Source organism: Onychostoma macrolepis, chromosome 19, assembly GCF_012432095.1.
Source record: "Onychostoma macrolepis isolate SWU-2019 chromosome 19, ASM1243209v1, whole genome shotgun sequence".
In the NCBI taxonomy this organism is placed as follows: domain Eukaryota; kingdom Metazoa; phylum Chordata; class Actinopteri; order Cypriniformes; family Cyprinidae; genus Onychostoma; species Onychostoma macrolepis.
The window spans coordinates 834,525-906,613 of NC_081173.1; the positions used below are offsets into that span (position 1 = coordinate 834,525).

Sequence of the window (72,089 nt, forward strand, 5' to 3'; positions counted from 1 at the left end):
AGGATCAGGGTCATCTGATGCTCTTCCAAAAGTAGGAAAGATTAATTTAAGATGATCACTCTTGACAGTGACAGCATTCACAGGAGGCAATTCACCAATGGATGGAGGTGATAATAGAATTTCCTTCGGTGGTTCCAAAGATACTTTGGTACTTACTGACAACTCATTTACTTTATCACTTAGAAGGTCAAGTTGAATAGTCACATGTGAAAAATCTTCAACAAATTCATTGTGACCCTTTTGAAAGTTTTGGTGAACAACTTTAATGTCGGATAACTGTTTAACAAGTTCATGACTTTTTGAAAGTCTGAACAGCTCTAATGTCTTCTTGTACCTCTTGCTGAAGTTGCTCTACCATGAAACGAACACTGGATGTCAATGAATTTTCAACTTTTTTAAATTCATCCGTTATTAACAATCTCATGGTCTTCACCATTTGATCAGTCTCAGTTTCACTTTGTTGTTTGTTTTTAACACAATCTTGGACATTTGCTGTGTGTGATTGTCTACTTTATCAGCAAGATTTTTAATTGGCTTTCATGTTGCGAAGAACTCAGCTTTAACTCACTAGAAAGTGTGCTTATAGCCGCTTCTTGTTTCTCCATGGTGTCAGACAATTTATCCCATTTACCTTGAACTTGAGCAGTAAGTTGACCAATCTCCCTTGCGGGGGTGGGAATCGTTCCAGGCAAATCATACTGAGTACCTGAAGATACTTGAGAACCATCCCTTGCTGGAGAGGGAGTACACAATTGCATCTGGTCCTGGTCTCCTTTCCATACAAAAGGTTGCAGGGGTACCAGAAGAAAAGCTTGAAGGTGCAAACTGCACATGGTTTCCTGAATGCAATGCAGTAAATCGAATTGGACTATAGGGACAATTAGGTACCTGAGGTTGTAGGACAGGTATCCAGACTGGAGTGGCAACATCTGGAATGTCTGGCACATCAATGTCCACCAAAGTTGATGATGGGTGCAAAGCATCTGCCATTATGTACAATGTGAAAGATAGAGTATGTATGTGTTGTCTGTATATGAAATGCAAACAAACAAACGTGAACATTTATCGCAAGTTTTACAAAGTTCAAGAAGGTTTTTTTTTTTCCAATCTTTGAGTCACATTTCAAGTCAGTTCAATATTCAGTTCTTTAAATTCAAGTCAAAGTTCAGTGTTCAAATAACCATCAACAATTTATAAGTTCAAGTTAATGTCGTCAATTTTTAAAAATTTTTAATGTTCAAGTTAATGTCAAGTCAATTTTTAATGTTCAAGTCCCTGTTTGGGCGCCATTTTCTGTGACGTAGTGAGACCAGCCCTCCCCTGTGACTCAGTCACTTGTCACAAAACGATACAAAACACAACACACTCTTACAATTTCAACTGTCTTTTCTTTTCATTATAATAAAATATTTACAAAATGTGAAGGGTGTACTCACTTCTGGGAGATACTATATGTATGTATAAAGTTATGTTCAAAATAATAACAGTGTGTTTAAAAAAGCAATCCTTGCATTTAGTTAGATACAACAAAGGATCAGGGTCATCTGATGCTCTTCCAAAAGTAGGAAAGATTAATTTAAGATGATCACTCTTGACAGTGACAGCATTCACAGGAGGCAATTCACCAATGGATGGAGGTGATAATAGAATTTCCTTCGGTGGTTCCAAAGATACTTTGGTACTTACTGACAACTCATTTACTTTATCACTGAGAAGGTCAAGTTGAATAGTCACATGTGAAAAATCTTCAACAAATTCATTGTGACCCTTTTGAAAGTTTTGCTGAACAACTTTAATGTCGGATAACTGTTTAACAAGTTCATCATGACTTTTTTTAAAGTTTTTCTGAACAGCTCTAATGTCTTCTTGTACCTCTTGCTGAAGTTGCTCTACCATGAAACGAACACTGGATGTCAATGAATTTTCAACTTTTTTAAATTCATCCGTTATTAACAATCTCATGGTCTTCACCATTTGATCAGTCTCAGTTTCACTTTGTTGTTTGTTTTTTAACACAATCTTGGACATTTGTTGTGTGTGATTGTCTACTTTATCAGCAAGATTTTTTAATTGGCTTTCATGTTGCGAAGAACTCAGCTTTAACTCACTAGAAAGTGTGCTTATAGCCGTTTCTTGTTTCTCCATGGTGTCAGACAATTTATCCCATTTACCTTGAACTTGAGCAGTAAGTTGACCAATCTCCCTTGCGGGGGTGGGAATCGTTCCAGGCAAATCATACCGAGTACCTGAAGATACTTGAGAACCATCCCTTGCTGGAGAGGGAGTACACAATTGCATCTGGTCCTGGTCTCCTTTCCATACAAAAGGTTGCACGGGGGTACCAGAAGAAAAGCTTGAGGATGCAAACTGCACATGGTTTGCTGAATGCAATGCAGTAAATCGAATTGGACTATAGGGACAATTAGGTACCTGAGGTTGTAGGACAGGTATCCAGACTGGAGTGGCAACATCTGGAATGTCTGGCACATCAATGTCCACCAAAGTTGATGATGGGTGCAAAGCATCTGCCATTATGTACAATGTGAAAGATAGAGTATGTATGTGTTGTCTGTATATGAAATGCAAACAAACAAACGTGAACATTTATCGCAAGTTTTACAAAGTTCAAGAAGGTTTTTTTTTTTCCCCAATCTTTGAGTCACATTTCAAGTCAGTTCAATATTCAGTTCTTTAAATTCAAGTCAAAGTTCAGTGTTCAAATAACCATCAACAATTTATAAGTTCAAGTTAATGTCGTCAATTTTTAATGTTCAAGTTAATGTCAAGTCAATTTTTAATGTTCAAGTCCCTGTTTGGGCGCCATTTTCTGTGACGTAGTGAGACCAGCCCTCCCCTGTGACTCAGTCACTTGTCACAAAACGATACAAAACACAACACACTCTTACAATTTCAACTGTCTTTTCTTTTCATTTTAATCTAATAATGGGACTTGAACTTTAAGGTGCTTGACATTCAAAACATACCAACAATCACAATTAAACCACTGAATTTAGGTCATCTCATGAATCATTCAGCATATCATAAACAATGCAAAGTATCAATACCAACTTAGATCTCAACTTTGAATTCAAAGCTTTAGACACAGTAATTCATGCATCGATTCATGATCGTATATGAGAGCGTGTATGAGAGTTTGTTTGAGTGTGTATGAGAGTTTGTTTTGAAAGTTCCGCTAAGCCCATCTTTTCTGAAAGTTACTGATGAGTAATTATCTTCGTCGAGTTAGCTGAATGAATGGATCAAGGCCTACCTGAAGACCAAGCATAGTCAATGAGGTTATTTTCAAACCAAGATACTCCAAACTCACAGTACCGTATTCCGATCCAGTGCCGTTTCACACAGCCAATTAACGAGTGGCGCAGCAACCTCCAAAATAGTCCTCTGTGCAACCAGCAACCGCAACCTTTTTGAACACGATGATTTTGAATCTAGTAGTTTCCTTGATTTCGGCTTTATTTTAGAAGATTCCGCTTTCACACCCTGAAGAAAGGAGCAGCTTGCAGGAACATTGAATCCGGAAACTCTTCAACGTAGCAACGCAACTTTCATATCTCGGAATCTTCAATTATTTCGTTTCATTTTACACTTCATTAACATCTACAAACTGACCATACTTCTTACTCTTAATAACGAAAACTCTCACTTTCCAAGTAAAGATCTGTACAGCAAACAAGGGCACTCTCCTCTCTCCTTCCACACACACCTGTGTTCAATTTTATCTCCATTTCACTCAGCGTACCTGCTTAACTGACTCCTCCCAAAATTAACACATTGAATTTTGGGTATCGTAGTTCCTTACCGTCACACCCCACAAGTTTTCTATTGGACTGATGTCTGGAGATTGGGCTGGCCACTCCATAACTTTAATCTTGTTGGTCTGGAACCAAGATGCTGCTTGCTTACTGGTGTGTTTGGTGTCGTTGTCTTGTTGAAACACCCACTTCAAGGGCATTTACTCTTCGGCATAAGGCAACATAACCTCTTTAATTATTTTAATGTACTCAAACTGATCCATGATCCCTGGAATGCAATAAATAGGCCCAACAGGTAGTATGAGAAACATGCCCATATCATGATGCTTGCGCCACCATGCTTCACTGTCTTCTCAAGAGTATTGTGGCTTGAATTCAGTGTCTGCGGCCCCTAGACCCAAAAAGAACAATCTTGCTTCATCAGTCTACAAAATATTGTGCCATGTCTCTTTAGGCTAGTCAATGTGTTCTTTGGCAAATTGTAACCTCTTCATTTTTTCAACAATGTGACTTTGCGGGGGCTTCTTGCCGATAGCTTGGCTTCACATAGGCATCTTCTAATCGTTACAGTACTCACAGGTAACGTTACACTTTCTTTGATTACCCTGGAGCTGATCATTGGTTGTGTCTTTGCCATTATGGCTATTCTTCGATCCATTTTAATGGTAGTTCTCCGTTTTCTTCCACATCTTTCCGGTTTTGGTTGCCATTTTAAAGCATTTGATATCATTTTAGCGGAGCAGCCTATCATTTTCTGCACTTCTTTATGTTTTCCCCTCTCTAATCAACTTTTTAATCAAAGTACCCTGTTTTTCTGAACAATGTCTGGAACAACCCATTTTACTCAGATTTTCAGAGAGAAATGCACAGTACAACATTTGCTGCCTTCATCCTTAAATAAGGTTTGACACCAGTTTTTTCACAGAATGATTTACCTCTAATTGAACTCCACACTATTATTTTGAACACCCTTTTCAATTAATGATTCAATTACACAATCAACAGCATGCATGTCATGGCTGTTGGTTTTCTATTACTCTACTACACCCATTTGTAAAATATTTGCCATGTAGAAATATAATTTCAACCAAATTGATGTTGGACTGCTATTATTTTAAACAACTGTATATATGTCTATACGGGCATCTAATGGCTACACCATGGTATTACAATGTGAGGTGAAACAATGTGAGGTCTCTTTCCTGTAGCTCAATTAGTAGAGCATGGCGCTAGCAACGCCAAGATCATGGGTTCGATTCCCAGGGAAAGCAAGAGCTGATCAAATGTAAAAACTGTAACTTGAATGCAATGTAAGTCGCTTTGGATAAAAGCGTCTGCTAAATGCATAAATGTAAATGTAAATGTAAACAAATCTGCCTCAATTCCATAGATTTTAAATACTTTTGCTCTATTTTTAATTTACATATTGCATTAATTGAAAAGTTATAACATTTTTATATTTTTTACAATTTACACAGAAAATATTCCATAATTTAGAAAAAAAAAAAAAAAAAATCATTGAAATGAAATATAGTATATTCATAAAAAAAAAAAAAAAAAAATATATATATATATATACACCATTATGGCTTCTGGTCAGTAAAGATGGAGAGCAGGACACAGATTGACTAAACCAGTTGTGTTTTATTCAATTTTTACTTCTTCTTGGACACTCCGACAGTACGGCCGCGGCGACCGGTGGTCTTGGTGTGCTGACCGCGCACACGCAGACTGGAGGAGAGAAGAGACCAGAGTCAAACACGAGAAACTCAAGCATCAGAGATCATCTCCTGTGTGGACCTGTTCTACAGGAGCTCTTTATTCGGTTATTTGAGAAACTCACCCCCAGAAGTGACGCAGGCCGCGGTGAGCTCTGATCTTCTTCAGACGCTCCAGATCTTCTCTCAGTTTGTTGTCCAGACCGTTAGCGAGGACCTGCAGAAAACCATCACATCAACACTCATCTCCTGCACACAGAACGGCCTTCAAAACCAGCCGAGGACACTGCACTCCAACACCAAAGCCTCTGGGGTCTCATTCATAAACACTGCGTACGCACGAAATGGGCCACGCACGTCGCGACTTATTAAAAATAAACTTTGCGTATACACGTACACACCGTGCGGACATTCTAGACCCGGGTTCCTCAAATCTTACCCTGGAGGTCCAATCCACTGCAGAGTTTAGCTCCAACCCTGATCAAACTCACCTGTCTGTGATTTTCTAATGATCCTGAAGACACTGATTAGCATGCTCAGGTGTGTTTGATCAGGGTTACAGCTAAAGTCTGCAGGAAAGTGGATCTCGAGGTCCAGATTTGAGGAGCCCTGTTCTAGACCATGCGTACAAACTCGTTTTCCTGGAGAGAGAAAAGTTATGAAGTAAACAACGATTTTAAACTCTGTTTTCATGTCGATATACACATTTCCATTAAATATTCCACCCTCGCTAATGGAGAGAAGCACTGAAGTCACATCAAGTCATTACGCAGAAGTCAAACCAAAATGATATGACTTTAGACACATTTGTAGTGGATGCGCTTGATGACGTTTCCTGTGGCATGCTATGTTTTAATGACAGCGAGGCGTGTTATATAGGGTTGGGTATCGTTTGGGTTTTTTTTTTTTCGATACCGGTGCCAAATCGATACTTTTAAAACGGTACCGGTGCCTAAACCGATACTTAAAAATAATACAAAAATAAATAAAAATTACCAATTAATAATTGGATTGGCCATTAGCACTAAACGCATGATGTCTTTTTCATTCATACTGGACGCCAGAGGGCGCCCTCGCACAAAACATCCACATGTCCAGTCACAGAAGTAGCAGAACGCATGAAGCTCCAGGAAATCCCCAATATGGACAAATGCATTGCTATGGATGTAACGGAGTAAACAAGATATAAACGTTTTGAATGATAAAACAGATACAATAAACACTACGACAGTGTATAGTTTATCTGTGTTATTCAAGCAATCTCTGGTATTTTCATAATTAAGTATATTTATAATCCATTGCCAATCGATGTATTAGTAGCCTATGGAACATATTTTCTGCCTCATTCTGTGACAAGAAGCTACATCAGATCACAAAAGGAAGCATTTAACTGCTGTGGACTAAAAAGGTTATAATGTTCTCTTTTGTTGGACAACAGGTTTAAAACCGTGAATACAAGATAATTTTAGCTTTAGGCATTTTAATTTAAGAATGTTTAGCTCAGCTAGTTAATGGAGGGCTACCTGCTGCCGTCAGAGCGAGTGTAATTTCTGCATTCACGCGCTCCTCAGATGCTCTCATTTCCCGAGTTGTGCTTTTAAGTTGGAATGTGAAAACAACACGCTCGCATTACTACAAAGATTTGTTGGACTTGTATTATTAGAGCTTTCCGACTTGAGTTCACCTGCATTTTCTCAGTCGGGAAATTATTTTTTACGCGAGGTGCCGGTGATGCTTCTTACGTTCGTTTCTGAGAAACAAAGAACAAATATTTCAATCGATCGCTCAGGCATGGCACCGAAATCTGCGTTCTGATTCGGTTCTAGTACATACCGGTGCCATATTGGTACCGGGTTTCGGTACCCAACCCTAGTGCTATAGGTGCACAATAATTCATCTTTGAATTAAACTGCAGAGCTCATGTTATGAGAAGATATTTTAGTGAGAACAATGATCAGTGCTGCACACTTACGGCGGACACGGCTGGATTCAGCGGTCAAACGGTTTGAATGTGATGATAATAGCTACTGTACAGCCGCAGCTGCACGGAGGCGTTGATGGCATCTCCACAACATTATGAAAAATACCACTGTATTTGAAGGATACAACTTGGAGAAAAAAAAAAAAAAAAGAAGTCTTTCCTTTTTAAAATACTACACTGCAATAAATAAGCTTATCGGTTTCCACTAAAAACAGCTAAGAGATGTTCACCTGATCAGCAAAACTGCAGAAATTCGATTTGGCCAAATAGTATTTCAATCGTTTTAAACAATTCAAATCAGTGTTAAAGAATAATATTAGCTCTATTCTAAAATAGACTATTTATCTGAAAACTAAGTTTTGTTTTCATGGATATTTTGATATATTTGTTCAAAAACATAAGGATACTGGAAGACTTTTAGCAATAAATATTAATGTGGCACAAATGGCATTTAGTCCATCTCTCATATTTCCTTAATGTCTAGTACCTTTGACAGAGTTAAACATGGTGTCACATGGATGGAGATGAGGTTATGCAGAGTATAACTAGGCTAAAAACTTGTTGTAGCTCCATATGTTTAGTGATTTCTGGGAGGAGTCGGGGGGGAGAAGCACCTACACAATCTTCCCCTGACTGGGATTTATAAAGGGATTTTTGCGCAGGTTCCGGCGTACGCATGCTTTTATAAATCTGAAAACTTGTGCATTCGTACACTTTTAGGATGAAATCTACAGGGAGTTTTATAAAGGAGACCCCGGGTGAGTTCAGGACACGTTTGCAGTTTACTTGTGATGCCATTATTAGACTTAATGCAAAAAACCTGCCACCGCTTCATATATTTACACAATGGTTAGGACGGTGTTTTTCACGAACGGCACAGTTTTACAGAAAGTTCTCTTCCCATGTTGTTTTACCCGTGGTCACCATGGTATACAAATATATAACACTATAGAGGATCTGTAGACTCATGCTAGTGTGCAGCCCTGTATTCAGATTTAGGACGGGCTCCATTTATTATACATTAGGTAAAAATAAGATTTCTTTTGAAAGCAGTTCGATCATGTATGACTTTACACAATCGATCAGACAAGCCCTGGTTCTGATTTGTAGTTTAGCACAGCTCTTGCTATATAGTGTATCATACAGTCACAGCGTGGAGAAAGAGCTGAAGGTTATACCTTCACTCCGAGCGTACCTGACTGTATTTCCCGTCTTTAATGTCCTTCTGTCTGTTCAGGAACCAGTCGGGGATCTTGTACTGGCGAGGATTCTGCATAATGGTCACCACCCTCTCCACCTGTCAATCAACCAATCACAGCTCAGATAAACATCACTGTAAACACCCATAGAGAGTCACTTAAAACCACACCCCATTTTCATTTGAGATTTCACAATATGGTTCAAAATAACTGATATGGTCTTGTTTGTCGAAAGCAAAACATCAGTTGTACCACATTTCAGAATGTTCTCCAGTGACTTATTTTATTATGATTCTTCAGTTTTCATAAAGAACAATAAGGTTGTTAACTTAATGTGTGGCAGTATTGTGAGCTTGATTGCACAGACACTAGTGGAAGAGAGCTGGACTGACTGTGTTATTGTCCTCTTGCATCGCTCACAAACTGATGCTGTAAAGCACGATATAAATCAAGGTGACGGAGCAAGGGCTCTGTGACTGATTATTAATGGAGTAAAAGCTGTCTGCTGGACTGTTTACAGGTGAATGTGTGTTTAGAAGTGTTTTCCTGCTGAAGATGAAGAGTGAAGAGCAAGCTCACCTCATCCTCGGTGAGTTCTCCAGCTCGCTTGTTCAGATCGATGTCTGCTTTCCTCAGCACCACATGAGCGTACCGCCGACCCACACCCTGCAGAGCACAGAGAGCGTTCAGAACACACACACACACAGCACAGAGAGCGTTCAGAACACACACACACACACTGCAGAGCACAGAGCGTTCAGAACACACACACACACTGCAGAGCACAGAGAGCGTTCAGAACACACACACACACACAGCACAGAGAGCATTCAGAACACACACACAGCACAGAGAGCGTTCAGAACACACACACACACTGCAGAGCACAGAGAGCGTTCAGAACACACACACACACACACACACTGCAGAGCACAGAGAGCATTCAGAACACACACACACACACACTGCAGAGCACAGAGAGCATTCAGAACACACACACACACACACACACACTGCAGAGCACAGAGAGCATTCAGAACACACACACTGCAGAGCACAGAGAGCGTTCAGAACACACACACACACACTGCAGAGCACAGAGAGCGTTCAGAACACACACACACACTGCAGAGCACAGAGAGCGTTCAGAACACACACACACACTGCAGAGCACAGAGAGCGTTCAGAACACACACACACACAGCAGAGCACAGAGAGCGTTCAGAACACACACACACACTGCAGAGCACAGAGAGCGTTCAGAACACACACACACACAGCAGAGCACAGAGAGCGTTCAGAACACACACACAGCACAGAGAGCATTCAGAACACACACACACACAGCACAGAGAGCGTTCAGAACACACACACACAGCACAGAGAGCATTCAGAACACACACACACACACACTGCAGAGCACAGGCGTTCAGAACACACACACACACACAGCACAGAGAGCGTTCAGAACACACACTGCAGAGCACAGAGAGCGTTCAGAACACACACACACACAGCACAGAGAGCATTCAGAACACACACACACACAGCACAGAGAGCATTCAGAACACACACACACACAGCACAGAGAGCGTTCAGAACACACACACAGCACAGAGAGCGTTCAGAACACACACACAGCACAGAGCGTTCAGAACACACACACACAGCACAGAGAGCGTTCAGAACACACACACACACAGCACAGAGGCATTCAGAACACACACACTGCAGAGCACAGAGCGTTCAGAACACACACACACACACTGCAGAGCACAGAGGCGTTCAGAACACACACACACACACACACACACTGCAGAGCACAGAGGCATTCAGAACACACACACACACACTGCAGGCACAGAGGCATTCAGAACACACACACACACACACACACACTGCAGAGCACAGAGGCATTCAGAACACACACACTGCAGAGCACAGAGGCGTTCAGAACACACACACACTGCAGAGCACAGAGGCGTTCAGAACACACACACACACTGCAGAGCACAGAGAGCGTTCAGAACACACACACACACTGCAGAGCACAGAGGCGTTCAGAACACACACACACACACACAGCAGAGCACAGAGGCGTTCAGAACACACACACACACTGCAGAGCACAGAGGCGTTCAGAACACACACACACAGAGCACAGAGGCGTTCAGAACACACACACAGCACAGAGCATTCAGAACACACACACACACACACAGCACAGAGCGTTCAGAACACACACAGCACAGAGAGCATTCAGAACACACACACACACACACTGCAGAGCACAGAGCGTTCAGAACACACACACACACAGCACAGAGGCGTTCAGAACACACACTGCAGAGCACAGAGGCGTTCAGAACACACACACACAGCACAGAGAGCATTCAGAACACACACACACACAGCACAGAGAGCATTCAGAACACACACACACACAGCACAGAGAGCGTTCAGAACACACACACACAGCACAGAGCGTTCAGAACACACACACAGCACAGAGAGCGTTCAGAACACACACACACAGCACAGAGAGCGTTCAGAACACACACACACACACACACACTCGCACACACCCCCAGCAGAGTACAGAGCATGATCAGAACACACACACACACACACAGCAGAGTACAGAGCATGATCAGAACACACACACACACAGCAGAGTACAGAGCATGATCAAAACACACACACACACACACACACACACACACACAGCAGAGTACAGAGCATGATCAGAACACACACACACACACACACACAGCAGAGTACAGAGCATGATCAGAACACACACACACACACACACACACACACACACACACAGTTTACAGCTCACCTTGATGGCGGTGATGGCAAACGCGATTTTGCGTCTTCCGTCGATGTTGGTGTTGAGCACACGCAGGATGTGCTGGAACTTCTCTGGAATGACGAGCGACTGAGAACACACACACACACACACGCGGAGAGAGAGACACACACACAGACACACACACGCGGAGAGAGAGACACACACACGGGTTACACGCGCAGAACGCTACTGTAATACACTAACAGAGGCTAGCGGGTTAGCAACTTACTGACTACAACTACACACTAACTAGAGTTTCGCGCTTTCCGGCCTATACCTGACACAAACTCCGTTAACATGTTAATATTTAGTTATATTTTTAAATGTGGTAATACTGTGGTGCGTTTTGCATACTTGACCGGCGCGGACTGAGCACGGGCTTTCCGTCACTCATTTAACTTAAGCTCTATACTGTAAACCTAAAATTTTCACTCAGATATATTCTATATCTACTAAAATCATAAGATGTTGTACCAGTGCTGACATACACACACAAATAAGCGCGATGTTGCGAGATTTTGACTACAACTTTGAGGATTTAATTTCGTGCCTACCATCTTGTTCGCTGGTTCCGCGCAAAGAGGAAGTGATCACGATCTCGCGATAATTTCACCACTGGACGCGCGAACTCGACAGGAACAAGTTCCGTCACGATGGAAACATCCGGTGGGACCAAAACAACATTCAAACCGATGATTTTTTAAATTATATAGCGCGGCTGATGCTGTTTAGTACACTGTGGTATATATTCCAGAGTTTTTACTCTTTTTTTTTTAAGTAGATTTCGTGTGATTGTACAGCGTGGCACGCACTTCTGCGGGAGTGCCGACTGCGGACTGTAATACTGAAGGGACGTGTAGTTTTAGTGGACTACAGACGGCATGGCGGAGGCGCTGGTCACCGCAGCGGAGCTCTCGAAGCCCGGCGCGGACTCTGCTGGAGCGATGGAGGTGAGGAGGGCTCTCTCTCGGGTTTATCAGCTTCACTGATCGCGTTCACAGCTGTTTACACCCGCCCGGCGGAGCGCAGAGATATGACACGGACCTGCTGGCTGTCTGTGTGAAATATCACGCGTATTATTATAATTGCTGTGAAGGTTGTTTACTGATATTGTCCTGTGCAGCTCGTTATTTCGGTCAGCATCTTACGGTATCATATTTTAGGATGTCATATTAATAAGATCGCGTGACAATGCAGTGATGTGTCAAACCACACAAACACAAACACAAACACACACACACACACACACACACACACACACACACATCATAACTCTCTCGAATATCAGGACATGGCACATAATAACAGAGTGAAGTGGGGAGTTCTTCAGTGCACTGCTCTGTTATTAGGCGTTCGTTGATTATTGTCAGATTTTTGCAGGTATATCTGCTGTATATACTCACAAACTTGTGGCATTTATGTCTCATGTAAATATGCCAACAAAACTCAAGGAACTACTATTACCATATATACATATACACACACATATACAGGTGCATCTCAATAAATTTGAATGTCGTGGAAAAGTTCATTTATTTCAGTAATTCAACTCAAATTGTGAAACTCGTATTAAATAAATTCAATGCACACAGACTGAAGTAGTTTAAGTCTTTGGTTCTTTTAATTGTGATGATTTTGGCTCACATTTAACAAAAACTCACCAATTCACTCTCAACAAATTAGAATACTTCATAAGACCAATAAAAAAAACATTTTTAGTGAATTGTTGGCCTTCTGGGAAGTATGTTCATTTACTGTATATGTACTCAATACTTGGTAGGGGCTCCTTTTGCTTTAATTACTGCCTCAATTCGGCGTGGCATGGAGGTGATCAGTTTGTGGCACTGCTGAGGTGGTATGGAAGCCCAGGTTTCTTTGACAGTGGCCTTCAGCTCATCTGCATTCTTTGGTCTCTTGTTTCTCATTTTCCTCTTGACAATACCTCATAGATTCTCTCTGGGGTTCAGGTCTGGTGAGTTTGCTGGCCAGTCAAGCACACCAACACCATGGTCATTTAACCAACTTTTGGTGCTTTTGGCAGTGTGGGCAGGTGCCAAATCCTGCTGGAAAATGAAATCAGCATCTTTAAAAAGCTGGTCAGCAGAAGGAAGCATGAAGTGCTCCAAAATTTCTTGGTAAACGGGTGCAGTGACTTTGGTTTTCAAAACACAATGGACCAACACCAGCAGATGACATTGCACCCCAAATCATCACAGACTGTGGAAACTTAACACTGGACTTCAAGCAACTTGGGCTATGAGCTTCTCCACCCTTCCTCCAGACTCTAGGACCTTGGTTTCCAAATGAAATACAAAACTTGCTCTCATCTGAAAAGAGGACTTTGGACCACTGGGCAACAGTCCAGTTCTTCTCCTTAGCCCAGGTAAGACGCCTGACGTTGTCTGTGGTTCAGGAGTGGCTTAACAAGAGGAATACGGCAACTGTAGCCAAATTCCTCGACACGTCCTGTGTGTGGTGGCTCTTGATGCCTTGACCCCAGCCTCAGTCCATTCCTTGTGAAGTTCACCCAAATTCTTGAATGGATTTTGCTTGACGATCCTCATAAGGCTGCGGTTCTCTCGGTTGGTTGTGCATCTTTTTCTTCCACACTTTTTCCTTCCACTCAACTTTCTGTTAACATGCTTGGATACAGCACTCTGTGAACAGCCAGCTTCTTTGGCAATGAATGTTTGTGGCTTAACCTCCTTGTGAAGGGTGTCAATGATTGTCTTCTGGACAACTGTCAGATCAGCAGTCTTCCCCATGATTGTGTAGCCTAGTGAACCAAACTGAGAGACTGTTTTGAAGCCTCAGGAAACCTTTGCAGGTGTTTTGAGTTGATTAGCTGATTGGCATGTCACCATATTCTAATTTGTTGAGAGTGAATTGGTGGGTTTTTGTTAAATGTGAGCCAAAATCATCACAATTAAAAGAACCAAAGAGTTGAGTTTCACAATTTGAGTTGAATTACTGAAATAAATGAACTTTTCCACGACATTCTAATTTGAGATGCACCTGTATATATATATATATAATATGTATGAAGAGATTATTTGCAAAAACAGATAACTAAAAATATTTTTTTTATTATGTTATCATGTTTTTATTGTGTTAGTCAACTGTTTTTTTCCAGTCAAAATAACCCAACTGCAGTTTGATTGAGATTAAATTGAATGCACAATGAAAAACATGATTTCTGAGAATCTGTTTTTGCAAATGAACTCTTCATATGCATCTGTGAAATCTTGGTGTAATATCTAATTATAATATGTAATTGTAAATGTTAAATACACAGTAACTTACAGTGTAAGAAACTGAAGCCACGAGGCTGCACACATTGGAGGAGTAGAGGACGTTATGTAAATATCTTCTTACACTGATTGTAACCCGCTGTGAAAAGATTAATTTTTATTTATTTTTTGGACTGAATTTGTCTCAGCTTTTGTCAAAAAAATGCAGAAAATATGTATTTGCATTTAAATGCATTCAAGTATTCATGTAATTTCTCCTGCCTTTAAATGTTTCAAATAATTATTTCATGTATTGACAGATTAACAGGCATATTATTGTCTATCGTTGTAATTTACACAAGTATTTGTGACCCTGGATGACAAAACCAGTCTTAAGTGTACATTTTTATAGATCATCTGAAAGCTGAATAAATAAGCTTTCATTGATGTATGGTTTGTTGGACAATATTTGTCTGAGATACAACTATTTAAAAATCTGGAATCTGAGGGTGCAAAAAAATCTAAATATTGAGAAAATCACCTTTAAAGTTGTCCAAATGAAGTTCTTAGCAATGCATATTACTAATCAAAAATGAAGTTTTTATTTATTTACAATAATACATTTACAAAATATCTTCATGGAACATGATCTTTACTTAATATACTAATGATTTTTGGCATAAAAGAAAAATCTATAATTTTGACCCATATTTGTGTATTTTTGGCTATTTCTACAAATATACCCCAGCGACTTAAGACTGGTTTTGTGCTCCAGGGTCACATTTACACAATTTTTAGATTTTACATCATGACTGCATTCTTTCAAAGTATTAAACAGCCGTTCCTCTCTGATTATTTAATGAAGGCGCTGAGCGTGTGGGATCAGTGTTGTTCTTGTGTTGATGGCCTGTTCTGAGCTGACTGTCTCTCTCTGATGTGTCGCTAGAAGCCTGACTTTGAGGCGGTTCCTGCACTGAATCTGGGGGATCTGGACATCACCACAGACGAGTTCATCCTGGACGAGGTGGACAGTGAGTTCAGCGTTTCTCTCATCGGCCGAGTAAAGGAAGCGCAGGTCGCTTATTTCCATAACTCACGAATAAGTCCCTCGTTAACTGTCTTTTTCAGTTCACATTCAAGCGAATCTGGAGGATGATCTGGTGAAGGAGGCGCTCAAGACGGTGAGGCGGGCGCTGGTCTGCTGCGTGTGAGTGTGTGAGGATGATGATGATGATGATGAAGGTGTGTGTTTGTGTGGATCAGGGTGTGGATCTGCGGCAGTACTCTAAACAGGTGGAGACGGAGCTGCAGCGCATCGAACAAGTGTCAATCAAGGACTGTATCCATACTTCAGTGCATTTATAACAGAATCGCATGAATACATGTCAGCTCATCGAAAGAAAACAAATGATGACTTGACTACTTCATGAGATTCAATGTTGTGATTCTGCATATAATGTTTCTGTCAGTGACCCTTAACAGTAGCGCTGGTGCAGATATCAAAGAGAGTCAGAATATAGCCTCTTTACACAACCAGATCACAGCCTGTGACTCCATCCTGGAGGTGAGTGCATTCAGTCTGCATTAGAGCCGAACCATGGGAACTAGGGTGCAGATTTTCCTTGTGCTCCTCGATCATCCCCAAGATACTTATAATTTTTTGTGATTAATTATTTATTACACTGACAGAATTTCATGTGAAATGTTCACGCAATATTACCGTAATTTTACATTCCGAATTGTAAAAACCATTCACATCCTCTCCTTTTTATGAGCCGTTTTCCGAAGATTTCTCACTTCTCAAGACGGCCACCGTCAATCACATGAGCACAGCCGTTTAATTGTGCTCTAGTCTCTGGTCAAACGCGCTCAAACCACTGTTTGTAGCCTAATGTAATCTATTAACTACGCACATCATAACATTTTAGGCAAGTAGGCTATCCAGTGTTTCCCATACATTGACTTTTTTGTGGCGGACCACCACAATATCAAAACTGACCACCACAAATATATTTTCCAAAAGGCTTTGATTTCATTGAATAAATATGAGCACTGCACGTTTAAAAATCAAAGCCCGGTGCGAGTGTTTTTATATCACTGTATTTCTGAAGGACTCCAACTGTCTTCAGAAAATTTTCGATGTATAAAGCAGCATTTGTGTACAGCGTTAGCGGGGAAACCGCTATTTCTCACACTCTAAAAGCACCTCCTGCTGGCAGAGAATGAATTTGCATAATATATATATATATATATATATGGGGGCCGGGGATTGCCGCCACAAATAGAGTGTAAGGCTGTGGGAAACACTGCTATCCATATTATGACATAAAAATTTGTTTTTAACCTGATTACGTTTAATAAAAAGATTTTTTAAGATTAATTATAATAAATAAATAAATTATACAGCGAGCAAAGAACATTTACATTATCAGAATAATTTTATGAGATTAATGTTTTAAATATTTTAAACATACAAATAGGAAGTGTTGGGATAATGCAATGATAATTTTAAATATGAAACCAAACCAGCAGTAGGTGGCGGCAAAAGACCGTTTTAATGAGTGAGTCATTTAGTCATTCAATCAACCGATTCGTTCAAACGTCTGATTCATTCAGAAACAAGGCAAGTGACTGTCTTTATGAATGGGTCACTGAATCATTGACTCACTCGATTCATTCAAAAACACGGATTAATTCAGTAACGAAACACCGCAGTGTTGCTCAGAGACATAAAACAGTTCTGCTGTGTGCTGTGGAACTATTTTCATCAGCGAAATTGAGCAAAAACAGTTAATATTGTGTCTAAAATATAAGTCACTTAATTGTAACTTCCTGTTTATTTAACCACTGTTGTATAAGATCACATTGCAATCGTGTTGATATTCGAGGACACAACATGATCGTGTAATGTCTCTATCTCTAATCATCTCTAATCTTAATATCATATAACTGAAATAAAATACTAAAATCTTAGTTATTTCAGGTAATTTCCAAAGCAACATTTTGCATTTTTATTTAGTTTAACTTGATGTTCTAATATAACTAAAACTGAAACATTTTTAAAAACAACGAAAACTAATAAAAATTAAAAAAAACAAAACCTTGAACATTAAGATGAAAGCATAAAATATAAAAATAAAATCAAATTGAAAATATTCACAAAAACATACATCGTTCTCTCTTCTGACTGCCGTTATTAGTCTCTCTCAATTTTTTTTCCCTTTTATTGAAAGTCATGAAAACACTATTGCTATTTGATCAAATGGGAATGCAAAAAGTATATCTGTGGTACTCTTCCATTCACTGCTCTTGAACATAACCCAAGTATGACGACGTCCGCTGCTGAGAAACACGTAAATGTGAAAAGGTCCATAGTGTGTGATTGATAACACTGAAGTGTTTCTGGTCTCTCTGTGCAGCGCATGGAGGGCATGCTGAGCAGCTTCCAGAGCGACCTGTCCTCCATCAGCAGCGAGATCCAGACGCTGCAGCAGCAGTCGGTCAGCATGAACCTGCGGCTGAAGAACCGGCAGGCCGTGCGCAGTCAGCTCAGCCAGCTGGTGGACGAGCTGGTCGTGCCCAGCACCATGATCTCGTAAGAGCCTCTCATCACAGGCAGCGCCTGCCCTTCTGAGCCACGCAGTGAGCAACTCTGTGTGTCTGTGTGTTTCAGTGTGATTCTGGACAGTCCTGTGACGGAGCAGGAGTTTCTGGAGCAGCTTCACGAGCTGAACAGCAAGATCAACTATGCTAAAGAGCTCAGCTTCAGAGAAACCCTCGCCTGCTCTGACATACAGGACATCGTAGATCGCCTCAAAATTAAAGTGAGAGCACATCACAGGTCGACTGGTATGATGATGGAAGAGATGCGTCAGGTTTTGATTCTGTTCACAGGCTGTCTCGAAGATCCGTGAGTTCATCCTGCAGAAGATCTACTCCTTCAGGAAGCCCATGACCAACTACCAGATCCCTCAGAACACGCTGCTCAAGTACAGGTACACAGATCCACTGGAGTGCGGATTAACATGCACTGTTTTATAAAAAAATAAAATAAAATAACAATGTATATATATATGAAGAGTTCCAATGCAGAAGCCTCTAAAAGTGAATGCTCTCCACGTATAGTATATGTTCATCAAGTACTTTGATGCTTGTGTTCCTGTGGCTCAGTAGGTCGTGGGTTCAATTCCCAGGGAACACACATACTGATAAAAAAAAAAAATGTATAGCCTGAATGCACTGTAGTCGCTTTGGATAAAAGCGTCTGCTAAATGCATAAATGTAAATGTACTTTCACTTCAAATGCGCTAAATCCCAGCCTCAACCCATTCAGAAGTACCAGTACTTACGTAGAAATGCTAATTTTAAAGAAAAGCGTCAGATGTACTTAGAGCTCAAATTCAATTCCTGGAGGGCCACAGCCCAAATTGCTCGTCTTCAACTGGTCCAAAATGCTGCCTCTCGATTTCTTTTAAAAAAGAAAAAAACGGATCACGCTACTCCGCTTTTAAAGGCCCTTCATTGGTTGCCTGTTCAATTTAGAATACGTTTTAAAATCGTATTATTTGTTTTTAAATCTTTGCACAATCAGGCACCCTGCTATCTATCTGAATTGCTGCATCAGTATATCCCCTCGAGAAGCCTAAGATCTGGTGACCAGAACCTTCTTTTGAGTCCACAGTCCAGACTTAAGCGTAGAGGAGACCGTGACTTCTCAGTAATTGGTCCTCGTCTCTGGAAATCTGAATGGCCCCTAGTTTGACCATTTTTAAGTCTCTTTTAAAAACCCATCTGTTTTCATTGGCCAATTATATTTTCTATTAGTGTTTTATTCTGGTTCTTTGTTTTAGTCTGTTTTGTTTGTTTTTACTACTCTTATGATAATTAAAAAATTCACAAAAATCTAACCTTTCATTGGATAATAAGAATTTAAAATGGGGGGAAATATCATTATGAAATAAATGTTTTTCTCTGATACACATTGGCCACAATTAACGGCACCCTTTTATTCAATACTTTTTGAAACCTCCGTTTGCCAGTTTAACAGCTCTAAATGTTCTCCTATAATGCCTGATGAGGTTAGAGACACCTGACGAGAGATCAGAGACCATTCCTTCATCCAGAATCACTCCAGACCCTTTAGATTCACAGCTTCTTCTCTTCAGGTCACTCATGTTCTGCAGGGTTCAGGTCAGAGGACTGGAATGACCAGCAGAAGCTTGGTTTTGTGCTCAGTGACCCATTTGTGTGTTGTTTTTGAGGTTTGTGTTTGGATTATTGTACGGTTGGAAGATTCAAACATTATAAGATTTCTAACAGAGTCAGTCACTTATTGATTTTTTATCTGTTGGTATTTGATAGAATCCATGATGCCATGCGTCTAAACAAGATGTCCAGGACCTCCAGCAGAAATATAGGCCACAACATCAGAAATACAGCAGTATATTTCATTGTACACATGGGGTACTTTTTATCCCTGTGTTCACCAAACCCATCTTGAGTGTTTGCTGCTAAAAAGCTCATTTTTTTAGTTTCATCTGACCATAGAAGCCAGTCCCATTTGAAGGTCCAGTCGTGTCTGATAACTGAATATGCTGGAGTTTGTGTTTGGATGAGCGAGGAGAGTTTTTCTTGAAAGCCTCCCAAACAACATGTGCTGATGTAGATGCTGTTTGACTATTTATTTTTAAGGTTTTCTGACCCCGAGACTCAACTATTTTCTGCAGTTCTCCAGCTGTGGTCCTCGGAGAGTCTTTAGCTGCTCAAACTCTCCTCCTCACCGTGCATTAGGACGATATAGACACACGTCCTCTTCCAGACAGTTTCATAACATTTTATGTTGATTGTAAATTCTTAATTATTGCTCTGATGGTGGAAATGGGAATTTTCACTGTTCTAGCTCTTTTCTTAAAGCCACTTCACTAATTCGTGAAGCTCAATTATCTTTTGCTGCACATCAGAAATATATTATTTGGTTTTTCTCATTGTGATGATGATTAAGGGAATTTGGGCTTTGTTTTTCCTCCTATTTATATTTCTGTGAAACAGGAAGCCATGGCTGGATAATTTCATGTTCATAAGATATTTTACTCATAAGAATTTCTAGGGGTGCCAATAATTGTGTCCAACGTGTATTTGAAAAAAAAAACATTTATTTCATAATGATATTTCCCCCCATTTTAAATTCTTATTATCCAGTGAAAGGTTACATTTTTGTGAATTTTTAAAAATAAAAGATCAAAAAGGATTAACCATGCAGATTAATTTTCACAGCCTTCTTTGATCATATATATCAAATATATCCAATATTTTTGGCTATGAATATATATATATATATATATATATGCATACAGTTATTAACAGGAAAAATAGTTCTTAGAGAATGCAGAATTTGTCTTTATCCCTGCACTTTCAGTTCAACCCAATTATGCTGTGCCATTCCCACTTTAAAACAAGCTGTTTCACACATAAAGGCTTGTTAAACATCAAAATAACATGAATGTAAAGGTTGCCACAAAAAAGTCTTGAAAGAGAAGTCATGGGTTATTATTAATTCTTAATAATCATAACGTAATATTTGTCATCCACTGGTCTGAATGTTTTGGGTCACACTTTGGTAGTCCCACAGTTACAGTTACAGCCCTGGTCCTGACCTGCGATTAACAATGCCTTTCCAAAATGAAATATCAAAAATAAATAATTTATAAATAATCTCAGGAAAAATAATTTCCTGAGACTGAAGTACAGTTGACACCATCACAAATAAGAATAATATCTAATGGAAACACAGTAATTGAACTTCTGATTCTGGATGTGTTTCTGGTCATCTGCAGGTTTTTCTATCAGTTCCTGTTAGCCAATGAGAGGACAGTTGCTAAGGAGATCCGGGACGAGTACGTGGACACCATGAGCAAGATCTACTTCAGTTACTTCAAGTCATACAGCAGCAGACTGCTAAAAGTCCAGGTGACAGACTGCACTTCACGATCTAAAACACTGACTGGATTGAGACACACAGTGTGTTTATTCATCTCCTAATGTAAACAGGCTGTGGCTGGTCACTTTACATGCTACGCAAACAATCACTTTCTCTCTTAAATGTGCAGTTCTTGGCCAGAATTCAGAATTAGCGCTCTGCATTTAACCCATCCTAAGTGCACACACACAGCAGCAGTTGTGCCTTGCTCAAGGGCACCTCAGTCGTGGTATTGAGGGTGAAGCGAGCGCTGTACATTCACTCCGCCCACCCGAGACTCGAACTCGCAACCTTTGGATTACGAGTCCGACTCTCTAATCATTAGGCCACGACTTCCCACAAGTTAGTTGAGAGTCAAGCAAAACCGAAATGTAGGGTTTGATCGCTGTGAAGAAGGTTCGCAGGAGGATGCAACGTATCTCTGGCTAAAACTAGCTAACGTTAAAGTTAGTGAGTACATGCTAAAGTACAAACCTAAATAGCAAACTGTTCTCACGTCATGTGCAGTGTAGGTCAAAAACACATAAACGAAGGTCTACATTTCAGTGCCTCTCCATATTAAAGTGGTTAAATGTACATTAATTTAATCGTACCCTGCGGTACATGAACAGTGTTGATCCGGGATGTTGTCATCTGCGATCGTGACGAACGTAACATGAGGCTTCTCCCGCTTGCGTTGTGATCTGTAAACCCTCGCTTCCTAATTAATCGAGTTACCCACCGTATTTATTTAAAAATCTTTTATATATCCCTCCATGGCATATTTAATTCCCACTTGAATGGTGGTCCTTCTGTGTCCAAAATTGTTCAAGAACATCTTGTGACAGGTTTTCAGCTCCGATAGTTTGTCCGAGGGAGCAACAGTAACCAAGCGGGGCGGGGCTTACCGATAGGTCAGTTGAATACCTTGCACTATGGCTGAATAGCAGGGTTATCCTCTGGACTTACAATGTTCTGCTGGGAAACCTTGGGTTGCTTTGGATAAAAAAATAAATGTTCTTTGACACGTACCACCTACCCGAGCCAAGGATTGTTGCAGATCCTTCATAGCAGCTGTGTTCGTGATGGCGGCGGCCTCTTTCTGTGGATAATGCACCCTGACACACTGCAGAAACTCTTCAGGAGTTGTGACTGATCAGTGTGTCTTGACCAAGAAGAACATAAAGGCTGACTTGAACAGGCCTGTGGAGTTCTGGAAGTATGTTTTATGGAGTGATGTGACCAAACTGGAGCTTTTTTGACTCATGAATCAGCATTACTGTATGTCTGGTGCAAAGCTGTTGAGCAGAAGAACAGCATCTGCTCGGTCAAACACGGAGGAGAAGCAGTCTTGTTATGGGGGAGCTTACTGTTGCAGGGAGTGGAAATCTTGACTGTATGAAGCACATCATGGATTCTTTGAAGTATCAGGCCGTTTTGGCAAAGATCGTGATGCCTTCGGTGCATCCCACAGTATTCATCCAAATCTACTGAAGCTTGGTTCAGGGCTTTAATGTTCAGTCTCAAGATTTAAATCTCATTAAAAATATCAATAAAAATGTTTAGATTTTTTTTAATCAACTTTACATTCTCAAAATCACTCAAATGTTGGATGATACATTTTCTGTAATAGCTTACTGATGCCTTGGTTGAATATTTTCATGTAATTTTGTTCATGGCATCAGAAGAATGTCTTGACAGTTGAATCATTTTGAATGCATCACTATGTATGTATATGCATATGTATTTTTCATTCTCTCTCTTGTCGTCAGTATGAAGATGTTGCAGACAAGGATGATCTGATGGGGGTGGAGGACACAGCCAAGAAAGATATCCTTCAAATCTGACCACAGTCACATAGAATTAGCACACCAGAGGACTTGCTTCAAGATGAATAGGAAATCCAAGACAGTAAACATATTTCCTTTTGAGCTTGGTGGAGAAAGGTGTTTGCTTTTCGCTGTAGCGCTATAATGTGGTTGATTTCTTTAACTGCTAAGCAGGCTTTTTCTCCAAGCCTTCTCTCAAGAGTAGGAACACAATTTTCACTCTTGGCCAGAGGGGGGCGGTATTGAGTCCTGCGGAGCTGGAGGGGCCCATACTGATCCCACACACTGCTCAGAGAGGAGACTCCAGAGTGAGACACTCATCTTCTGCTTTACAGCACTAGCCCTAAGAATTCAGCTCTGGCTAACTCCTCTAGCACTGTCTGTCAGCAATCATGTTGATCAGCAATCAAACTATTTTATTTTATTTTTTAAATTTTAACAACAAAACATCCTGTAGACTTACATCGAGCTGTATCTAGAGACCAGAACATCATAGTAACATGCTAATGAACATAGCTATCATGATTTTCTCAGAAGTTGCAGCAATGTTTGCAGCATTTTTTGTTTTGCAGTGGAAACCTAGCAGTAATCAAGATGTGCTTAGTGTAAATGTGGAAATACTGAATTTGTAATAATAGCCCTTCATACAGATGGCAGTGCTGATAATCAGTATATAAATGCTCATAATTGTACTTATTTTTTTTTTTTTTGTTTAATCACTGCAGAAAACAAACAAAAATGCAAGCTTTAAATTCAGAGATTGTGAAATCCTGGAGGGATTGACACACACACACACACACACACACACATCAGCGTTTGTGTGTATTACTGTAGCAGTGTAGTTTGTGATCTGTCTCTCTCTGTCTCGGTCAGTACCCATATGAAACGCTCTTCCGCAGTCAGCACTACGCTCTGCTGGATAACGGCTGTCGAGAGTTCCTCTTCCTCTCGGACTTCTTCATGGTGGCCGGAAACTCTGCTCTGGATTTGTTCAACAGCATTATGGGAAAAACACTCAGCATGTTCCTGGTACAGTCACGCTCTTATTACATGATGTTCTCACGTCTCCAGTGTTTTAGTAATGCAGTTTGCAAACAAAAAGTACAACCACCCCAAATGCCCTAGCAACCACCCCAGGTACCCTAGCAACCACATAGCAATCACCCCGGGTACCCTTGTAACCGCATAGCAACACCCTAGCAAGCACCCGGAGTACCCTAGTAACCGTCCTAGCAACCACCCCAGGTACCCTTGTAACCGCATAGCAACACCCTAGCAAGCACCCGGAGTACCCTAGCAACTGCCTAGAATACCCTAGCAAGCACTCTGTATTATTACATTTGTAATAGTTTTTATTGAACATTGTCCCATTGAATTTTTGTCTCTTTTCTCTGTCTGTAGAAGAATCTGTCCACATACCTGTCAGACTGTTATGACAGTATTGCAGTGTTTCTCTGCATTCACATCATTCTGCGCTTCAGAGCCATCACGGCCAAGAGGAACATCCCCGCGCTCGACAAGTCAGTCCCTCTGTCATCACAAACATGCACAATCTGTAGAGTGGACACTTGTCTGCTCTTACTCTGTCCAGTTTTCTAAATCCATGATATTGTTGTTGTTTTTTTTTTAAACAATTCATCCATGCATATGTTATGCATGTATTTCTATTATAGTCAGGGCTTGACATTAACACCCACCAGCCCGCCAGATGTGGGTGGATTTCAGCTGTGGCGGGTAACACAGTCACTCCCGCTAGCCACTCCGGCAGGCTGAATTTTATATACTGTAACCGAGAAAGAGAACTTTACTTGCCCAACCAGACAAATAACTATGGAAGCAAAATTTTGATGAGACTGATCCTGATTTCATTAAATTTGGCATAAACGGCGATTGATAATGGATGTATTTACAGTAACAAGGTAACAGTAACTGCACACTGAAGAAACATACTGCAGTAAAAATGTAGCTTTATAGTTATAACATAAGAGATAGCCTAATTAGGCAACAAAAGAGTGCAGTTTTCCCTGAAAACCAGTGCAAATTTGACATTTGTTTTATGCAAGAGTTCAAACGAGTAGTTAATATTAAGCAACTTGCATTTTACATGTTGACTGTTTTTGCTGGATTTGGTTAATGAAAACGGTTAACCCATTCATAAAGACAGGCACTTGCTTCGTTCTTGTTTAATGAATGACTCACGCCACAGACATGTGCTGCCACCTACTGGCGGTTTACTTTTACATTTATGCATTTCAGCATCATTAAACTGTCTGTGTAAATGCATCTAAACGCCATTAACTTCAGCTGCTTGTTGATATCATTTGATTGGTAACAATTCTTATAATGACTGAAATTATTAATAAAATGTAAGAATTTGGTGTGAAAGATGATACATACATACAAGGTTAGGAAAAAACTGCTGTTTATATAGGCAAAAAATGAAATCAATTTAAGTAAATTTTAGTATGCAGTAACTTTAATTATATAAAATGAAATTTCCCAGCAACAAAATTGTGGCCATTGAAAATGCTGAGTGGCTAGTAAATTTGGAAAACAACTAGCCACAGCAAAAAAGTGAATGTCAAGCACTGATTATAGTTACATATTTTGACCTTTTTATGTCTTTTATTGGTTAGGGCAGTAGAGCAGAGCCTGTGAGACTATTGGCACCAACATATGTTGTTGTTGTTGTTGTTGTTTTGACCTTATCATTTTTAACCAAATCTCATAATGCAACCCAAACAACCCACTTAATCTGTGAACTTTGCTGGGTATTGCTGCCAACTCACAAGCCTGTTTGGCAGTTTAACGATCTTAAATGATGTTGTATTAGTTTGCATGCCATCAGAGCCAGTCCTGACATTAGCAAAACAAAACAAAAAATTACACTCGAGCTGAGACAAGAGGCCACGGTTTCAATGCGTTCTCACTCCCTAGAGGCATCCTGTGTTGCATGTCCAAGACTTCTTACAGACTTTTAGTTGAAACTTTTTTCACTATGCAGACATCAGGCATGCCCTTTAGCATCTTTAATGCACCACTGCTGGGAAACCCATTGCTTTCCATGGGAAACATATTCGGTTGTCTTTTTTTTAATAGATGTCAGTGGTGGAATGTTTTTGTGAGGTTGAAAGCCTGTCCGCTAGACTTCAACATGCTTGGGTTTAAACATTAATTTCAGAGTGAGCTACAGCAAAATAAATACTGTTTATAAGAGAAGTCAATGAGATTTTAGCTACAGGTACCAAGAGCTTGTGACATGCTCACATCAACACACAGTCAACAACCATTTTTTTTTTTTGTCTTGATAATGTTTGATGAATGTGTATGATTGGCTTCTGTGTGTGTGTGTGTGTGTGTGTGTGTGTGTGCAGGTACTGGGAAGCTGTGCTAGAGCTGCTGTGGCCCAGATTTGAGCTGATTTTGGAGATGAACATCCAGAGCATTCGAAACACTGATCCTCAGAAACTGGGCGTGCTGGACACCAGACCACACTACGTGTGTACACACACACACACACACACACACACGCTCATTTTAGACAGAAATGACTGCTGTCTCTATCTCACTCATGTTGTCTTTAGATTTAAAGCGGTGGTTGATTGTGATTTCACTTCTTTAACATTAGTTAGTGTGTAATGTTGCAGTTTGAGCATAAACAATATCTGCAAAGTTACGACGCTGAAAGTTCAATGCAAACGGAGATATAGTCTTTTAAAATCATGGCAGTTTAATGCCTACAAAAACGGCTCGTAGGAACGTCTCTCTCTCTCTCTCTCTCTCTCTCTCACCTGATCATCAGCTCCATCAATGAACTGTCTTCAGTTCTACACTTTATGTGTATAGACAGACAGATATTTTTCACATAGCTATGAGAAGCGTTAAACATGGACGCGCATGCGGTTGCCGTGGTAGTGAGCAATACTTGCTGGAAAACACTTCTTACTGTTACAAAATAAACAATTACTTTACAAAAATGCAGAGGTGTAAAGAGTACCTGAAAACCATACTTGAGTAAAAGTACAGATATCTTACAGTGAAAATTACTCCACTACAAGTTACAAGTCACCAATTCCAAAACAACATGAGTAAAAGTCTTAGAGTATCTGATTTTAACAGTACTTAAGTATTTTACTTATACTAAATATAGGCTCAAAGATGCACTAGTCAAAGAGACATGCCAGTCAAGACTGTAACGTTGTGGAGAAGCTGGAGAAACAGGCAGAGGCAAGGATCTGTGTCCAAACCATAAGCCAAAAATCACAGGGAACAAAGAACAAGAATGACAACCATTACATTCAACAACTCACAAAGAACTAAAGAAACACTAAAGAAAAACTTCACAACTACTTGCTAAGGAACTCGCATTCATGTGAAGTAGCCTTGTTGACAAGTTTGGGTGAGTAAGGGCAAAATGCACAAGATACAGTACTTTCAGCGCCCTGTAGTTGGCGATATCACATCTTTTGTAGCAGAAATAAACTGCTGCAGAAAAGCTAGGTACCATGCAAAATGTAATGTGTAACTGCAACACTCATATCAAATGTAGTGGAGTAAAGAGTACAGATACTCATTCAGAAATGTATTGAAGTAGAGAGTAAAAGTTGTTAATATCTTTGATACTCAGTACAACTACAAAGTATTCGAAAAGATACTCAAGTACAGTAATTAGTTACATTTACTCCAATACTTTACACCTCTGCAAAAATGCTACAACGCAGTCATGTATTCTGCTGTATTAAAGCTTTAATCAGGATAAAACTGTATATTAGAAGCTATCAAAGGCTGTAGCATTTACAAATAACAGCGTATCTAATAGTATGAGACATGAACAACCAAAAAGCATACTCTCCTGAAGCGTACTGCTCGATCCTCTTCACTAATATCCTCTGCGTCTCAATCCGGCTCAAACTGATGAGCAGTATTGACGACGCCATTGTTTACAATACAACCGGAGCACATTCTGAGGTGAAGGGCGGGACATTTAGATGTGCACTGGCAGTTTAGCCAATCACAACGCACTGGGCCAGCTAACCAATCAGAGCCCATCGCATGTTTCTGAGGGAGGGGCTTCATAAACACTGGACCTCTTCGGAGCGTTCAAAGGAGAAGAGACAGAGTGGTGTAAATAAGCTAAATTATGTGAAAAATAATGTTTGTTTGTTTTTTTAAACGAAGCATAAACATGTTAGACTGCACCCGATAAACATAATCAAGCCTAGAAGAAAAGTCAACCACCCCTTTAAAATTGAAACAACAGTTCTTCCAGTTTTATTTATATTCCTACAAAACATATATTAGACCTATTGATATGTGAAACCACATCTCAGTATGAAAAAATGCTAACACTTTATTTTACAGTCTTGTTCCACATGTACTGTATATACTATGTACTTTTTAGAATAATTATAACAACTGGGTACCCTGAACCTACCCTTAACCCATGTAGGTACCTAATATTACCCAGTACTTTCTCAGGTAAGAACACTGTAAGTACAGCAACTGTAAAATAAAGCACAGCCGTTACTTTCTTTCCAGCGTCCTCTGATGAGAAAACTCTCCCTGTCACTATAGTTTAGGGGATGCTTCGATAGGAGGAGCCTGATTCGACTCCCAATCTCACAGTCGAATATTCGCAGGGAGTTATGATCATGCCATTTTGATTCTCCTGCTGTTTGTGTAGATCACACGCCGCTACGCTGAATTCTCTTCTGCTGTCGTCAGTATAAACCAGACTTTCCCCAACGAGAGGACCAACACTCTTCTGGGACAGCTGCAGGTGAGAAGAGAAGCTCCTCGTGGCCTCCAGCGTCCGTATTCACAAAACATCTTCAGGCTAAAAGTAGCTCATAACGCACCGATTTAGGAGAAAATATTAAAAATAAAATGCATTTAGGACTTGCTCTAGGAGTATTTCACAAAGCGTTTTAGCACTAAAACTAACTCCTAAATCTGTGAAAGGTTAGGAGTAGTGAAGAGGAGTCCTGAGTCACTGAGACCAAACCACAAACTATCCTGAAACAGCTGATGCCGGCAATCTGCCTCTGAACGTAAACATTTTACAAACATTTGACGATAATGAGCTCTTAAAAAGGTATCTCCTTTGGGTTTGGAGGTTATCCCAACTCTAAATGTTCCTTTGATTATATCCTTGTTTTCATTAATCAGCTGGGCAAGAATTAACATGTTCTTGCCTCCAGTTTGGTTTTCTTTTACGTTTGCATGTCTTACTATCAGCCGTGGTTATTCTACTCTGTTAATTAAAAGGCTGTTTTATATGCATATTCACTAATTATGAGAAGCACACACGTAAGAGGCTGACAATTAGCTGAACATATACTCGTTTAATTTACCTAGCCTGCATTTTATAATCTTTATTTGAATGTGTCAATTAACATTTTTTTTTAACCTTTATTTGAATATGGCAACATAATATTATGCTCTACAATATTTCTATGAATAAATCTCGGACGGAGACTATCAGCCAATCACTGTGCATAGTTAATAAGCGTGCTGACATCACCCATAGCAACGCGCTCAGCCCCGCCCCCTTATTTACTCTGAGCTGAAGACTTCTCTCTGTTCCTCAGCAGCTCTGTGAATAGGTTTTAAGAGAAAGCTGTTACTGCTTCAGGAGAACTCTCAGTGGTGAGATGTGATGTTTTGTGAATACGGCCTGATGTTCGGTTCGCGCTGACCGGCTCGCGGGTGTGATCTGGTTTCAGGTGGAGGTGGAGAACTTCGTGCTGAAGATGGCGGCTGAGTTTCCCTCCAGACGAGACCAGCTCATCTTCCTCATCAACAACTACGACATGATGCTCGGCGTGCTCATGGTGACGCTCCTCACGAGACACGCCGCTAACACTGTGCTCTAGTCCAGACTGCATCGTGATGTGTGTGTGTGTTTGCAGGAGAGAGCAGCGGACGACAGTAAAGAGGTGGAGGGCTTCCAGCAGCTGCTGCTGGCCAGAACACAGGTCCGGAGCACCAGCTCACACCGGCGGTCCGCGTGAGTAACTGTGAGTAACTGTGTGAGTAACTGTGTGTGTGTCGCTGTGTAACAGGAGTTTATAGAGGAGATTCTTTCTCCTCCGTTCGGAGGGATGATTGCATTTGTGAAGGAGAGCGAGTCACTAATGGAGAAAGGGCAACTTGACAAACTCAAAAACGATGAAGGTGAGTGCTGGAGCTGCTGTGTTCACTCTGTTAAGGACTATGTCAGACTGCTTATCTTGCGTCTTTTATTGTGTCTTTTTTATTTATTTTTTGGATAATGGGCTAGTTCTAGGGGTGCGCGATATTGACAAAAAATACTATCTTGATATTTTCTGGGATTTTATGTATAACAATAATTAGACGATATTTTGCTGAGTGTTATTGTGCTGGTATCTTAAGTAGAGGTTTTGCAGATTAATCGGCACCGATAGTTGATTTCCGGAACTATCGGTTATCGGCAAAAATCCATGCTGATAGTTTTCCGTGTTGCGTCTGTTGCTGGAGTGGCTGAGAAGGGTCTGCTGTCATTATACAGCACGAGAGCAGCCTCTAGAGGCGGAAATCACTGACAGCACGTGTTGTTTATTTTGGCACGTGACACTACGCGTTGCACAGAGCGGGAAACTTCAAACACGCATTTAAATGCAGCCGACAGAAAATTCTGCCGCAGAACAGAGCGCCATTCACATATTTTTCCATTAAATAACATTATATTTGTCCCAAATCATTGTTAATTTATTTTAATTTAATTTATGTATTGTGCATTTTTCAGCAAAATGTTTGTCTTTCTGTGGCTCTAATACAGTCTGTATGCTTCATATAGAGAGCTGTAATAGATCGCGCGTTCTCTTTCCGTTTGCTCTGTTTTTTTAAACACCGAATAAATAAACAGTTTTAGACCGCTGCTTGAATTGAACGTAACGCATCTGTTGTGTGTGACACCTGTGACTTCTCCAAGATGCAGCGCTGCGCTTTTGCAGTGTGTCACTTGCATATTTTTATATATTTGGATTAGATAATCATGCAGTGTTTCTAAAATAGCAGCAAATAAAATGTGAGAGTACACATACAATATCAATAACTTGTGCATGTAATTTTAGTATGGCCTTGTGTAGGTATTTCAAGATTTCTTTAAGCATGACTGTTGAAATGAAATGGTAATACTTAACAATAAGAGTCCATTTGTAACACTAATGAAAGCTGTAGCAGTATTGTTCCTTGTTAGAGTGTTCATTTCATTTCAACATTTACTATTACTAATAGGCTTCATTTTTAAATTTTAAAGTTTCTTCTTTTAACATTAGTAAACTATGAAATAACTTTAATGATCAATATAATAATTAATATTAATACAACCGAATCATTTAAACGGTTGATTCATTCAGGAACAAAACACAAAACAGCGCTGTGTTTGGAATTATTTTTGTTGGCGAAATATAGTGTCTGAAATGTAAGTCTCTTAATTAACTACTTGTTTATTGAACTGTTGTAAAAAATCAATATCACATTTGTAATCATGGTAATTTTTTGGAGAAAAACGGCACTCTTCGTGTGAAATTGATTAACCAGATGAAGTGGTATAAATATATACATTTTCTGCCCCCATGTCTTGAATTTGTGATCATTGTAAATGTCTTGTAACAGACTGAATCATGCACGTAATGTGTGCGCTCTGCAGGTGTTTTGAATGGTTTTTGCAAAGTTCTAGATAATGTCAAATCACACATTAAAACAACAATTATGATATTATCGCAGACGATATATATCGCACACACCTAGCTAGTTCAACGCAAAATTGTGTCATCATTCTCTCGTATCATTCAAAACCCATGAACCTTCATTCATCTTTGGATCGTATTCTTTCATCCTTTTTGTCCATCATTTGAAAATACACATAACCAAAATTCTCATGCTTCAAAATTTCATGAAGAAATCCACATGAATGGAGTGGTTTAATCCAAGTTCTCTCTTTTTTATGATGACTGTATAAGATTTCTCTGCTTTAATGTAGAGCATATCAAATATGGCAAACAAGCTCAAACACGTTTGCTTGATGAGCCAGCGAGGTTTGTTCTCGCACAGTTGAGCTTCTGTTTGCCATGTCCTATACATGAGGGCGAGTAAACGATGACAGAGTGTAAATCTTGAAATAGTTTTTTTGTTGTTGACTTTTTTTGTATAAGCTGTGGTGTTTTCTAGTTTGAATGGTTGTAGTTTGTGTATGTATTTATTTTTCCTGTTGAAATGCTGTTTAATGCTGGAATGATTGACAGTCACCTCATCATTACTGAAACAGTTTATTAAAATGCCACGTTTGCACTTCTATGCAAAAGTTTGGGATCTGTAAGATTTTTATTATTGCTGTTTTGAAAGAAATTTAAAAAAAAAACCTAGGATGAATAAAATATTAAATACGACAGTAAATACATTCATAATGTAACCACTGAATTCCGTCTGCGTAAAATGCCGTGCTTTCTGTTCATCAGTGTGCTGCTCATCAAACAAATCCTGAAAATAAGCAATTCTTTTGAATTCAGATTTTTTAACATTTCACCATATTACAGTTTGTACTGTATTTTTGATCAAATAAATGCAGCCTTGGTGAGCAGAAGGGAATTCTTTTAAAAATGTCCTGTGTGTGTCTGTGTGTGCGTGTGTGTGTGTAGCTCGTATCACGCAGCTGGTGCGGGGTTTCTCCAGCTCGTGGAAGCAGTCTGTGGAGGCCTTGAGTCAAGACGTCATGCGCTCCTTCACCAACTTCAAGAACGGGACCAGCATCATTCAGGTGCAGTCTCACCCAATTATATTCACAGATCTGGTGGCTCATAAACATGCTGACCAACCGATGAGTGGTTCTCTTCTCAGGGAGCGTTGACCCAGCTCATCCAGTACTATCATGGTTTCCATAAGGTCCTCTCCCAGCCGACTTTCCGCAGTCTGGCAGTGCGCTCTGAGCTCATAAACCTCCATCATCTGATGGTGGAAGTCAAGAAACACAAACCCAACTTCTGAAGTGGCTCTTGAGTCGCTGCAGGAATCAGAACCTGAGAAACAGTGCACACTTTCAGAAAACAACATGCATTTTCCTGATAAGCAAAACTAGGCGAGAAATGAAGAAAATCTGTTCTCTGTTGGGAGTATCATTAGTCTTGTCACTGGCAGATTTGTATTTTTTATTTTTATTTTTTTTTACTTATGAATAACAGTGCAAACGATCTTACAATCTTAAACCGTTTTTGCTTATCAGGGAAAAGTTACTTCAAGATGATTTTTGTTTTTCCTGGAAAACGATATTAAAAGTATGATATTTTGTAGTAAAGGCTGATTTTCAGTCGATGTAAAGGAGAGTTATGAGCATCAATCTTTTTATTTGGTCAGTCTTTTGTTTTTGGTTTGCTGATTATGGGCTCTTTCTTCATCAGATGCATTTGTAATTTCTTCTTTAATATGATTTGATTTTTTTGAATGTTTCATGTGTAAATTCAGTTGCAGCTTCTCTAAATGTTTTTATGTATGAACTGGTGTCTTGTGGTTTTTCTGATGTCTCTGAAAGTATGTGTGCACTGTTGCTGTATTTAAGTTGTAACAAAGAAAAACATTCCATGTCTCGAAATAAAAGATATTAGACTGAAAGTCTCTGAAAATGTCCCCGTAATTTTGTCCTCCGTAATTACATACTCTGGTCTTAGCAAGTGAACTCTCTCTCTCGCACACAACACAACACAACACAACAGCTTAACTGCTTCACCAATCTAATTAGACACAACTGTCACAGTGGGGCAAAAAAAAAGATTTGATCCCCTGCTGATTTTGTATGTTTGCCCACTGACAAATAAATGATCAGTCTATAATTTTAATGGCAGGTTTATTTGAACAGTGAGAGACAGAATAACAACAACAAAATACAGAAAATTTTTGCATTTCAAAAAAGTTATAAATTGATTTGCATTTTAATGAGTCAAATAAGTATTTGATCTCCTATCCATCAGCAAGATTTCTGGCTCCCAGGTGTCTTTTATACAGGTAAGGAGCTGAGATTACGAGCACTCTCTTAAAGGGAGTAATCTCAGTTTGTTACCTGTATAAAAGACACCTGTCCACAGAAGCAATCAATCAATCAGATTCCAGATTCTCCAGCATGGCCGAGACCAAAGAGCTGTCCAGGGATGTCAGGGACAAGATTGTAGACCTACACAAGGCTGGAATGGGCTACAAGACCATCGCCAAGCAGCTCGGTGAGAAGGTGAGCACAGTTGGAACTGTCAATCTCCCTCGGTCTGGGGCTCAGTTTCAGGGATCATGAGAACGGTGAGGAATCAGCCCAGAACTACACGGAGGATCTCGTCAATGATCTCGAGGCAGCTGGGACCATAGTCACCAAGAAAACATCTGGTAACACTACACCGCGAAGGACTGAAATCCTGCAGCGCCTGAAAGCTCCCAAAATAAATGCGTATCTGACTAGTTAAAATGCAAATCAATTTATAACTTCAATTTTTCTGAGTTTTTTTTGTTGTTATTCTGTCTCTCACTGTTCAAATAAACCTACCATTCAAATTACAGACTGTTCATTTCTTTGTCAGTGGGCAAACGTACAAAATCAGCAGGGGATCAAATCATTTTTATCCCCCACTGTATGTTACACAATTTAATTTAAATCAAATTTACAGTCTAATTTACAATTTTCTACAATTACATTTAGTCATTTAGCAGACGGTTTTATCCAAAGCGACTTACAAATGAGGACAATGGAAGCAATTAAAACCAACAAAAGAGCAAGAAAATGCAAGGGCTATGACAAGTCTTGGTTTACTAATTTAATTTACTAATTTGTTTGCAATTAACAAATTACTTTACAAAATGTATTTGTACTTTCTTGACCGCTAAATACAACATTTGTATTGAATAAATGTGTATTTTCGTGTGAAAACACTTCTGTTTAAAGCTGTATGCTTTGTTACCATCCCTTATACATGGTAATTCTGTGTGTCTCATGCAGTTTAGAGAGCACTCTGCCCTCAAAGTCTCCATCACGAGAGCCTCCAACAGAGTCCGCGCTAAAATCCTCAAAGTAATGATGCCAAGCTCCGTCTTTTGTAGGTCCAAACCCAAACACGCTGACCTAAGAGACAGGAATCACTGCTTTAAATAAAGCTTTACATTAATGCACACCCATTAACGTTTGTTACAGATATTTTACTATGGTATTATTTGCCTTCGCCTCTGATTAAACATAACTGAGGTATGGTTTAAACACAGAGTAAAATACAAGCATGGCCCATGTTAGTTAACAATAATAAGTTCAATGTAAATAATTACATCACGTTTCTTGATGTATCTAATGTAGTTATGAAAGAGTTGGTGGATAAGGGGCAAATATAATTTGAATGCACCTCATCACAGATGTACAGGGCGAATATGACTGATATGAAGCCAGTGGAAGGATATTTTCCGTGACTCTGCAGCCAGCTCTCATAGACATATTTCATAAATGCTGGATGGAGGATCATCACCTCAAACAGAAAAGTCATATATCTGAAAATGTTTCTCAAGAATAGTTAAGGTTTGCCATTTCTTCATTGAAATAAAATCAGTAATTGTGTGTGTGTGTGTGTGTTGATATCAATTATGCCTACCTTATTCCTGTCTGCTTTAATTGACGGTTTCACATACATGTATGTCCTGAGAATAAATGTTAAAAAAAAGTTTAATTCCATCCAATATATAAATATATAAAAATAAAAGAAAATATAGCTTGTGATACATCATACACTAAAGCGTTTTGTAGATATGTTCTTCACTGAATTCATTCTCAAGTTAATTGAGAACGGTTTGACTAATCAACTTGAATTCCATAAGCTTTTGTTGGCAATATCTGAAGATGATCTGGTTCCATTTCTGTGAAAATTAGAGCAACAGTCTGCAAGGAGTTTAAAGAAGTGGGTTTTATTTTATTTATTTTTTTTTTTTGGAAAATTAAAAATGGTGAGAACACTTTGACGATAGGAAATGATGTCACATCACATGGTGCGGTCCTCTCCACCTTCTGCCGAATGCTCCCGACTCCTACTGGAACGATGCTTTACATGTCCGATCTCTATGTTTCTAGTCAAATTAACATTTTCAGAGCCCGTTATGTAACATTAAACCTATGAAAATGCTGTAAAAAGAATATGGCTCCATAGTTTCATCATGTTACAATCTTGCAATGACTGTCTTATTGCAGTGACTCACCTGTCATAGTTTAACGAGTGGGAAAAAATAGAAATGTTGTATTAATGACATGAAGCGACCCGAGGTTAGCTGCACTGAAAGCAGATGAGCGCACAGATCCTACATACAGCTCCCAATCGGGGCAAAGTTTGGGGGATTTTGTCCACGTTTGACATCGAATGCAAGGCATACTACATACAACTACTACTAAGAAACTGCTGAAATTTCTTGCTGTTACTGTGACAGCCAACCACAGCACCGCTTTACCCCACGCACACTTTTATATTTAGTTATGTTGAGTTTCAGTTTAATTAATTCATTGGCTATTTTAACCTGGTCTAACGGGTTTCTGTGGAGACTGGTGTCCTGCCGAAAATTGATTGTCTGCCAAAAACTGATTACCATCTCTAATCACTTTTTGGCAAGTGTAAAACAGGTATTTCAACAGGTAAAAAGGACTGCATGAGCTATAATCTGTCAAATATAACACTCATGAATGCAATCAAGTCATTTAGCTCATGCAGTCCTTTTTACCTGTTGAAATATCTTTAAATAAAGCCCATAAAAAAAAACTGTTTTACACTTGCCAAAAATCATGGATTATCCAGGAAAAGGGTGGATAATCCAAGTTATTAGCATAAACATGAGTGCAAATTTTAGCTGTTGGTGGTTACAGACTCCAAATTTGCTGTAGTTAATGTTGAGACTGTTACTGTCCTTTATTTGTTTGTTAAATTTCATTACTTTCCCACAAGAAGAAGAAGAATGAGAACGCCAATGGACTTTTTCATGCAATTACAATGAATAAAATAAGTAAGCTTCAAAAAGAATGCAAAAGTACCATATAAATATAGCTGCTAGCAGCGATTACCGGGGCCAAGCCCGTTTGGGCTGTTTTTGGCCTGTTTGAAAGTTGGGACTTTATTCGGATGTTTTAAACGTTGCGCACGGTTTCCACGGTTAAACACCCTTATGAAAATTAACCATGTTTTTTTTGTTTGTTTTTGTAGTAACCATGGTTTAACTATGGTTTTGTAGTAAAACCATAGCAACTACGAAATTAATCATGGTTTTACTGCAGTAATCATGATTTATCTATAGTTTTGGTAGAAAACCATAATTGCAAAATGAACTATGGTTTATATAACTGTAGTAAAACCATGGTATCAGAACCATGGTTTGCACCAAAAAACCACGGTTACTACAGTCATGGTTAACTACAGTTTTACTATAGTAAAACCATGGTTAATTTTCGTAAGGGACTTGCTACACATTGAATTTGTATAGAATCTTCAGAGCTATGGCCTTTTGATTTACACAGATTCTGAAGCTCCATAATTCAAGTGACTCAACTCAAAATTAAGATTTTGTATATAGATATGTACTATTTAATAAGCTTAGATGAGATGATACTTTGAAAAGCACAACATCTGGAAAAGAAGCAACTTCAGCATCATTTCTTGCCACAGCAAATATGCTGGTCTGGACATGTGTGACACGGTTCAAACCCACGACCCAACGGTTCACGAAACAGCGGCTTAGCAGAGCGCGCCACTCGGTCACTTCACGTTCAATAGGTTGCTGAGGAGAGGTTAAGGTGTGAGAATGAGCTCCCCAATATAGTGCTTTAGCATTTTAACCAGCGTAATATGCAAAGTTAATTTAATTGTAACGCAGCTTATGGTTAACTTGATAGCTGAAGAGTCGCATTAAATAGTATGGTAACTGGTTAGCCTGTAACTTATTAGCATGATAAGCTTACGAGCAAAAGACGACAAACACAGGCACAGTCAACTTTCCAGAGGAATTTCTCGGGAACGGTAGTGAATATCATTTACATTTACATTTACATTTATGCATTTGGCAGACGCTTTTATCCAAAGCGACTTACATTGCATTTAAGTTACAGTTTTTACATTTTATCAGCTCTCGCTTTCCCTGGGAATCGAACCCATGATCTTGGCGTTGCTAGCGCCATGCTCTACTATTTGAGCTACAGGAAAGTTCAAAAATCAAAAATATCAAAAATCTGTTCAGTCATTTCTGTGCTGATCAGTACAAAGATCATCTGAGCCAAGTTTGGGAAGAATTGGACAGATTTTGAAGGAGGAGTAGCAATAAAACTGTTTTTCATTTAATTCAATATGGCTGATACGTACATTAATGGAAAATGACAAATGAGACAACGACAGAATCGGCATGACCCAAGGAATCCATAGACATAAATATTATATTTTTCTGACTGACTGTTCAAAAGTTATAAGCGAAAATGTGAATTTTTGGTATGTCACGACCCATAGGTGGCGCTATTCCCAACTTTGGCGTGGACCCTCAGATCATGGTGTTGATGAAGCAAACCAAGTTTAGTTTCGATTGATCAAAGTTTGGCCGAGATACAGCCTCTGAACCAATTTTGGGTCGACCTCGTTAAGTTCACAACATCATAACTTTTGAACAAACATGAATAAAAAAAAATCTGTTCAGTCATTTCTGTGCGGCTCAGTCCAAAGATCATCTGAGCCAATTTTCAGAAGAATTGGATCAATTTTGAAGGAGTAGTAGCGAAAAGACAGAATACTGTACTTTTCAAAATGGCCGCTACTGTAATGGGTGGAGTCTTAATGTAAGCTATTGAATGTGTTCATCACGAAGAGCTTAATCAGGTGTACTAAGTTTCATTTTTCTAGAATTAGGGGTTTGTGAGTTAATTTTCGTAAGTGACTTGCTACACATTGAATTTGTATAGAATCTTCAGAGCTATGGCCTTTTGATTTACACAGATTCTGAAGCTCCATAATTCAAGTGACTCAACTCAAAATTAAGATTTTGTATATAGATATGTACTATTTAATAAGCTTAGATGAGATGATACTTTGAAAAGCACAACATCTGGAAAAGAAGCAACTTCAGCATCATTTCTTGCCACAGCAAATATGCTGGTCTGGACATGTGTGACACCGGATTCAAACCCACGACCCAACGGTTCACGAAACAGCGGCTTAGCAGAGCGCGCCACTCAGTTGACGCACTTTTACTGGGCTGCAGAGGAAAGGTTTAGATGTGAGAATGATCTCCCCAATATAGTGCTTTAGCATTTTAACCAGCGTAATATGCAAAGTTAATTTAATTGTAACGCAGCTTATGGTTAACTTGATAGCTGAAGAGTCGCATTAAATAGTATGGTAACTGGTTAGCCTGTAACTTATTAGCATGATAAGCTTACGAGCAAAAGACGACAAACACAGGCACAGTCAACTTTCCAGAGGAATTTCTCGGGAACGGTAGTGAATATCAAAAATCTGTTCAGTCATTTCTGTGCAGCTCAGTCCGAAGATCATCTGAGCCAAGTTTGGGAAGAATTGGACAGATTTTGAAGGAGGAGTAGCAATAAAACTGTTTTTCATTTAATTCAATATGGCTGATACGTACATTAATGGAAAATGACAAATGAGACAACGTCAGAATCGGCATGACCCAAGGAATCCATAGACATAAATATTATATTTTTCTGACTGACTGTTCAAAAGTTATAAGCGAAAATGTGAATTTTGGTATGTCACGACCCATAGGTGGCGCTATTCCCAACTTTGGCATGGACCCTCAGATCATGGTGTTGATGATGCGTACCAAGTTTCGTTTCGATTGATCAAAGTTTGGCGAGATACAGCCTCTGAACCAATTTTGGGTCGACCTCGTTAAGTTCACAACATCATAACTTTTGAACAAACATGAATAAAAAAAATATGTTCAGTCATTTATGTGCGGCTCAGTCCAAAGATCATCTGAGCCAATTTTCAGAAGAATTGGATCAATTTTGAAGGAGTAGTAGCGAAAAGACAGAATACTGTACTTTTCAAAATGGCCGCTACTGTAATGGGTGGAGTCTTAATGTAAGCTATTGAATGTGTTCAGCACGAAGAGCTTAATCAGGTGTACTAAGTTTCATTTTTCTAGAATTAGGGGTTTGTGAGTTATTACCATTTCAATGTTGAATTTTTGAACTGGTGGTGGCGCTATAGAGTTGGTTCTAGAGACCCCAAAGTTGGTCAGATCACTAGTCATGGCCATCTCTACAACTGTGCCAATTTTCATCATTTTCCTATTTTCCCTTCATAGGGCTGCCATAGACTGCCATTGGACGAAAATAATAATAATAATAATAATAATAATAATAAAGAAAAACATACGATTACAATAGGGGCTACAGCCCATTCTGGGCTTGGCCCCTAATTATCGCAAACGTGGTCCAAATCTTCTGATAATCATCTCCTCCAGTGGGCTGTGAGTTGACTGAAGAATTGAATCCATCTGATTATGAGTCATTTGGACTGGTTTAATGAACTGGATCAACTGATTTATTGACAATGACCTTTTTTTTAATTGACAAAATGTAACAATTTGTTCATAAATCGGACATCACTACTTCTCTCTTCAGTCAATATTTTGACTGATTGTCACACAAAATTGGTTCCAGAAGACTTGGAAAAATAAGCGTCATATAGTGCTTTCATGGAGCTTGACAGTCCCAGTTCTCATTTTCTTACATTGTATATAAAAAGTGGCCAGAGTATTCTTCACAATTCACCTTTTATGTTCTTAAAAAAGCTGTATATGTTAGGAATGATGAGTTTGAGGAAAAACTGATAGATTTAGATCAAAACACATAAATACTCAGATCAAACGGTCTGTTTAACAGACAAAGCAATAGTGATCACGTAATAAAAACAGTTAATCACACTTGTGTTGCGACGTTACTGTCAGATCCAATATAGTCTCACATCATCTTTTAGCTTCAGTCTTTCTGAAAATCCTGCATTGAATTGTGCCTTGTTTGTAAACGAATCCATAACTCTTTCAAAACAGCCAGAAACCTTGGAGTTATGATTGATGATCAGCTGAATTTCTCAGACCTCATTGCTAAAACTGTCCGGTCCTGCAGATGCTTTATTCAACATCAAGAAGATCAGGCTTTCTTTCAGAACATGCTTCACAACTCCTTGTTCAAGCTCTTGTTCTGTCCAGACTGGACTATTGCAATGCTCTCTCGGCAGGTCTTCCAACCAGTTCTATCAAACCTCTACAATTAATCCAGTAAAGATTAATTTTAATAAGTCGAAAAGAAGGCACGCCACGCCTGTTCATCAATCTGCACTGGCTACCAATATCTGCTCGCATTAAATTCAAGGCATTAATGTTTTCCTACAAAACCAGCACTGGCTCTGCACCCCTTCACCTAAATTCATGACTTCAGACTTACGTGCCTCTAGAAGCTGCGTTCTGCAGGTGAACTGAAACAAATCAAACTATTGTTCATCCCAAAGAGGCACAAAATCACTTTCACAGACTTTTTCATGAACTGTTCCCAGCTGGTGGAGTGACCTGCCCGACTCAATCCCAGCAGCTGAGTCCTTAGCCATCTTCAAGAAACGGCTAAAAACACATCTCTTCCATCTTTATTTGACCCTTGAACTCTAGCACTCTCTATTCTAATTATATTCTTAAAAAAAAAACTAAAAACTTTAACTATTACTATTAATTTACTAACACTAGCTTCTCTATTATTTTTGTATTCTCTCTATTTGTTTTAATTTCTTTATTATACAATTAGCAAATGCAAAAAAAAAAAAAAAAAGCCTCTAACACTAGCTTGCTCTATTCTTTTTCTATTCTACATTTTCTTTTTATTATACAAAAAAACAACAAACAAACAAACAAAAACGTTTCTACGTGTTGTACGTTGTTACCTGAGACTTCTAACAGCACTTGCATATCATTGCTCTTTTGTTGGTTTTGATTGCTTCTATTGTCCTCATTTGTAAGTCGCTTTGGATAAAATCATCTGCTAAATGACTAAATGTAAATGTAAACTTACAGGATGTTTTTATAGTACAATGACCTCTTATATGTCAAAAGATCAAGGGAATGTTGGTTTCTCAGTTCATGACCCTTTTAAGCTGACCAAAATAGTTTAGTTTACAACAGGCCTTTTCAAACCAAATCATATTCACTAAGTTTTTAAGCTGGTATTCCATATGGCCATTGTTTCTAGTTGTGACTAGTTGTTTCTATTGGGAAAATTTATGGATATTATCATAAAGATCCCATAAAGAGGTTAGAAATGCGTGATGTTGATGCTAAATGAGCTGTTTTTCCTAAAAATATTACCTAAAAAAAAAGTCAGCCACCCCTTGAAAACAACCAAATGAAAACACTAGAAGAGATGGATTTATACATCCACAAAACTCCAGCAGCAGATGTTGTTAATGTGGCAGCATTACAGTAAAGCTGAATTCACAAGCATGAGAAACAGATCTCACAGATCGATGTGTTTGGAGGTGAAGACGCTGATGAGCCACTGCAGGTCCAGGATCTTAAAGGGCAGCAGAATGAGGTGGGTCGTCTCGTCCATGTCCACGGTGCTCTCGGGTAGATGATGCGGTGAGTGGTCTTAGACCCCACGTCCTGCTCAAAGCCTTCTGTCAGGCCCTCATTCATCCTGAGATAAAAACACAGATATACAAATTTTGGGCGATCATCATAAGAGTATTTATGTTTGCACAAGCAAAAGTTATAATTTATAACTAGGAGAAGATTCTGACATCACACAGATTTGAAACAGGTGAGACACTTCACTCATTTAGTACCTTATAACGAAGTCTTGTGAATCTATGAGCGCTCCATAACGGGATGCGTTGAGGTTGCCCGAGTTGCCCACCACAGCGCAGGTCCTGCAGCGCCTGGGACTGCTGTCAGAGTAGTGCTCTTTATCTGGGAAGAGCAAAAACAACACCTCCACCACTTTTGTGTAGTTGGCTACAGTTGATTCATTTTGTAGGCTCTGTGGAATATTTTAAACAAGACAAAAGACAAAAATTAGGAGTAAAACTGATTATTGTTTTGCTGTAATATATTTCACAAAGTCTGCATTTTTGTACTAAGAATTTTGAAAATATACACCTTATTTGTAAAAATAGTACTAAAGAAACTGTAATGTAAATTAAAAGGCTTAAAAATGTCATTAAACTTTCAATTTTACTTTTTGAAAATCTTCAGGTGATTTTGACAGATGGTTTATAATGATTTAAAAGCTTCATAACGGACCTTTAGTTAATGTCATTACACTTTCAGTTCATATGCTCATGTACTTCTTAAAAATCTACAAATGATTTTAACAGGAATTATAATGCATACTGATTACAGTTTTTCTCAGTCGCTTTGGTGCATTTCTCAAAACAATTCATACAAACAGCACCACACAATAGATTACCTGCAAAAGTCTGTAACTTACTTACTTTTGAGAGATGAACTAAATATTTTGATTATTTACCTGATGTAAACTATGGCAACTGTTTGGATGACAGTTACTGTACTGAAATGCAGAAGGCTGTGATTCTTATGTGTGCCATACATTCTTTCAAAATTACAAATGTACACATTACTGTGTGTGGGATATTGATTGAAAGAGACTGTTTCGAAATGTTTTAATTATTGAGGATATGGTTGATCTCCCAATATTCAGCTGCACCCGTCCGCCATCGTAAGGCCGTGATTGACAGCATGGTCCACAGCGGCCCTTCTTTCGTCTGATATGCGCCTCTGTTCTTGGCCTCTTCTGCCTCTTCCTCTGTTTTGCCTCTGTATCCTTCCACCACGCATCCTTACTCCTCTTCTTCATCTCGGCTGTTGATCCTGATCGTTTTCTGGATGTTCATCCACTGTCAGAATGTGTAACTCTTGTGTCGTCCTCTGTCTATATATGCTTTCCAATTGAAGGTTCATGAGCTGCACCTTTGAGTTATTTCAGAGAAGTGGTTTATCATCGGTTGATCTGTATTCTCTTCATTAGTGAGAGTCAAGATTCACTTCAACAATTCATGCCAAATTTACAAAAAGTCTAAAAGAAATGCGTAGAACATATGCTTGACAGTTTATGACAACTAGATCAACCATTCTGCATGTAATGACTTACACGATGAACTAATGACGATGTTTTGAGGGTAAGACTATAGCACAGAGAACTATATAATACATGTTGAGCAACATGATATTAGCAACTGATAACGTAGGAAACCGCAGACACATGTACATAATCAGTTGCATGAATGTACCAAAGCAATCACAACTTGTTCAAAAGAATGAGAAACTTTTTATGACGTGCACAAGTGACTCGATGATGTGGGAGGATGAACAAGTAGTTTTGAGCAGTTCGTTTCTGATCTGAGAAATGCACCAAAGCCTGAGAAAACTGTAATGATTAGCAATGAAGCCTTTAATCGTTAATAATGCTAACAAATGCTGACAAATGTCATTAAACTTCACATATTACCAAATGCTCTTCCATTTACAAATGTTGTGAAAAAATAGCTTAAGTTAGTAATTTTAAGCACTTCACAAACTATTCATGCTAATATATTATTCATTAACTCATAATCACAGCCTGTAAAGGTCATATATTTGTTTTTTGTTTGATGTAGACTTCTACTATTTACACATCTTTAAAAATCATTTAATAATTATTTGTTCATGTTTGTGCAGTACCCAATCTAAACTATTCATCACCTGTAAACGTTTAGAAATGTTTAGTAATGTAGCTGCTGTAACAACGGTTGTGTGGATAGTTAAGCCAGCTCGTTTTTGAAACGCTTCTCGGCAGCTATTTTTGTGAGCTCATATTGCTCAGCTCCTGTCTATGTGAGTGGGGGAAACATTCAAAATCTCAAAATCACAAGCACTTGCCAAACTCACATTTAGGTAGCACATTCCAAATCAGCAATACAATCGCGACAACATAAATGATGTTTTGTATATTTCATTTATGAAGCATATATGTCAGGTTAATCCAAATCCTGAGCACATCCTTCAGGACACGAACGGTGTCTGTGCAAACCAGAGCTTCTATCAGCAGCTGGACTGACAGTAACTGGTGACTGGCTCTTTTATTTAGAAAGCAGGACTTATTCTGCCATATTCTGTGCTGTCATAGGTTTGGAAGGCACAACCACCCACATAGCAATTGTCATCTGGGCCAGCTCTGGGCCAAACACGCAGTTACACTCGGCCCGCATGCAGCAAATAATTACGGCCCTTGATTGGCCCAGATCTGGAATACAGACATGAGCCACACATGAGCCATAACTGGGCCAAATCTCAGCCAAATAGTAACTTATAACCAGCCCTGAACTGGGCCAGAACAAGTTTTAATAGTGCTACACAATCTCAGCCTTCAGTAAACCACATAGAGACCAGTCTTTAACCAGAAACCCCAAAACTGAGCCATTAAAAGGCAACTCAGCCACGGATCCATCAACAGGCAGTTAAACCTTTAGACATTAAGCATCTGTAATTCACACTTCTTTAGATTGTGAGGGAAAGACTTTCTGGCTCAGCTGAGTCTCAAACCAGATATCTTCTTGCTGTGAGGAGACAGTATTTCCCACTGAGCCACTTCTGCTGCGCTTAGCCACAGACATGAAATACAGGTACAGACATTCACAGGTACAGAACTCTGTTTGGAGAGATGCTGAAATGTACAACATACACAGCAAAATCCTCAGTGAACACTGCACACAATGTTAAAGGAAACACTAAAGTAGTGTTGAAGTTCATCAGATGAACGATCAAATTAAATGATCAAATAACTGATGATTGAGCTTTTGGTAAAATCAACTGCAAGTCAAACACATTAAATCTCTGAAGATCTCAGCAGAGGAGGATTAAACAACTCCACAAACAGCATCACCAGCTTCATTCATTACTAACCAGACTGACTTTATTTCTGTCAGATGTCTATAGAAGCTCTAATTTATAATTAATTGAGGTTTAGATGTTGATGTTTACTTCATTTGAAGTCACCATTGTGGTGGGCAGTGTTTGCTTTAGTTGGGATCTTGTTCCTCATACTTCTTGTGTTTAGCTTTTTTTTGGCTGCTTTAACCGTGTGTCTGTAAAAATCGGTTGTTGTGGCAAAGAAAGCCAAGATAGAATGAGATCATCTTATCTTGATGTGATGATGAAGTCATAACAAAACAAGCATCTAAGAAATTTCGTTAATAATGGTGTTTTGTTTTAAATGTTGTAGTCACATCCCGAAAGTGAGTAAAATGCATGTGCACAAAATGCTAATTTGAGCAGATGCGTCATGTGGTCACACACACACATCAAGATTTTGCATATGAGTCGCTGCAGTGGTTACAATCAAAACCAAAAAGCTTGGGAATCCAGGATATGGAATTAAGGAAGAAGCGAGTTTTGTACTATGAAGCCACCCATCATGCATTGCGCAACATGAAGCTTTTTCGTTTTGACTGTCACCGTTGTTGTGATTCATATGCAAAATCTTGATGTCTGTCTTCAGGATGTGTGATCATTTTAATGCTTTTAGTATACTATGCTGCAGTTTCAGAAGGTCGGTTTCTATAAACGTCAAGGGAACAAAATTAAAATCAAAACACCATTAGAACTACTGATGAAATTTTAAAGTTATTAGATACTTATTTTGTTATGACTTCATCACATCAAGATAAGAAGATAGTACCTGATCGCATTCTATCTTGGCTTTCAGTTTTACAGTTTTACAGACACACGGTTAAAGCAGCCAAAAAAAAGCTAAACACAAGAAGTATGAGGAACAAGATCCCAACTAAAGCAAACACTGCCCACCACAATGGTGACTTCAAATGAAGTAAACATCAACATCTAAACCTCAATTAATTATAAATTAGAGCTTCTATAGACATCTGACAGAAATAAAGTCAGTCTGGTTAGTAATGAATGAAGCTGGTGATGCTGTTTGTGGAGTTGTTTAATCCTCCTCTGCTGAGATCTTCAGAGATTTAATGTGTTTGACTTGCAGTTGATTTTACCAAAAGCTCAATCATCAGTTATTTGATCATTTAATTTGATCGTTCATCTGATGAACTTCAACACTACTTTAGTGTTTCCTTTAACATTGTGTGCAGAGTTCACTGAGGATTTTGCTGTGTATGTTGTACATTTCAGCATCTCCAAACAGAGTTCTGTACCTGTGAATGTCTGTACCTGTATTTCATGTCTGTGGCTAAGCGCAGCAGAAGTGGCTCAGTGGGAAATACTGTCTCCTCACAGCAAGAAGATATCTGGTTTGAGACTCAGCTGAGCCAGAAAGTCTTTCCCTCACAATCTAAAGAAGTGTGAATTACAGATGCTTAATGTCTAAAGGTTTAACTGCCTGTTGATGGATCCGTGGCTGAGTTGCCTTTTAATGGCTCAGTTTTGGGGTTTCTGGTTAAAGACTGGTCTCTATGTGGTTTACTGAAGGCTGAGATTGTGTAGCACTATTAAAACTTGTTCTGGCCCAGTTCAGGGCTGGTTATAAGTTACTATTTGGCTGAGATTTGGCCCAGTTATGGCTCATGTGTGGCTCATGTCTGTATTCCAGATCTGGGCCAATCAAGGGCCGTAATTATTTGCTGCATGCGGGCCGAGTGTAACTGCGTGTTTGGCCCAGAGCTGGCCCAGATGACAATTGCTATGTGGGCAGTCAGTATGCTTCTTACTGTGTGAAGTCAGACACCTTCAGATTCTGGGAGAGCCGAGAGCTCACACTGAAAAAATGATACTAAATTTTTGTTTTAAGGTAAGTGGTTGCAAACAATTTATTTTAGATATATTTAAATATATTTAAAATATTGAAAGTTAGTCAACTAAATTTGTTTATTTAAATGTAGCTAAAATAAATTGATTGCAACCACTTACCTGAAAATTCAAGTAAATTCAATGAATCATTTTTTTTTTTTCCTGTGCAGGGTGCCTTGTTTTTTCTTTCTTTCTAGCAATTGGGCAGAAACTGGTGAAATTAGCCTGCTGTTTAAAATAAGTTTAGATAAACCTCAGAGCCCGATTAATGAAGAGCACAGCTACTGTTACACACTGCGATTCAAACTCGTCCTTACCTTCCACCACCAATACGTATGGAAATCCAGTGGGCTGTTCTTGCTGTTAAGTGTCACGTTAGCAGAGGGATTATATCGCTGAGAAAACCACAAACGACCCTCCAAATCCACTGCGCAGTTACACACACATGAATCCTTGAGAAAACTCCTGGTCGACATTTGATAGAAGAGAACAATACAGGCGGCGCTGACAAACACAATGAAATGTCGAATAGTTTTTGTTATTCATGTTTGTTGTTTGAATGAAATGGGTTAGAAGTGTTCTCTCTGAAAGCAGAGAAAGGAAGAAAAGTCTTATTAGTTCAATGTCTTCTGTTTAGTTTTACACTCTCTCTTACACATTTTTGGCTTAAACTGCACAGGAAAAATAATTATAGGCAAATGAGTTATTGTATTCTATAATTAACATAATATCAGTATAATTGTTCAAATTAGTATAATTGTGACCCAATAAATAAATAGAAAGCCTTAGGCTAAGTTGTAGGCTTAGGGTGTAGTTCAATTTAACCATTTAAGATAAATATTACTTTCATTTACTATTATAGTTCACTCTGAAGAGAATCAGAACTACAAACAGGCTGATACAACTGAAACACTGTCCAGAGATATGTTACCTGCAAGAAGAATCTGTTAACAAATTACCTCTATTTTGAAGAATTTAGGTTACTAAGACACAGAAGAGTACTCAGTACAATACAGTGAGTCGGGTGTAAAAAGAAACTAAGCAGCACAGTGCACTTTCATACTATAAATACTAGCATTGCAACAGCAGGCATGTTTGACCTGATTTCTCACACGCCCTCTTCTATGTTTTATACATACTATGGCAAAAAATAAATAAATAAATATACACATATATATATATACATGACTGAATCTAGGAATTATTTCAGCTTAACCTGTTAAACATGTTCAGAGGTGCTTTTTCCATTTCTTTCTCACAAGACACTTTGAATTAATGTGTCAACATTGACAGATACAAAATTATATGTACTGTCCAATTTCTGTTATTTAGACATATATAGAAATAAGCTTTTATTAAAAATTGGTTAACATATTAAAAATAAAACAATTGCAATTTGAGCTAGGAGACAAACCATAGGCTGCTCGCACAGTCAACTGAGAAGCATTCAAGCTAATAGAGCTATTCATCAAATTATTCTAATTACCAGTAAGTGCAATCAAAAGTATAAACCTCAACGAAAATGCAGAATAGAAATAGGTAGGAAACACAGTATTCCTTCCTAGCAGCAAACAAGATAAAACAACAGATCTACGAACAAGTATGAGGAAACATTTTCTAACAAGTCCGCATTTTTATATCTGAACTCTCCTGCACGTTCCCATTACAGATTTCTTAAAACAAACATTAAAAATGAGGCGGCAGGTTAAGTATAATGAATATAATACAATGCTTCTCTCTAGTTATTTTTCTAGCTGACTATCGGGTTTATGTACAATGAATGTCTTTCCTGAGGTAAATGTGACTTTACTTGACATTTTGTGTTTTACTGACATCTTTCTGTGGCTGAAAAATCACATTTATAGTTTGCATTTTGTGATAAAAGTGACAGAATTTTAAACCTGATACTTTATTTCTGTAACAAGCACAAAACTTACTGCGATTATTGGATGGCAGGCACGCTACAAATGAATGGAATTAAAGACGTGAAATATTTCCAAGCATTTACTGTCCTTTCAAGGAAGATGTCAAATGGTACAGTTTATTTTAATGATCCCATCATATGTAATATTTTACTGCATAATTACAAACTGTACAGAAATATTTTTTATAAGGTCAATTATTGTCGGCAGTACGGTATAGTCTACACCAGGGATCCTCAAATCTGGCCCACGAGATCCACTTTCCTGCAGAGTTTAGCTCTAACCCTAATCAAACACACCTGAGCATGCTAATCAGTGTCTTCAGGATCATTAGAAAATCACACGTAGGTGAGTTTGATCAGGGTTGAGCTAAACTCTGCAGCAGATTGGCCCTCCAGGGAAAGATTTGAGGAACCCTGGTCTACACGAGTCGTGATTGATATCGCTTATCCTGCCCGAAAAGACCATAAACATTATGTAAGATTTAGTGTCAGACATAGCACTACGCCGAGATGGTGCAACGGGTATAAATTCTACGCATGACTTAAAGTGCATTTTACATCCAGCCTAGTCTTACAACCGTGTGTACGTCCAGCTGGTGCAACCTGATGCATTGTCTGTGGAAACTATGTCCACAGCTGATAGAGACCAGATCTCTCAGAACCTTCTCACAAACTTCACATCTGTCCCTCTCACCACTGCTGAGTCAAATGAGAAATTTATTTTGTTAGCACCACCCCACCTTTGCACCCTTATTTAAACCCAGAATGTACTTTGTATTTTTTTTTTCATGCATACGTTAGCATACATACACAGCTGAACACATAGCCTTTCAAAGTAACTCCATTAGCATGTGTGAACAGAGGTGCTCAACACATGCACACTAGAAAGATTCATCCTTGTCTAGTGCTCTAGTGCACTTTTTCATTGCAATTGTATTTGTATTTATTTAAATAATAGTTATAATGTATACTTTGGGCTTTATGAATGAAAAGATAAATCACAACAAAATCCATTATCAATCAGGTCTGTGCACATGGGATGTTTTCCCTAGTGAATAACTTTTTATGGTTACATTCTTATAGGCTATTTACATGTTCATACAGTGAAATTCTGCATGTGATTTACTGACAATGCACACATTAAAGAAGACAGAAGCAGCCAGATCATTTCCATAATGACCAGTGCAATCTACCAAGAGCAGCGCAAATTACCGCATGCGTTAATGTCCCCCTGTAGTGAATTTTGTTAATGTTGTTTATTTGTCTATGTGCTGTTTTTAATTTGCTTTTAGACAAACATGTGCCAATCCATTAATCAACACCATTGCTGAGTATTTTCTCCTTAAAACTGTAGTTTCCCAATGGCAGTCCCAGAAATGTGGTTTGAAACAGCCCTCGGTTTTCTACATCACAAAATTCAATAACCAATCATGTCAAGGGATATATTTCTATCATTAGCATATCCCTTTCTCCATTTATACAAACAACATAGAGATCATAGCATAGAGATTGCATGCAAAATATACCAATAGGATTACCAGCAAAAAAACTAAAATAAAATAGCGCAAAAAAAAACAACAACAAAAAAACAAAAACAAAAAAAACCCCATGAAGCCATGGTTTAACGTGAATTTAGAACCACTAACTTAAATAATAACGCGCAGCAACAGTGTAAAAGTAGCCCGGAGTCAGACCCACCTCTCCTGCATCGGTGACTGCTCTTCACACTAATTGCTCGCAGTTGCGAATTAAGAATCACAAGCTTGGCTGCATTCGAGTCTTCGAGGCATGTTGAGGACACAGCATCGTCAAGTAAGTAACTTCAACGACAAAACATAGTTTTATCATTCATTATCTGTGGATCAGGAGGCCCTGGCTGGTGTGACTAAGGAGGTGGAGGTGGAGGTGGGGCTAATTTGCATATGTTCTGCATGTAGTAAGGGCAAGGGTGTAGAGTTACATTCAAGCTATTTTAAGGCATGAGAAAATTATTTTCACAAGAAAAACATTTAAATATGTTATTTTGATGATCAAAGATGAGTTTTAAGGGTACAATTTTTGACTACAGGGGACTTTAACCCCTTTGCTGTCACCGAAGATCCCTAAGATTTGGAATTCTGCTTTTGTTTCTCCTCTCTTCAAAGGGGAACCTTTGCAGCTGAACAATTATAGACCAATATCTAAACTATGTGTTTTATCCAAGCTTTTGGAGAAATTATTAAATGAGCAATTAAAATCTTTTCTGGAAATAAATAATATTCTTTCTCCTTTTCAATCTGGATTCAGAAAGCAGCATAGTACTGTTAATGCTGCTATGAAAGTGTTTAATGACATTATTGATGCCTTAGATTGCAAAAAAGTTTGTTCAGCTCTTTTCTTGACTTATCAAAGGCTTTTGACACAGTTGATCATGTCATAATCTTAAATAGTCAATCTTTCTGAAAATGCTATTAAATGGTTTGCCAACTATTTATCAGGAAGAACACAGTGTGTGTTTTTAAAAGATTGTACTTCATCTATTTTGTCACTTTCAAAGGTGTTCCTCAGGGGTCTGTTCTGGGACCTATTTTATTTTCCTTGTGTATAAGTAATTTATGCGATAACATTCCAAATGCTAAGTACCATCTGTATGCAGACGACACTGCTATACTGCTGTGGTCCATCAGCCTCACAAGCACTCCACTATTTACAGTCAGCATTTGATATTGTTCAGTTCCGTTTGTGTCAACTTAAACTGGTCTTAAACACAGAAAACTAGTTTAATGATTTTTTAAATTCTAAAGTACCAAGTAATCTCCTGACATTATATCCTTCCAGGGAACAAAAATAGAATATGTTATAAGTTATAAGTACCTGGGCATCCTATTTGATAGTCAGTTAACTTTTAAGCTACATATTGATAAATTAATCTCAAAACTTAAGCTCAAATGTGCAGTTTTATTACAGAAATAGATCTTTATTTTCTTTTAAAGCAAGGAAATATTTGGTATCTGCTACCTTCTTACCACTCTTGGATTATGGTGATCTGTTGTATATGAATGCCCCAGGATATTATCTAAAAAAAACTTGATCCTCTTTTTCATAGCGCTTTACATTTTATTACTGGTTGTAGTTATTAAACACATCATTGTACTTTATATGAGAAGACCGAGTTACCATTGTTGTATATGTGACACCTTAAAGTATGTACACAATTTGGGTATTGTGATGTTGGAAGAAAATGTTTATTTTCAGTATACTGTTTTGCAATTTATATACATTTTATTTCGATTATTGGGAAGCTAAAAAAAAAAAATGTGTCAAGTGAAAATCATTGTCTATTGTTTAGTGAAATCAGGACTCTTATTTTGAAAATGAGCTGAGGACTCGTACAGAGGAGCAGTGTTGTGCTTGCGCCGGCGCTCTCACAATTGCTGGGGATTACGTGCGACACAGGCACGCTTGCTCCTGTCTCCTCAATTTTTCCAGTTTTTTACAGGTATGACTTTTCCAGAAACAAAACAATATGCGCACAAGTCATATAATTAATATGTGTATGTTCATGTTGTAGATATGTAGAGTATAAATGTTCTGGTTGATACAGATATTGAAAATGCGAGATTGTCCGCCATTTTGTGGACGCGAAATGTGAAATGGACACATGTGCTCGTGAAATGCATTTAATTTGATTCATACAGGCTCCAGTTACCAGGTTATGATGTTCATATTTGGTTTATTCATATGATATTTGTGTTTGTTTAATTCTAGTTCCTATGTGTATAAATATTAATGCACTTCTCCAGTTAAATGTTTCAAACAGACATTCCAGTGCAAACGAATATAAAATAATTCTATTTTTTGCCAATGCAGAGAGGAAAAATTGAGGTTCATGTAACATGATGTCAGTCTTGATTAGGAAATCAGCAACTAGAATGTTAAAAGTGTATGGTTTACATGTCTCTGGTTCTGTGCCTTAAATGCTCAGTCATGTGTGATGATACTATATGCATAAAAGATCTCTTGGGGCTTGTTTGGTTAGATTCAAAGGAGTATGGGAAGAGTGCAAATGTATCAGTTTATGTGGAATAAAATGTAAAAGAGAAATGTACATTATTTTGACAACAGAGAGAAAAGAATGACATTTGTGCAGTAATAAGTAAAAAGAAATACTTTATTGATAAAGCTTCATTTGATTACAATGTGAGGAAAAAAAGACATTGAATAAACAATTGCTGGGGATTACGTGCGACACAGACACGCTTGCTCCTGTCTCCTCAATTCTTATTGTTTTTTACAGGACTTTCTGATCTGTCAACACGGCCTTCTGTGCGGGGTCTGTTACGGATTTGTGGGGGCTCGTCCGGGATCGACTCCAGATGCCCACGGAAGTCGATCCATAAAACCTGATCCTGAGGACCAACAGAGTGTGGACACTGATGCAGTGATCCAACAGAAGAGGACGTCAGTGTGAAGAGGGGTACAGAGACCTGGTAACTGCACGAGTGGCTCGAGGGGCAGTGGGAAAGAGGTTAACATAGCTGATCGAGTACGCAAGGGCCTGGTGTGGGACATCAGGAAGAGGCTATTCAACCTGTCCACTGTTGAACTGTTCCAAGTCGCCAAAAGCATCGGTACAATACCAGAAAGGGACTTCTCCAAACTTGACGCTGAAGATCAAGAGGGCTGTCTTGAATACATCAATGCCTTCATGTACAGCACTCACCTGTTAGAATCAGAGGACAGAGGTATGACTGAACTTTTGGTTTTACAAGGGACTGTGGAGGCTGTTGTACAAGAGCATGGTGAGAATGAGAGTAATGTTGATGCTGATGTATGCCCTGCACCTACTTCATATACACACACCTCTACAGGTCACATGATCACTACAGACACTTTGCACGTAGAATCGCAAAAAAACCCTGCATCTTACCTAGGGGAGGTTAGAGGGTTAGATACAAATCCCAGCACCAATCCTACTGTCAGACATTCAGACTTTGAAGAGCTGAGCAGGAAACTCCTTCAGTATCTTACACCGCATACACAGCACCCCACTCCTAGCCCACCTGTGATACACAACAGTGACACGCCTGTGAATAGTAATAATGTTGAACGTACTTCACAGGGGATCACTGAACAAGTAGTCTCGTTGCGAGACATCTCCTGCCTGCAACGTCATGAGTTTAAGATACAAGGGGGACAAATCGGTGACTATGCATCCGACATCACATACGCCAGTGTGTGCAGACAGATTGATGATGGAGTCAAAGAGAATTTCAGTGAAGCCGAACTAATCAGGGGAATATTACGTGCAATCAAACCAGGTAACTTCAAAGAAATGGTTATGAATAAGGAGGATATGACAGTGGAAGAGCTTAAGAGGTTCCTTCAGTCACACCTAGGGGACAAAAGTAGCACAGAGTTATTTCAAGAACTAATGTGTGCAAAACAGATAGAGACCGAAACCCCCCAACAGTTCCTGTATAGAGTAATAGGCCTTAACTCTTCCGAGTCGCCGATCACGCCGGCTTGATCAAGACACATGACCAGTTTAAGACGTTGAAACATAAAAACAAAGTCACATTGAGCGCTGCCGTCCACTTCTATCGAAAGTGCTGGCTTGAAACTCTATACTACTTTTTGTTTTGTGTTGATAGACCAAGTAAAAACGGAGATATGATCATTTAAACTTTATATAAAAAAAATGTAAAATATTGACGCGTTCGTAAAAGAACGCAAGATCGGATGCGACAGGCGTTGCATTTATTCTAATAACCGTCGGTTTTTGTCATAAAACAAAACGGAGAAAATGTGTGAATCTGCTGACTCTGCTGGAGAAGGAGATTCACTGAGCAAAGGAGCCAACTGAGCAAAGAAGCGAAATTGAAAGGCGCCGGGAGATTGATGGAGTAGACGGAGACACACATATTAGAGAGAGAGATATTATTGCTAGTTTTTGGAAGAGTTTGAGTAGATTTTGAGAATAGTTTAGGAGTAGTTTAGATAGTTTAGGTAGTTTTTGTGGAAGAAAATGAACATTGTTGACAGAAACTGTTTTGAGGAGTGGCACAAAAAAAAACAACACACTTTTTGTTATATTTGTTGTAAATAGTTGTATGTATAGTTTGACTTTGTGTTCATTTGACCTTTTGTATGGTATATTTGCACTTTTAGGAACCCTCTTACTCAAGGAGTGAAAGCCCTGTAATGTAGCTGTCTGTGTAATTGTACATGAAGTTTTTGTAGAGTTTATAAGCAAAAAGAAAAGAAAAACGCCTATTGCCACACCTGATTTTTGCTGTATATAGTTAGATTTTATCTCAATTTTACCTTTTTTATGTTGTATTTGCACTATTTGGGAACCCTAATATTCTGGGAATGCAAGGCCTTAAATATAGCTCTCTGTATAATTTTGTGCATGCTAAAAAAAAAACCCGCATTTTTTTTAAATCATATTTTTTTTGTATATAGCTTGATTATATCTGAATTGTACCTGTATATGTTGACACTTACAACTTGTGTTTACATTTTAAACGTTTTAAAATGCTTCATTGAGCATGTTTGTGTTTTTTGTAGTAAAAAAACTATAATTTTTCTATTCGAGTTTTGTATTTTTTGTGTGATTTTGGGTCCAGTATCTTGATACAGTACATCAAAGTGAAAAACGAATTGTCTGTTCATATAGGTGATGTTGTGCTGAAAATAATAATACCAAACATTGGTATGGTATAAATTTGTTTATGTCGCAAAATAAAAAAATTAAAAAGCCCAGCTACAATCCAAGATGTGTTCCTTCATACTGTATATCAGGGCCTAGGACACAGGTACAAAGATGTCAGGAGTGAGCTCAAACCTCTGCTGGCTGACCACAGTATCACAGATGAGGCAATAGTGAGAAATGTGATAAAAATCACTAATGATGAAAACGAGCGAGCGTGAAGGTTGGGCCCGATGACTTGTCCCAAGCAAAGCACCGCAAGTTGTGCCCAACTCGAAAGTGAACCTGACAGAGGGGTAAAAGAAGCATCTGTTCAGAAAAGTAAAAATGATCCAATAATGCAACTTACTGCTTGCATTGACGCACTTACCAGTCTGGTAGACTCCATGCGACAGTCAACACTGAGGCCACAACCTGAACACACCTGTCAATGTTTTGTAAGAGGTCACCCCCCACAGCAAGGGGCAAAACTCCGGGGTTGCCCCAGGTGTGTCGAAGCTGGACAACAGAGCTGCACTCATTGTTTCCTCTGTGGCGAAGAGGGGCACCGGGCTCGAGGATATCTCCGGAAGCAAAAACTGCAGGGAAACGGGAATTGGCCACTGCCAAGGGACGACCAGTGACCGAGTCTCCTATGTCCCAAAGCCCTGAGGACTTCAGGGATCGAACTTGACTCTGTAAAATGTAAACCCACAAGAGCATCTCCCTGCTGTAAAAACCAAACCCTCCATGACAAAGGAATATATCAGGGTGTTGGCAGTCCATCGCCGCCTGGAACTAAGAAAGAAACTATTGTTAAATTTATAGGAAAGAAAGTGCTGGACCAGTGTAATCTCAATGGCCTTGCTGTCACCGCTCTGCTTGATACTGGAGCTCAAGTAAGCATAATTGACCGAACCTGGAAAGACAAATACTTACCCGCTGTAGAAGTAAGACCTCTTGCAGAGTTCATGGGAACGTCAGAGAAGTTGGAAGTGTATGCAGTCAATGGAGATCGAATTCCTTTTGATGGGTGGTCTGTCAACTTACAAGGAAATGACAACCCGGACCTCTCAATTAATGTTCCTTTCCTGGTTAGCCACATCTCGATTGAGAGGCCATTGCTCGGCTTTAACGTTGTGGAAGAGCTAATTCAGGGCCAACCAGAGCGTTTAGTTCCTACCTTAGTTTCATTGCTCTCCAGTGCAATAGCAGTATCAAGTGAGCAAGCCCAGACCCTGGTTAGTTTTGTACAGACTCCCAAGCACAGTGGACAGTGGGGGCGGTTGAGAATAAGCCGAGACAGCGTTTTAATACCAGCAGGTCAGGTAGCATGGGTAAAGTGCAGAGTACCATCCAAAATGGACCAGTCTGGCGCAGTAGCCCTGTTTGAGCCAGATGAGGACAATGTGCAGTTGGAGCAGCTGGATATGGGTGAAGGACTGTTGGAAGTCCAGAGCTCAGGAAGCCCATACGTTGCGGTCCCTATCGGCAACCACTCGTCATGCGACATTACCCTGTCTCGTAACACAATCCTAGGGTACATTCATCCCATTGAAACGGTCTTGGAAGTGGAAAGGCAAAGGGAAACAAAGGACATTGGGAAGGTTCATGATGCATCGGTGGCTGCGGTGGATGAAAGCTCGACATTGTGGCACCCACCTGTTTATCTCAGCCATCTAAGTGAGGATCAACAAGCAGTAGTTAAGCAAATGCTGCATGAGGAGTCTGCATCTTTTGCCCGGGATGGGAATGATGTTGGCTGCATCCCGAGTCTCCAAATGTCCATCAACCTCAAAGATGACATACCAGTACAACGTGCCTATTCCTCGATACCCAAACCGTTGTTCAAAGTAGTCAAGGACTATATCCAAGACCTTCTGGCTAAAGGGTGGATTGTAAAATCTAAGTCCCCTTACTCTACCCCAGTAATCTGTGTTTGAAAAAAAGATGGCTCACTGTGCTTGTGTGTTGACTATCGCCTCCTCAATAGGAAGACTGTACCAGACAGGCACCCCTTGCCTAGGCTTCAGGACCTGATTGATACGCTGGGAGGGTATGCTTGGTTTAGCATCCTTGACCAGGGAAAAGCTTACCACCAGGGCTTCATAGCAGAAGGCTCGAGACACATGACTGCCTTCATCACTCCGTGGGGGCTCTATGAGTGGGTGAGGATTCCATTTGGCCTGTCTAACACACCTGCGGCATTCCAGCGCAGCATGGAGGAGATGCTGAATGAACTCAGGGATGAGTGCTGTGTCCCATACCTTGATGATGTGCTGTGTTATGCCCGGTCGTTTGAGGAACATGTAGGAGTAATCCGAAAAGTTCTTCAGACTCTTAGACGCCATGGAGTAAAACTTAGGCCTTAGAAGTGTGAACTCTTCCGCCGGGAAGTTCGGTACGTGGATCGCCTGGTGTCAGCCAAGGGAGTGAGAATAGACCCTCGCGATCTTGAAGCAGTGATAGCACTCAAGATTAACAGACCCCAGACAGTGGGAGAGGTGCGGAGACTCCTTGGATTCCTCGCATATTATCGCCCATTTATACAAGATTTTTCACGTGTGGCCAAACCAATCTACGAACTACTCCAAACTCAGCCAGGGGCAACAATGCATCAGTACAGTCAAAGGAAGAGAAAGGGTCCCCAGATGCCTTCTCGAACACCAGTGGAATGGACCAGTGAACACCAGGAAACACTCGACCGGCTAATTGACCTCCTGGTAAATCGTCCTGTCTTGGCTTACCCAGACTTCAACCTCCCATTCGTGCCACACACTGATGCATCAGAAAGGGGCCTTGGGGCTATCCTTTATCAGCACCAGGATGGAGGGTTGCGGGTCATCGCATACGGATCCAGGACCCTTTCTCCAGCTGAAAAAAACTACCGACTGGATAGTGGGAAGCTGGAGTTTCTTGCATTAAAGTGGGCGAGAAGAGACTACTCGTTTTACGCCCCTCACTTTACCATTTACACTGACAACAATCCCTTAACCTACGTTATGAGCACTGCAAAGCTGAACGCAGTAGGTCATCGTTGGGTGGGAGAACTGTCAGATTTTTGCTTTGAAATTAAACATCAGCCAGGAGACTCATGCCTCCAGGAAGAAAGATGTGGCTTGGATTGCGGCACTCAATATAGCTCACGGAGACATGGACCTATCATCCTCTGCCCCCTTGTTGTCACCTATAAGCAAGGTTGAACTTGCCAAAGCTCAAAGGGATGATCCAGTTATTTCTAGCATAATGGAGATGAAAGAGACCAATGAGGTGCCGGATGAAGACAGGAGGAGAAAGATGATGGGGCCAGCCAGGAAACTCTTACGGGAGTGGAGCAAACTGTCTTTGGAAGAGGGATGTCTGTATAGGCAAGTGGCTGGACGGAAGCAGCTTGTTCTGCCAACCAAGTATAGACAACTTGCCTTGGAGCACCTGCATGATAGGATGGGATATGTAGGCCAAGAAAGAGTAATCCACTTAATGCGGGAGAGGTTCTACTGGCCCCATATGAAGAGAGAAGTAGAGGAGTACATTACCAAAAGGTCTCCATGCATCAAAGCAAAAAAACCAGTCACTCATGTCCGAGCACCCATGGGAAGTATAACTTCCAGCTCACCAATGGAACTTGTCTGCATTGACTATCTTCACCTGGAGCAAAGTCAGGGAGGATATGAGTATATATTAGTGGTCATAGATCACTTCACACGATTTGCTCAAGCTTTCCCTACAAGAAACAAGTCCGGACGGACAGCGGCTGAGCGGTTGTTTAATGACTACATTCCTCGCTTTGGCTACCCAGGGAAGCTACATCACGATCAGGGCAGAGAGTTCGAAAATGAACTTTTTCGGAATCTTCGACAGTTTGCTGGGATGCGTCATTCTAGAACATCCCCATATCACCCTCAGGGGAACCCAGCCGAGAGATTTAACTGAACTCTCCTGCAAATGCTCCGAACAATGGCAGAGAAGGAAAAAGCAAAGTGGAAAGATCACCTGCCTCAGATTATACATGCCTACAATTGCACTCGCCATGAGTCAACTGGGTATTCCCCATTCTACCTGCTGTATGGACGGCATCCTCGCCTTCCTATTGACTGGTTGGTTGAAGAAGATGAGGGACAAACGCCCAGAGGATTTGCTGAACAGTGGGCTAGAAGAATGACTGAGGCATACCACATAGCAAGTAAAAACAGCAAGCAGGCGAGTGCACGAGGCAAAGCCCAGTACGACCTTAAAGTCAAAGGTGTAGTGCTGAGACCCGGAGACAGGGTATTAGTCAGAAATCTCAATGAGCGCGGAGGTCCAGGAAAACTTAGACAATACTGGGAGAGAACCATTTATGTGGTCGAAGAACAAGTGGCTGACAACCCGGTGTATAAGGTGTGCCCTGAGAATGGAGGTAAGAAGGGAACACGCACTTTACACCGAAACCTGCTCTTGCTAGTAAATTACTTACCTGTTGAAACTCCGTCAGATCCTGGGAAATCTGCAAAACAGAAGCAAAAGAGAAAAAAAACAGAGAGACACAAAGCAAGGAGACTACATACCATGGAGAAGAAGAGACCGATTCAAATTCAGATGACTCTGGAGAGTAATGGCTGATGATTCCTTTAGGTTGGGCAGAATCTGAATGAAGGAATACTTACCTGCCAAGGCCAGAACCAAGTCAGGGAAATCCTCTGATGGAAGTGGCGCCGCCAGTTTCTGCAAGAGGAGAGCAAAATCAAATACAAGTGTCACAGGAGAGAGATACCCAAAGCAGTAGTCACTCAATGGATGAACCTGTTCACTGCGCTGTATCCTCACAAAGGAGTGAAGAAGATGGTGGAATCGAAAGTCTTTGGATGAATGATGCAAGGGACTATCCAGAGGAAGAAGATCCGGTTATAACAAGGCGATCCGCACAAGAGCGAAAACCAAAGCGCATGTTCACATATGAGACACTGGGTAAACCCTCAATACAACCTCAGACCACACTCAACAGTGTAGTAGCTTATACACTACCATATTTACCAGTGTGGGCAACACCTTATCCTGTGCCACATTCCTTTCAGATTACACCTTACACTGACGTAAACACATTTACAAATTTCACATCTACAATGCCATGATGTTATGAAAAAAAGGGAGTATTGAATGGTGGGAGTTTTTGTAACTGGAGCCTATTTCATTTTGTCGGGGAGGATGTGACACCCTAAAGTATGTGCACAATTTGGGTATTGTGATGTTGGAAGAAAACGTTTATTTTCAGTATACCGTTTTGCATTTTATATATATTTTATTTTGAATATTGGCAAGCTAAAAAAAATAAAAATAATGTGTCAAGTGAAAATCATTGTCTATTGTTTAGTGAAATCAGGACTCTTATTTTGAAAATGAGCTGAGGACTAGTACAGAGGAGCAGTGTTGTGCTTGCGCCGGCGCTCTCACAATTGCTGGGGATTACGTGCGACACAGACACGCTTGCTCCTGTCTCCTCAATTTTTCCTGTTTTTTACAGGTATGACTTTTCCAGAAACAAAACAATATCCGCACAAGTCATATAATTCATATGTGTATGTTCATGTTGTAGATATGTAGAGTATAAATGTTCTGGTTGATACAGATATTGAAAATGCGTAGATCGTCCGCCATTTTGTGGACGCAAAATGTGAAATGGACACATGTGCTCGTTAAATGCATTTAATTTGATTCATACAGGCTCCAGTTACCAGGTTATGATGTTCATATTTGGTTTATTCATATGATATTTGTGTTTGTTTAATTCTAGTTCCTATGTGTATAAATATTAATGCACTTCTCCAGTTAAATGTTTCAAACAGACATTCCAGTGCAAACGAATATAAAATAATTAAATTTTTTGCCAATGCAGAAAGGAAAAATTGAGGTTCATGTAACATGATGTCAGTCTTGATTAGGAAATCAGCAACTAGAATGTTAAAAGTGTATGGTTTACATATCTCTGGTTCTGTGCCTTAAATGCTCAGTCATGTGTGATGATACTATATGCATAAAAGATCTCTTGGGGCTTGTTTGATTAGATTCAAAGGAGTATGGGAAGAGTGCAAATGTATCAGTTTCTGTGGGATAAAATGTAAAAGAGAAATGTACATTATTTTGACAACAAGAGAGAAAAGAATGACATTTGTGCAGTAATAAGTAAAAATAAATACTTTATTAATAAAGCTTCATTTGATTACAATGTGAGAAAAAAAGACATTGAATAAACAATTGCTGGGGATTACGTGCGATACAGACACGCTTGCTCCTGTCTCCTCAATTTTTCCTATTTTTTACAGGACTTTCTGATCTGTCAACACGGCCTTCTGTCTGTTACATATACTCGAAGAAGTTTCAATTGGTATTGTTTTATTTATAAGGCTATTTATGGTATTACTCCATCCAATTTTTATCTGAGTTTTTCTAAATCAAAGGTATGCTACAAACTACGTTCCAATGATCAGTTACATTTTAAAGTCCCTCGGGTGCGAACAGAGCTAGGAAAAAAGGGCTTTGGATATAATGCTACTTTGTCTTGGAATGATCTACAAAGCATTCTAAAGCTAACCGTGCTTCCATCATTACATGAATTGAAGCTACTTTTAACAAGCTGTGTGTTTTATCATTCGGTGAATTGTTGTTGTGATCTTTGATTTGTGTTTTGTGTTATGATGTAAACTTGTACAGGTGCTGGTCATATAATTAGAATATCATCAAAAAGTTGGGTAACACTTTACAATAAGGTTCATTAGTTAACTACATTAGTTAACATGAACTAATAATGAACTGCACATATACAGCATTTATTAATCTTTGTTAATGTTAATTTCAACATTTAATAATACATTATTAAAATCTTGTTAACATTAGGTAATGCACTGTGAACTAACATGAACTAACAATGAACATCTGTATTTTTATTAACTAACGTTAGCGAAGATTAGTAAATACAGTAACAAATGTATTGCTCATGGTTAGTTCATGTTAGTTAATACATTAACTAATCTTTAACTAATGAACCTTATTGTAAAGTGTTACCAAAAGTTGATTTATTTCACTAATTCCATTCAAAAAGTGAAACTTGTATATTATATTCATTCATTACACACAGACTGATATATTTCAAATGTTTATTTCTTTTAATTTTGATGATTATAACTGACAACTAAGGAAAATCCCAAATGCAGTATCTCAGAAAATTGGAATATTACTTAAGACCAATACAAAGAAAGGATTTTTAGAAATCTTGGCCAACTGAAAAGTATGAACATGAAAAGTATGAGCATGTACAGCACTCAATACTTAGTTGGGGCTCCTTTTGCCTGAATTACTGCAGCAATGCGGCGTGGCATGGAGTCGATCAGTCTGTGGCACTGCTCAGGTGTTATGAGAGCCCAGGTTGCTCTGATAGTGGCCTTCAGCTCTTCTGCATTGTTGGGTCTGGCATATCGCATCTTCCTCTTCACAATACCCCATAGATTCTCTATGGGGTTAAGGTCAGGCGAGTTTGCTGGCCAATTAAGAACAGAGATACCATGGTCCTTAAACCAGATACTGGTTGCTTTGGCACTGTGTGCAGGTGCCAAGTCCTGTTGGAAAATGAAATCTGCATCTCCATAAAGTTGGTCAGCAGCAGGAAGCATGAAGTGCTCTAAAACTTCCTGGTATACGGCTGCGTTGACCTTGGACCTCAGAAAACACAGTGGACCAACACCAGCAGATGACATGGCACCCCAAACCATCACTGACTGGAAAATTTACACTGGACCTCAAGCAACGTGGATTGTGTGCCTCTCCTCTCTTCCTCCAGACTCTGGGACCCTGATTTCCAAAGGAAATGCAAAATTTACTTTCATCAGAGAACATAACTTTGGACCACTCAGCAGCAGTCCAGTCCTTTTTGTCTTTAGCCCAGGCGAGACGCTTCTGACGCTGTCTGTTGTGCAAGAGTGGCTTGACACAAGGAATGCGACAGCTGAAACCCATGTCTTGCATACGTCTGTGCGTAGTGGTTCTTGAAGCACTGACTCCAGCTGCAGTCCACTCTTTGTGAATCTCCCCCACATTTTTGAATGGCTTTTGTTTCACAATCCTCTCCAGGGTGCGGTTATCCCTATTGCTTGTACACTTTTTTTCTACCACATCTTTTCCTTCCCTTCGCCTCTCTATTAATGTGCTTGGACACAGAGCTCTGTGAACAGCCAGCCTCTTTTGCAATGAGCTTTTGTGTCTTGCCCTCCTTGTGCAACGTGTCAATGGTCGTCTTTTGGACAACTGTCAAGTCAGCAGTCTTCCCCATGATTGTGTAGCCTACAGAACTAGACTAAGATACCATTTAAAGGCTCTTGCAGGTGTTTTGAGTTAATTAGCTGATTAGAGTGTGGCACCAGGTGTCTTCAATAGGCAAGGCAAGGCAAGTTTATTTATATAGTACATTTCATACACAATGGTAATTCAAAGTGCTTTACATAAAAGGAAGTGAAATTAAAAATAATAATAATCAATAAACAATAAAAACAAAGTGATTTTTTGCAAGACCTTTTCACAATATTCAAATTTTCTGAGATACTGAATTTGGGATTTTCCTTAGTTGTCAGTTATAATCATTAAAATTAAAAGAAATAAACATTTGAAATATATCAGTCTGTGTGTAATGAATGAATATAATATACAAGTTTCACTTTTTGAATGGAATTAGTGAAATAAATCAACTTTTTGATGATATTCTAATTATATGACCAGCACCTGTATATGCTATGTTATTTGTTGCTGCTTTCTTAGCCAGGTCACTCTTGCAAAAGAGATTTTAATCTCAATAAGTTTTTTTAACCTGGTTAAATAAAGAAAACAAAAACCACATTTTCAGCACGGAGACACAAATGACATACCCAAAATAACAAGGTTGCTGTTCATGAGTCTTTCTGACTAGATATATAATCAACATATGTTCACAAAGCTGACACTTCAAAGTTTACTGTTCAAGAATCATAATTACTCAGACTGTTATGATAATGAATATATATAAACTCAAACATGAAAACAAAAATAAAAATATTAAAAATTTAGCCCTATCCCTTAAATGTATAAAAAATTATGTTGCTGTGGTATATGATTTTAGAAACACACTGAAGCTAAAGCCACAAGTCTACTAATGCTTCATTTTAAATTTCAGGACATAATCTCTAAAATTGTGAATTTTATGAAACATTTTCTAAGGCCATGTAGTGTGTGTTTTTAGAGAAGGCTAATAAGAGGCTAATAAAATTGATTTATGGCACCCTGTAAGCTTTCCTGTAAGGTGTCTCCTCGTGTCTGGCTCGGCAAACTGAATTCATGATTCTATTGTTCTCAGTAGACGAACCATTCACACCTCCGCCAGGTATGAGACATAATCCTCATTATTCCTTTATCATTATTCTTTTGTTTGTATTCAGCCATTATTAGCCTTTATTCTGGCATTTCAAGGCCATATTGCTTCCCCAGTATACATTTACCCAACTATTATCAAAAGTATTTCTAAAAAAATACAACAAAACATTTTCTTACGGTCTTACGTCAATTATTATGACAAACTATATCATGAAGAAGAACTGCACCTGTTCTGCAGCTGCATTAGAGCTAACATTAGCATCAAGCTACACAAGATAATTTATGAGATTAATAGTACACTTTTACTCAAAACTCACTTTACACCACCATCGATTGTTTGTAATAACTTCCTTTTGCGATCACATGTGGAATTTGGTCATTTCCTGTTGTTAAAATATGCTATAGCCTTTTATATCGCTGCACAAATTAGCATTTCAGATGTACAAATTTTTATTGTTATGAAAATACCCCAAATCTCAAGAAAATCACATACAAATAATATCCTATCGTAATCGTGTGTTTATTATCTTTCTTCTTTGTGTGTAAAAGTGTTTATCTGGGTTTGTTATGCTCAGATTTTTTATTATTATTTTTTTATTATTATGCGATTATGTACATATCAATACAAACATATACATCTCACAACAGTAGTAGAAAAAAATAAAAAAGGGTATACAGAGAAAAAATAAAAAAATAAGACGTGCCAGGGGAAAAAACAAACATTTAATTAAATTAAACTGACATAGTCCTTCATAGGGCTTTACAGCTTTTCTGTTTCTAATATTGTGAAAAGTAGTACCATATTGTTTAATTTCTTTAATAAAATGTTCGCAATTTGGCTTATAGCTTTAGCCCATTTCTTTACATGAGTGTGATATTTTCCAAGTAAAATAATTAGTTGGGTAAGAAAAGGAATTGTACTTTTAGAATCAATGGTGTCTTGTACAAAAACAAATATGACATCATATATTCCTATTTGTATTAATGGTCCAAACATAAGTTGGATTCCAAAAAGATCTCTTCCAAAAAGAATTTACAGAGCAGCCATCAAGTATTAGACAGTGATCTAGGTTATTACATGCAAAAGTTTTTGGTCCAATAATTAACACCTCTGTTTTTTCAGAATTTAGCAGTAAGAAATTGCTAGTCATCCAGTTTTTGATATCAACTATACATTCCATTAGTATTGCAAATTGGTATGTTTCATCGGGTCGCAAAGAAATATAGAGCTGAGTATCATCAGCATAACAGTGAAAGCTAACACCATGTTTCCTAATGATATCTCCCAAGGGTAACATGTAAAGCGTGAAAAGTAAGAGGTCTAGTACTGAGCCTTGAGGTACTCCATACTGCACTTGTGATTGGTATGATACCTCTTCATTTACTGCCACAAATTGATCAGATAAGTAGGATTTGAACCATGCCAGTGCAGTTCCTCTAATGCCAACATAATTTTCTAGTTATCCTAATCCTGCCAATATCCAGCAACTTCACACAGCCATTGAAGAGGAGTGGACCAACATTCCACAGGCCACAATCAACACCCTGATCAACTCTATGCAAAGGAGATGTGTTGCACTGCGTGAGGCAAATGGTGGTCACACCAGATACTGACTGGTCGCCGACAGGTTTTGATAAATCGCCGACAAATGCCAGAAATCAGAGGCAAATCAGTGCTCATTCACGCGAGTGACAATCACGCAGTGTGAATTATCAAAGACGCGATCTGAGGGAATCGCTGATGCCCATGAAATATTTGGAATGCTAAATATCTGGAGCTGTCGGCGATTCACAATCCTGCTGTGTTAATGAGTTCTGACCATAGACTGTAAAAAAAATGGACGTAGTGTCCGTGACGTCACTCGTAGGTTTCTGAAGAGCATTTTTGAAGCCTCAAGTGGGCGGAGCTGACCGCCGCCATCTTGGCAGTGCGTCACTCCCGGATAATCGAAAATGGGCAAAAAGGCGGGACGTGGGTGAAGCTGAGCTGAAACCATGCCCGTCTATAGTGACAGCAGTGCTGCCGTGCAAAGACAAAACACCATGGGCCCTATCATACACCCAGCGCAATGTGGCGCAAGGCGCGGTGCGGCGCAAGTGTTTTTGCTAGTTTCAGTCCGACGCAGTTATCATTTCTCCGTCCTGCGACGCACTGTTTAAATAGCAAATGCATTTGCTCCCATTTGTGTGCCGCGTTGCTATTTTGAGGAACTGAAAATAGACTGCGCCATAGACCAACTCAAACCTAGTCTAAAGTCAATGGCACAATATTTTTTTTGTTATTTAAAGAGCGCGTTAGTAGAAAATGCTCCTCTGGGTGGGTCAACAACGCGTGTTCACTTTGCTTATTACACACAGGCATTAGGCTGTTACTAAAATCAAATCAGTATCAACAAAGTTCATCTTTGCAGAAGTTGCATGTGAAGTGGCATTTAGATGTATTTACACGTTAATGCAGCTTAGAGGGACATGGAATGCTTTAACCTGCCGTTACAAATGCATAAATAATATTTTGATATTTTAAACATGAAATGTTGAATACTGATATTTGAAATTATTTAAAAAATGAAAAGATACTTTAAATGTGAAATTAAAACTGCCAGTAGGTGGCAGCAAGTCATTGTTAATAAGTGAGTCATTGCAATTGAACTGAATCATATAAATGGTTGAGTCATTCAGGAACGAAACACCGCCATGTTGCTCAGAGATGCAAAACAGTGCTGTGGCTGTGTTTGGAATGATTTTTCTTGGTGAAATAGATCAAAAACAGCCAATATGGTGTCTAAAATGTAAGTCTCTTAATATTAACCTATTATTTATTGAACTGTTGTATAAAATCAATACTTTGTAACCATGCTGATTTTTTAAGAAAAAAACGTCACTCTTCATGTGATATTGATTAACAATATGAAATGATATAAATATATACATTTTCTGCCCCCTTATCTTGAATTATGTGATCATTCTAATTTCTTAATGCATACACAATAAAATCAGCAGTGTAATATTTGCAGTGTTAAAAGTTATTAATTCCCAAAGAGTTGAATTAACAATCTACAGTGTTAAACAGTACTCGTGTTCAGTGTTGTCACACGGTGTAATATTTATGTAATTTCACTTTTACACTGAAAGTGTCAAAAAAACCCCGCCAAATTTATCTGACTCCGCCCCTCAAGGACCGCTGCCTCTCAAATCGACGACGCCATTTTATCTTCAGGCGACCGAGATGGTAAGTTGGATTGCTTTTCTCTTTATAAAATTACACGGAAGAAATACTTTTTGTTGAAAATTTTACTCAAAATATGATTGGTGGTGAACACATTTAGAAATTACTAACTGCGAGTGTTTTTGTCAGGTTTACAGTGTTAAGTTTGTGAGGTATAGAGATGCAACGTTAGCCTACAGAAGAGTGAAAGTTTCTCAGGCCGTTTTCATTTCCTGAAATAAGATGATTTTACGTGTAAAATAATTTTTGGAATGTGTTTACAATTTATGTTATATATATACTTTTAGCTTCTTTCATTTTGGTTCGATGACAGATCCTCTCGCCTTCATTCCCACAGAGGCCTGGTTTTACAATGAGTCTGAAGCAGCCACATTTGGGCGGTTTTCTACTCAGAGGAGAGAATTCATCAAATGGTAAATTTATATTTGTTTTTCAAAGCATTGAATGCTTTGAAACTGTAATAGTGGGACTGTTAAACATTTCCGCGCTAACAATTTCGTTTTTGTGACGCATAACACCGTGTTGAAGTGTCGTGTCGCGTGAAGTCTTTCTGCAGACGGAGCTGTGTAACGCGGGACATTTACCAGTCATTTAATTGACGTTATCTAATACAAAACTGTGAAATTAGAGCGTGTTTAAAAACTTAAATCCGTCAGTCTTTCAATTTCCTTCAGTGCCCATGGGCAGAGCATGCTTGAAACCAGTCTTTATCAATTCATATGGCATGCTATTTTGGGTAAATAATGTCCTAAATATTTCCAGATGTACAAAGTTAAGTTTTCATTTAGAAAGTCTGAATCTATCTGTATTTTCTTTTCACATTATAAAAAATAAATTAATAGTAAGATAAATTCTAAACATGTTAATTTATTCTAATGTAGTACACGGTTTATTTTAAGATGCCTTATTACTCATGTTACTCATTAATATTATAGAAATGTGTTTAATAATCCAATTAAATAAATACTTAAATTGTTTCAGGAATGCCTCCATGTGAATATTGCACAAGGTTTTGTGTCTATTACAGTCGTTTAATTGACCCTAGAATTAAGGATGTAAATAAAAATAAGCTTATGATTTGACACCTGTATTATGGACAGCTCTCAGCATACTCAAAATTAGGGGTAATCACAATTATTTTACCATATTTACAGTCCTAATGTAAATTAAATTACTGAAATAAGTGTTTTTTATTTTTATTATTCTTTTTCAATAGAATTGGCCCAGACTTCTGCAGTGTCAAGTGAAGGAAGCTCCTCTCATAAGATTGCAGACTGGGAGTCTGATGACACTGAGCAAGAGTGAAGGAAGCCCTTCAAGAAAGGAGCAGAATGCTGAAGATGAAGCCAGAATTGTGAGTCTGTGTCATTTATATGTTATTCTGTGTACAGTAAAAATTTTAAACGCACAAACGAATATGAACTGGGCAGCCACACAATATCTGCTTATGTTCACACCTGGAATTTACTAATTATTATTTTAAGATATCAAAACACATAAAGCCCAAAAAGTCATTTCTCACTCTCTGTAATTCCAAATCTGCAAGACTTTCATTCATTTGCAAAACACAAATGAAGATATTTTAAATGAAACCTGAGATATTTCTGTCCTTCCATCGACAGTCTACATAACCACCACTTTGATGCTTCAAGAAGTTCATAAAGAGATCATAAAAGTAATCCAAATGAATTGAGCGGTTTAGTCCAAATTTTCTGAGGAGACTCGATCACTTTATACAATGAACAGATTGAATTATTATTATTTTTTTCACATTTAAACATTGATCAGGGATCATAAACAGAAAATTTGGACTAAACCACATGATACGTATGGATTAGATCTCTTTATGGATTAGATCTCTTTATGAAGTTTATGAATTATCTAAGTGGTAGTTGCGTGGACCGTCAATCAAGGGACAGAAATCTTATATTCTATTAAAATATCTTCCGTTGTGTTTCAAAGATAACGAAAGTCTTGTTTGAGTAAACGATGGAATTTTCATTTTTGAACTAACCCTGTAATAAAAGAATGTGGCCATATGCGTCTTGTGCTTGTTCACTTGTGCATCACCCAAGATGCATGCTATTGCCAGGTGTGAACACAGCCACTGTGTGACTACACAATCAGTTTAGCAGAATGGTTCCTGAGAGAGATATTGTCATTATTTTTATCTATCTATTTATTTTCCAAGAAGCCAAGTTCCTGGCTTTTCCCAAGACCTTCAAGGACACGATTGACCTTGGAATCAGCTGTAAAGGAGGATGAAACCCGATGTCTAAGGTTAGACTATATTTCAGAATAAGATTATCTATATTCATTTATTATCTATATTCTGTGTTCATGCATTTTTTGCTGAAGTTGTCATATCTGTTATTTAGAATGGGACGGCGATATTGCATCACTTTGTCTCCTTCATTTGATTCCACCATCACCACAAGGCTGCAAGGGGCCTGGAAAAATGTCCTCCTATCAAGCTGAAAAACATCTTCAAAAAGGTACATTTCTGTCACCTGTCTTGTTCAAATCTACCTGT

At 39.0% G+C, this 72,089-nt stretch overlaps 2 protein-coding genes and 1 pseudogene across 3 annotated transcripts; 1 reads left to right on the forward strand and 2 right to left on the reverse strand.

Annotated features, from left to right (window-relative positions):
- Window positions 1-5,397: 5,397 nt before the first annotated feature.
- On the reverse strand, window positions 5,398-12,142 carry rps18 (ribosomal protein S18). The gene is made up of 6 exons (XM_058753324.1): window positions 12,083-12,142; window positions 11,517-11,615; window positions 9,251-9,337; window positions 8,668-8,769; window positions 5,617-5,708; window positions 5,398-5,504 (listed from the first exon to the last, which is right to left on the reverse strand). Exons 1-6 carry the CDS (start codon window positions 12,083-12,085, stop codon window positions 5,429-5,431), a joined length of 459 nt encoding a protein of 152 aa, XP_058609307.1. The 5' UTR covers window positions 12,086-12,142; the 3' UTR covers window positions 5,398-5,428.
- vps52 (VPS52 subunit of GARP complex) lies at window positions 11,646-34,189 on the forward strand. Of its 2 annotated transcripts, XM_058753323.1 has the most exons (21): window positions 11,646-12,194; window positions 12,310-12,478; window positions 15,705-15,789; window positions 15,887-15,939; window positions 16,022-16,097; window positions 16,255-16,322; window positions 18,178-18,353; window positions 18,432-18,582; window positions 18,653-18,753; window positions 21,592-21,724; window positions 23,486-23,541; window positions 23,715-23,850; window positions 24,416-24,571; window positions 24,944-25,062; window positions 26,917-27,040; window positions 29,226-29,321; window positions 30,268-30,375; window positions 30,454-30,519; window positions 30,607-30,718; window positions 33,205-33,323; window positions 33,404-34,189. In XM_058753323.1, the coding sequence occupies exons 2-21, from the start codon at window positions 12,410-12,412 to the stop codon at window positions 33,548-33,550; spliced, it is 2,151 nt and encodes a 716-aa protein (XP_058609306.1). In that variant the 5' UTR covers window positions 11,646-12,194; window positions 12,310-12,409; the 3' UTR covers window positions 33,551-34,189. The 2 variants fall into 2 exon arrangements, with proteins under 2 accessions (XP_058609306.1, XP_058609305.1); XM_058753322.1 differs by lacking the exon at window positions 11,646-12,194 and having other exon boundaries at window positions 12,278-12,478.
- A 1,157-nt stretch (window positions 34,190-35,346) lies between these two features.
- LOC131525982 (CMP-N-acetylneuraminate-beta-galactosamide-alpha-2,3-sialyltransferase 1-like) lies at window positions 35,347-48,861 on the reverse strand (annotated as a pseudogene).
- Window positions 48,862-72,089: the final 23,228 nt, after the last annotated feature.

Bases quoted from the DNA above. Each gene is read 5' to 3' on its own strand.
- vps52 (XM_058753323.1), top strand. From the start codon at position 12,410: ATGGCGGAGGCGCTGGTCACCGCAGCGGAGCTCTCGAAGCCCGGCGCG. The intron at 23,542-23,714 runs AGATATCCTTCA...TAACTGCTAAGC, and splicing joins GTGGAGGACACAGCCAAGAA to AGGCTTTTTCTCCAAGCCTT. The intron at 24,572-24,943 runs GTACAGTCACGC...CTCTGTCTGTAG, and splicing joins AAACACTCAGCATGTTCCTG to AAGAATCTGTCCACATACCT.
- rps18 (XM_058753324.1), bottom strand. The intron at 9,338-11,516 runs GTGAGCTGTAAA...TGTGCTCTGCAG, and splicing joins TTGCCATCACCGCCATCAAG to GGTGTGGGTCGGCGGTACGC. The intron at 5,709-8,667 runs GTACGCTCGGAG...GGTTTTCTGCAG, and splicing joins AAGACGGGAAATACAGTCAG to GTCCTCGCTAACGGTCTGGA.